Source organism: Archocentrus centrarchus, chromosome 1 (genome assembly GCF_007364275.1).
Source record: "Archocentrus centrarchus isolate MPI-CPG fArcCen1 chromosome 1, fArcCen1, whole genome shotgun sequence".
NCBI classification, from domain to species: domain Eukaryota; kingdom Metazoa; phylum Chordata; class Actinopteri; order Cichliformes; family Cichlidae; genus Archocentrus; species Archocentrus centrarchus.
Window position 1 is genome coordinate 31,699,140 of NC_044346.1, and position 62,874 is coordinate 31,762,013.

Sequence of the window (62,874 nt, forward strand, 5' to 3'; positions counted from 1 at the left end):
CTGTCTGTTGGATGTTGGAGCCGCCAAATGTCAACTAAATTAGTAGTGGCGATAAGATTATTTAAAACCATAGAAGCATTAGAGGGACTGAATGTTTTACTAGCTGATCTGTCAAGATGGGGGTTGAGTATTACATTATGATCCCCGGCAACTATTAGGTTAGTAGCTGAAAGATCAAAAAGCTTTCCAAAGGTTTTTCTGAAAAATGTTGGGTCATCAATATTAGGCCCGTAGATATTCAACAGCGTTACATGAATCGAATAAAGATAACCTGTAACAATGATATACCGGCCGTTCGGGTCCGCTGATGTAGAAATGTGTTTAAAAGGTATGTTTTTCCGAATAACAATCGCAACCCCGCGAGCCTTGCTAGAAAATGTAGAGGTAGGCATCTAAACAAATTAACCTCTGGCAGAGAAGGATAAAAAAATGAAAGAAAAAAAAAAAAAAAAAAAAAAAAACCTATCCCTCTCTATATATTTTTTCCTTCTCTAATTTTCGAGGCATGCTGGTGAGAAACCAATGACTTAATAACCCAGAACTCAACACCCCCAACAGTGCTATGCCTCTATAGTCGTAGCCAAGTGAAGGTCTATTTATCAAATTGTCTTATTAACATTTGGCCGATGCATACCAGACAGACCGGTGCTCAGCGATCATCACTCCCGGGTGGCCCGGTAACTGAGCAGAAAGCGATCAGCATCCTCTGGGGTGTTGAAAACCTTATCAATGTCGGCACCTTTGGTGACTTGGAGCCGCGCCGGGTAGAGGAAACCAGTACGCATCCCGGCTTCCTTGAATTTTTTCCTCACCTCTTCAAACGGTTGGCGCCGCTTCAGGGTCTCAGCCGGAAAGTCTGGAAATATGTGGATCCGTCTCCCGTCATATGTCAGAGGTGTGTTCTCACGTGCCAGCCGCAGTATTTTTTCCTTGACTCGAAAACTATGAATTCGGGCTATCATGACACGGGGACGCCCTCCGACATCAGATGGCTGTCCCAGTCTGTGAGCTCTGTCGACCTCTATCGGGGTAGGAAAGTGAGCAGGGCCCAGCAAATCACGCAGAAAACCGACACAAAAGTCTACAGGGTTGTTACCCTCAGCTTTTTCTGGCAAGCCCACCACTTTTATATTTTGTCGCCGAGAGCGCGCCTCGAGGTCGATAACCTTGTGTTGGAGTAGTTTGTGGTTCTCCTCCAACTGCCGCCATTGTTGTTTTAGCTGGGTGAGCTTAGCATCATGGTTGCTGCCAGCTGCCTCCAAAGTAGAGATCCGATCATCGTGATCAGTCAGAGTAGCTTGCATAGTTTGCAGGGATGTCTCCAAGTTGTTGAATCGATCATCCATCTTCTTACTCAAATCGGTTATAGCGGCAAGTATGGCGGATGTTTCCGTGTTTGCCTCCATCGGCGGTGTTGGCTCTGGGGAGTTATCTGTGTCTTCGATGCTAATGCTAGCTTTAGCCTCTCGCCCCGAGTTTGCACAGAGAGCTTTCTTGTAGTTATTCCGCTGTTTTTGTTCTCTCCTGGTAGCCATAAGTGCATAAACACAATATGGACGTAATGCCCAACTTTCTAGCAGGTACAACTGAATCAGAAATGTTGTATTGCTTGAATAATAACGAACCAGAAGGGAGCTCAGAAAAATGCGTCTATACCATAGCGTGCACTCTAGCGCCCCCACCAATCTTTTTCATGTTCTTTTCATGCCTGATAATATGTCAATCAGTGAGCTCACTTCAAGGGCCGAAGCACTTGCTGCAGCATATCCCACTGATCTAACCATGAGCCTGGCAGATGAACTTGTTCAATTCAAATCATTCATTACAAAAGAACAAAGATGCCCAAATACAATGCTAAAGACCATGGTAAATTTGGATTTGCAGTCCACTTTTCCAAGTCTTTACATCGCACTTCGACTGTTCTTGACTCTGCCAATTACGAACTGTGAAGGGGAACGGTCATTCTCCAGAATGGCTCGAATAAAAAATGAGCTCAGGATGAAAATGACCCAAAATCGTCTGAACTCCATCTCACTTCTTGCAATTGAATCACAGTTTGTGCAACAGCTGAACTTTGATGAGTTGGTAGATGATTTTTTTTTTTTTTTTTTTTTGTAATTATACTTTTTATTAGTTTTCTGGGAAAAAGGTTTTACAGAGCATATATTCACAGTGTCAAAGTGTTACGTTCAGTACTTAAAAAAGTAACATAGAGATTTCTGTGCAACATATTAACATAGAACTGTTATAACTCTATTTCCCGGGGAAGAAGCCCAATGTTAATGGAATGAGGAAAGAAAGAGAAAATAATTTATGAAAGAAGAAGAAAATAATAAAAATAAAAATAATAATAATAAAATAAAAAATAAAAATAATAAAAAATAAAAAATAAAAAATCCCTAAATAAATTTTGAAAGAAGTGTGTAAATACTTATTAATACTATTTGAGTTTATTTATTGTCGGAGAGTAGATTGTCAGGAGGCCATGTCAAGCTTGATTTCTAAAAATAAAATCGGGTCTTCTAGATTTTGCGTAGTCTACCCAGCTTTGCCAGCTGAAATTGAATTGCTCGGTCTTATGGTTGAGAGAAGCTGTTATTTTTTCCATTATATATATGCTAAATGTTATGTCCATCCAGTCATCTAGCGTTGGCTTATCCTGTGATAACCACTTTCTTGTGATGCTCTTTTTACTTGCTGTTAATAAGATGGTCATTAGATATTTTTCCCTTTTTGAGACTTCTTGAGGTATGTTACAAAAATACATGAGCTTGCTCTCCAAAGGAATGTGCTGTCTGAAATATCCTGTAGGGCATTGTTTATTTCTTTCCAGTAGTCTTTAATAATTGGACAGTTCCAAAAAATATGGTAATGATTAGCGTTTCGGTTTCCACATTTCCTCCAACACGTAGGAGGGTTCCTATCATAATGGCATTTCTGTACGGGTGTAATAAAGAATCTTATGAGGTTTTTCCACCCGAATTCTTGCCATTGTAGGGATTTATTATATGTCCACTGATATTTCCATATTATTGTCCATTCTTCCTCAGTTATTGTTAAGTTGCCCTCTCTCTCCCACCTCACTTTAATATACAGGGTCGAACTGTTTTTAAGAGCTAGTAGGTTTTTATAGATAAGTGAAATAGTTTTCTTCTTGATTTTTGAATTATAGGCTTTAATAAAAATTTCAATTAGATTTATATTTTTATCAGAGATTGGCTTCATTTTGGAATTTACAAAGTTTCTCATTTGTAAGTATCGGTAGAAATCCTGCTTATCCAGGTGATACTCTTTCTTAAGTGTTTCAAAATCCCTTAAAGTTTCGTTTTTCATTATTGTACAGAGAGCAGTAATCCCTTTGGATGTCCAATCCCTAAACCTGGTGTCGAGTTTGTTTGGTAGGAAGTCTGAATCATATGCGATCCATTTCAGGATTGTAATATCCTTCTCTAGTGTGTTTTCTTTTATGATGGTTTTCCATACTCTAAGGGTTGTTTTCATCCATTGGTTGTCTATACTATTAATAAAATTTTGTAAGTTTGCATCAGCCAGTGCCGCCTGTATGGGGGTGGATGACATTTTTGTTTCAATGTTTTTCCATTGAGCCTTATATTTTGGGTCACACCAGCATATCAGTGCTTTTGCTTGTGCAGCTAAATAATAGTCTCTAAGGGATGGTAGTCCCCAGCCCCCCTTTTCCTTTTCCAGTTGTAATGTCTTGTATACAATTCTGGGTCTTTTACCCTGCCAGATATATCTTGAGAGCGACTTGTCCCACTCGTTAAAAAAATTCTGGTTAATTTCAATAGGTAGAGTTTGAAATAAATATAGCAGTCTGGGCAGTATGTTCATTTTAATTGAATTAATTCTGGAACTGAAACTTAGAAAGGGGGTAAGGTTCCATCTTGTAATATCCTCTTTAATTCTTTTTTGTATGGGAATAAAATTATATTCAAAAAGTTTTTGGAGGTCTTTTGGTATGATAATGCCCAGATATCTGAACTGTTCAGTATGCCAGGCAAAGGAATATGCTTTTTGGATTTCCTGTGGTGGGTTATAATTATAAGAAAGTAGTTGGATTTTATTAATATTAATTTTATATCCTGATAGTTGACCAAATCGTTCAAGTGATTGCAGTAGAACTGGTAAGGAATAGGTTGGTTGATCTACATATATTAATATGTCATCTGCGTAACATGCCAATTTGTGTTCCATCCCTCTAATATTTATTCCTTTAATATCGTTATTTTGTCTTATCGATTGGGCTAACGGTTCTAGGTATAGTGCAAAAAGCAACGGTGACCATGCACACCCCTGTCTTGAACCTCTTTCTAGGGTAATTCTGTCAGATAAATGCCCATTAATTTTTATTCTAGCTGTGGAGTTACTGTACAGGGCCTGTATTGTTTTTATAATTGTGTCATGTAATCCAAATTTATGTAGAACCCTGTATAGGAAATTCCAATCAACTGAGTCGAAAGCTTTTTCAGCGTCTACGCTGATCACAACTGCTTTTAGTTTTTTTTTTTGTATGTGGTCTATAACATGTAACGTCCTTCTTATATTGTCTTGTGTTTGACGTCGTATAAATCCAGTTTGGTCGTTGTGTATCAGGGAGGGAAGAAGTTCTTCCATTCGTCTGGCCATAATGGAAGTAAAAAGTCGATAATCAATGTTTAAAACCGATATTGGTCGGTATGATCCACAATCCAGTTTATCTTTGCCTTCTTTATGTATTACTGAGATTATTCCCTCCTTCCAACTTGGTGGTGTTTGAGCATTTTTTAAGACCCAATTTAATGTGGGCAAGAGGATTGGGATCAACTCTCCCTGAAATTCCTTATAAAATTCTGCTGTGAAACCGTCTGACCCTGGTGATTTGCCTGATTTTAGTCTACTCATTGCATTTTTTAGTTCTATCTCTGTAATGTCTAAAGCCATGTTGTTTCTCTGTTCTTCATCCATAGATGGTAGCTCTAATGAATTCAGGTATTCATCAATTTGATCAGTGGTTCCTCTAGAGATTTTTGAATATAAGGTTTTATAGAATGTCTCGAATGCTTCCTGGATTCATTTAATTTATTCTTTACCTCATTTGTTTTTGGGTTTCTGATTCTGTGGATTGTATTTTCTGCTGTTTTCTTTCTTAGTTTCCATGCTAACACCCTCATGGATTTGGATCCGCCGTCATAATGTCTGTGTTTAAGAAACATGAGGTTTTTCACAATTTCCTGTGTTGCCATGTCATTTATTTCATTTCTAGTTTTTTTTATTTGTTCTAATATATCTTGTGCTAGATTCTGCTTATGTTTTTGTTCTAAGCCTTCCAATTTTTTATGTAGTTCTTCTAATTTTCTGTTTCTTAATTTTTTCTTATGTGAAGATATTGCTATGATTTTTCCCCTTAGAACCACTTTGAGGGTGTCCCATAATATGGGAGGTGATACTTCTCCATTATCATTAAAATCTAAATAATTACTGATTTCTTCCCTTATTTGCTGTCTGAACCAGGGATCGTTAAGCAATCCCGAGTTTAGTTTCCATGTATTACTCCTTTTCTGTAGACCAAGGTCAACCGTTAAGTATACAGGTGTATGGTCACTTATATCTATTGTTCCAATCTCACATCTAACCATCTTGTCCTTGTCTTTTACAAATGTCAAAAAATAATCGATTCTTGTGTAGAGTGAATGGGGGGCCGAATAGTATGTGTAGTCCTTTTTATGGGGATAAAAATCCCTCCATATGTCTATCAGACCAACTTCCTCGAAAAGTATATTTATTTTTTTATGCTGGGGTTCTTTTTGGTAGGTTTTCTCCCTAGAGGAATCCATCTTTGGTTGCAGACGTATATTTAGGTCCCCTCCGCAGATTAAGACACCCTGTGTTTCTTTTACCATTATGTTAGTTATTTTCTTATAGAATTCAATATCGCTGCCTGGGGGGGCGTACACATTGAACAGAGTGATAGGATTTCCCTCCACCTTGCCTCTGACCAATACAAACCTGCCTTCCTTATCTGTTAGTTCGTATGATTTTTCAAATTGTATCTTATTTGAAATAAGAGTAGCCACTCCCTTTCTATGACCAGATTTATATGAGGAGAAGTATAAGTCGGTGAAGCCCATTCTTCTTAATTTTTCATGTTCACCTTTATTTAAGTGAGTTTCTTGCAAATACACTATGTGAGCCTGTTCTTTCTTCATTTTAGACAGGATTTTACTTCGTTTAACTGGGTTGAGCAGACCGTTAACATTGAAGGTAATTACCTTTATCTTATTGCTAGCCATATCTAGTTGTCTTGTATGTCTCCTTAAAGATTAGATAACGGATCCTGACAAATCCACTCTCCGTATGGTTGTGTGACAGTAGCTTAACCATAAAATTAAAAGAAAAAACCTTAAGTTCCAAGGCTGGGGTCCTAAACAAATGACCCTGAACTTGGCTAGGAGAACCGTCTAGCCATGGGGGAAAACCTCCCTTTATAAGGGGGGGAGGGCCCTGCTGATTGTTTGCGTGTCCTTGCAGCCGCTGTCACTTGGTGTTGGCTCTCACTGCGGTATTGTATCACTTCCTGTTCCTGTTTCGGAGCACAGTGTTTTGCTGTCTGTTAGCTGTTATATCTGTATAACTCGATTTATCTGAATAATAACATATTTTAGTGTAATCTTCACCTACTTTAAATAGCATACTCTTTGCTGAATCACCTGTATTCACATTACTCACTTTATTTGTTTTTAGAAATTCGCTAGCTTAGCTCAGCTAGTAGCTTAGCCCTTAGCCGACTCACTACCAGCATGGCTTCTTCTCCTGTCTCTCCTGCACTTTCCTGCTCTGGGTGTCACATGTTTAGTTACTCCTCGGCCTCCTTTAGCAGTAACGGTACTTGTAATAAATGTAGTCTGTTTGTAGCTCTGGAGGCCAGGCTTTCTGAACTGGAGACTCGGCTCCGCACCCTGGAAAAACCTACATCTAGCCAGGCCCCTGTAGCGGGTGCGGACCATGGTAGCTTAGCCGCCGTTAGCTCCCCCCCAGCAGATCCCGAGCAGCAGGGAAAACAGGCCAGCTGGGTGACGGTGAGGAGGAAGCGTAGTCCTAAGCAGAAGCCCCGGGTACACCACCAACCTGTTCACGTCTCTAACCGTTTTTCTCACTCGGCGACACACCCGCCGAGGAACAAACTCTGGTTATTGGTGACTCTGTTTTGAGAAACGTGAAGCTAGAGACACCGGCGACCATAGTCAAATGTCTTCCAGGGGCCAGAGCAGGCGACATTCATGGAAATTTGAAACTGCTGGCTAAGGCTAATCGTAGATTTGGTAAGATCATTATTCACGTCGGCAGTAATGACACCCGGTTACGCCAATCGGAGGTCACTAAAATTAATATTGACTCGGTGTGTAACTTTGCTAAAACGATGTCGGACTCTGTAGTTTTCTCTGGGCCCCTCCCCAATCAGACCAGGAGCGACATGTTTAGCCGCATGTTCTCCTTGAATCGCTGGCTGTCTGAGTGGTGTCCAAAAAATGACGTGGGCTTCATAGATAATTGGCAAAGTTTCTGGGGAAAACCTGGTCTTGTTAGGAGAGACGGCATCCATCCCACTTTGGATGGAGCAGCTCTCATTTCTAGAAATCTGGCCAAATTTATTAACCCTCCTAAAACTGACTACCCAGGGTTGAGACCAGGAAGCAGAGTTGCAGTCTTACACGCCTCTCTGCAGCTTCTCTCCTCCTGCCATCCCCCCAAAACCCCATCCCCATAGAGTCGGTGCCTGCTCCCAGACCACCAAAAACCAAAGCTAAAATCAGCAAAAAGCTATTTAAGCATAAAAATTCAAAAACAATAAATAATACAGCTTCATCAACTGCACCAAAAAATAAAACAATTAAATGTGGATTATTAAACATTAGGTCTCTCTCTTCCAAGTCCCTATTAGTAAATGATTTAATAATTGATCAACGTATTGATTTATTCTGCCTTACAGAAACCTGGTTACAGCAGGATGAATATGTTAGTTTAAATGAATCAACACCCCTGAGTCACAGTAACTGTCAGAATGCTCGAAGCACAGGTCGAGGAGGAGGATTAGCTGCAATCTTCAATTCCAGTTTATTAATTAATCAAAGACCCAGACAAAGTTTTCATTCTTTTGAAAGCCTGACTCTTAGTCTTGTCCATCCTAATTGGGAAAATCAAAAACCTGTTTTATTTGTTATTATCTATCGCCCACCTGGTCCCTACTCAGAGTTTCTGTCTGATTTCTCAGACTTTTTATCTGATTTAGTGCTCAGTTCAGATAAAATAATTATAGTGGGTGATTTTAACATCCATGTAGATGCTGAGAATGACAGCCTCAACACTGCATTTAATCTATTGTTAGATTCAATTGGCTTCTCTCAAAATGTAAAGGAGCCCACCCCCCACTTTAATCATACTCTGGATCTTGTCCTGACATATGGCATAGAAACTGAAGACTTAACAGTATTCCCTGAAAGCCCCCTCCTGTCTGATCATTTCTTAGTAACATTTACATTTACTTTAATGGATTACACAGCAGCGGGGAATAAGTTTTATTACAGTAGAAGTCTTTCTGAAAGTGCTGTAACTAAGTTTAAGGATCTAATTCCTTCATTGTTATGCTCTTCAGTGCCATGTGCCAACACAGTGCAGAGCAGCTACCTAAACTCTGCTCCCAGTGAGGTCGATTATCTCGTCAATAATTTTACATCCTCACTGCGTATAACTTTGGATACTGTGGCTCCTCTGAAAAGGAAAGCTTCAAATCAGAAGTGCCTGACTCCGTGGTATAATTCACAAACGCACAGCTTAAAGCAGATAACCCGAAAGCTGGAGAGGGAATGGCGTCTCACTAAATTAGAAGATGCTCATTTAGCCTGGAAAAAAAGTTTGTTGCTCTATAAAAAAGCCCTCCGTAAAGCTAGGACATCTTACTATTCATCATTAATTGAAGAAAATAAGAACAACCCCAGGTTTCTTTTCAGCACTGTAGCCAGGCTGACAAAGAGTCAGAGCTCTGTAGAGCCGAGTATTCCTTTCACGTTAACTAGTAGTGACTTCATGGATTTCTTTACAAATAAAATTTTAGACATTAGAGAAAAAATTATTCATAACCATCTCAAAGATTATTCTTCATGTTCGGCTGCTTTCAGCACTGCTGGTATTTGTTTAGACTCTTTTGCTCCAGTTGATCTTTCAGAGTTAACTTCAATAGTTACTTCCTCCAAACCAGCAACATGTTTGTTAGATCCCATTCCTACTAGACTGTTCAAAGAAGTCTTTCCAATTATTGATGCTTCAATCTTAAAATGATCAATCAGTCTTTATTAGTTGGCTATGTACCACAGACCTTCAAGGTGGCTGTAATTAAACCTCTGCTTAAAAGCCATCACTTGACCCAGTTGTCTTAGCTAATTATAGGCCAATCTCCAACCTTCCTTTTCTCTCAAAGATTCTTGAAAGAGTAGTTGTAAAACAGCTAACTGATCATCTGCAGAGGAACGGTTTATTTGAAGAGTTTCAGTCAGGTTTCAGAATTCATCACAGTACAGAAACAGCATTAGTGAAGGTTACAAATGATCTTCTTAGAGCCTCTGACAGTGGACTCATCTCTGTTCTTGTCCTGTTGGACCTCAGTGCAGCTTTTGATACTGTTGACCATAACATTCTATTACAGAGATTAGAGCATACTATAGGTATTAAAGGTACTGCACTGCAGTGGTTTGAATCATATTTATCTCATAGACTCCAATTTGTTCATGTAAATGGGGAGTCTTCTTCACACACTAAGGTTAATTATGGAGTTCCACAGGGTTCTGTGCTAGGACCAATTTTATTTACATTATACATGCTTCCCTTAGGCAGTATTATTAGAAAGCACTGCATCAATTTTCATTGTTATGCAGATGATACTCAGCTTTACCTATCAATGAAGCCAGATGACACACATCAATTAGTTAAACTGCAGGAATGTCTTAAAGACATTAAGGCCTGGATGACCTCTAATTTCCTGCTTCTAAATTCAGATAAAACTGAAATTCTTGTTCTCGGCCCCACAAATCTTAGAAACATGGTGTCTAACCAGATACTTACTATGGATGGCATTACTTTGGCCTCCAGTAACACTGTGAGAAATCTTGGAGTCATTTTTGACCAGGATATGTCCTTCAATGCACATATTAAACAAATATGTAGGACCGCTTTTTTGCATTTGCGCAATATTTCTAAAATTAGAAACATCCTTTCTCAGAGTGATGCTGAAAAGCTCATTCATGCATTTATTACTTCTAGGCTGGATTATTGTAATTCATTATTATCAGGCTGTCCTAAAAGCTTCCTGAAAAGCCTTCAGCTGATCCAAAATGCTGCAGCTAGAGTCCTGACAGGGACTAGAAAGAGAGAGCATATTTCTCCCATATTGGCTTCTCTTCATTGGCTCCCTGTTAAATCTAGAATAGAATTTAAAATTCTTCTCCTCACATACAAGGTCTTGAATAATCAGGCACCATCTTATCTCAAAGACCTCATAGTACCATATCACCCCAACAGAGCACTTCGCTCTCAGACTGCTGGCTTACTTGTGGTTCCTCGGATACTTAAGAGTAGAATGGGAGGCAGAGCCTTCAGCTTTCAGGCGCCTCTTCTGTGGAACCAGCTTCCAGCTTGGATTCGGGAGACAGACACCCTCTCTATTTTTAAGATTAGGCTTAAAACTTTCCTTTATGATAAAGCTTATAGTTAGGGCTGGATCAGGTGACCCTGAACCATCCCTTAGTTATGCTGCTATAGGCCTAGTCTGCTGGGGGGTTCACATAATGCACTGTTTCTCATTCACCTTATTTACGTTGTTTATACTCCACTCTGCATTTAATCATTAATTGATATTAATCTCTGGCTCTCTTCCACAGCATGTCTTTCTCTCCCCTCAGCCCAACCGGTCGCGGCAGATGACTGCCCCTCCCTGAGCCTGGTTCTGCTGGAGGTTTCTTCCTGTTAAAAGGGAGTTTTTCCTTTCCACTGTCGCCAAGTGCTTGCTCATAGGGGGTCGTTTTGACTGTTGGGTTTTTTCTGTATTATTGTAGGGTCTTTACCCACAATACAAAGCGCCTTGAGGCGACAGTTTGTTGTGATTTGGCGCTATATAAATAAAATTGAATTGAATTGAATTGAACTTCGCTAAGGTAGTTTTTGTCCATTATTTCTGTGTGCATTCCTCCTTAGCATCTTTGGTGTAGGTTGGGGATAAGTGATGTATCGAATGTCACAAGAATAATGTCCTTTAATATACAGTAATCAAACTAATTAGAAATAAAGAGAAAAAAAATCCTATCTTAGACTTATATTGTTTTGATTACTCATGGCATATTTGGCTTACCAATATTTATTATTGCTACTTAGAGTTCTTCTGGAGGGGAACTGGTATCTCTTCTGAACTCACGGAGTCTCTCCCTGATGTTCATCTCTCTTCCCTCTTTGGGTGTTTGCTGTTTCAAACCTATCTTCTTCCAGGCAGTGTAGGAGAGTTGCTCGACCAAACTTTCCTTAGGCTTGATCAGGGAGACAGGCAAACCACGTTCCTTCATGTCCTTCGTAGCCTCCGCCGCTGACTGATAAAGTTGTGTATCACCCTCGTAGAACACTCGCAGTTTAGTGGGGAATGGTGTCTGAAAGCGTATCTTTCTCTCCTTCAAGATCCGTTTTGCTTCGGAGTATTCTTTGCGTTTCTGCAGCACTGTGGGAGAGTAGTCATGGTCAAAATATATCGGTTTCCCGTGCAAAAGCACTCCTTTCTTCCCCCAGGCTTTGCGTAATATCTCTTCCTTATCTCTGCTGCGGAGAAATTTAACAACAATTGATCGTGGTTTGTTGTTTCGTGCCAGCGGGTCGAGGAGCCAGTGCTCGGTGTGCCCTCTCAATGTCCAACTCCATTTGTGGGTCGATCTCCAAAGTGTCTTTCAGTAGTTTTTCCACAAAGTCCCTCACAGATGGACCCTCAACTCCCTCCGGCACATTATATATTCGGATGTTTTCTCTTCGCGATCTTCCTTCTTGGTCGAGCAGCTTTTCTTGTTGTTGGTTTATTAGTTCGATCATTTTGCTCATTATTTGCTCCGTGTTTTGTGTACGCTCTTCCAGAGCTTCAATTCGCTCTTCTGATTCCTTTATTTTTTGGTGTACATTGGTGAGCTCTGTTTTAATGTCGTTTAGTTGTTGTTTTGTGTCTTTTCGAAACTCTTGTATCTCCCCCAGAATTTGCGCTAGGCCGACCGCCTCAGTGGGGAGCGGGTTAGCGTTAGCATTAGTTTCATCGTGGTATTGCTGTATTGGTGCGCCACTTGCCGTCTTTCTTTCTTGTGCGAGCTCTTCGTTCGTAGTTTTCTTATTTCCGTCCCTTTTCCCCATTCGGGACCCCCTTGCCGCTTCCATTTTACTCATGTTTTGTTATATTTGGCAAGTTATGGGGGTCGGTTTAGGATTTTTTGGAGGAGCAACTAGCCTAAGCTGCCATTTCTGGAGGTGACGTCACCGGACGAGTTGGTAGATGATTTTGCACGAAGGAAGAGCAGAAAGAGACTTTTGTAGGGGAGTGTGTGTTGGGGGGGGGGGGGTTGGTATGGGCTCGGAGGGGGAGGGGGGTGCCCTTGCAATCTCCTTGCCCCGGGGCCCAGACCCACCTTAATCCGGGCCTGTGTTCGGGTCAGAATTTGGCATAAACATAAAAGCATTGATCCGGTGGCCTTGTAGCACACTCCCTCATCGGGTGTACTCGTTTCTGAGCTACTAATTTGCGCACCTCCTGGCAGGTATTTATTGAAATTAACTGACTTTGTATATAAATTAGCGCACTGTTAGGACCACCTCCAAAAAAACTTTCCACTCCCGTCATCAGGCTAATGCGCCCCGCTGGCGTTCCTCTTTGGCAGGAGCTTTCTGAAGCCAAAACAGGGTTTTGCGCTGGCGTAGCCCGCTGCTAAATCTGATCCTAAATATTAATATTATCTTAAGCTGGTTGAACAGATATACTATTACAGTTCAAACACCTTGGGATGACAGCTGAATCAATCTTATATATGTTAAGACTCAATAGTGCACCGGGGCTTTCTATGATTGTTGTAGTGACGTCCTAACGACATTTTCTTTGTTTTGTTATGTAACTACACAATATTATTTCTTAGTTACTAAAGGTTTTTTTTTTTTTAACTTAAATACATTTTTCACACCTAGGTTTCAGTTTGGTTTGAACTATAGCAACCTTGATAATCTGAAACATCCCAACTCTGTGCTAATGTCCTGAAGTTGAATTTAAAAACGTTACATGATGGCATGATTTTTTTTACATTTTTTCATCATAATCTTTGAATTGATATGCCAGCAATTTAAGACAGCCTTACATTTTATCAACTAGGGGTGCAGTCTATATGTTTCTTAATGTGGTGGCAGTGCAGGGATCCATGAGAAATCATGAAATTCTCAGAAATATCAAACTTCATAAAATTGGTTGAAAATTCAACAAGCTATAATTTTAATTGTGGACCATTAGGAGACTCCCCTGAAAGAACATGGCAGCCAGAATAAAGCAGATTAAACTGTGAGGTAATGCAGTCTGGTTACAGCCATAAACATAGTTTATTCTACTGAGAGAAGTAAAGAACAATATATCACACCCTTTATCCAAAGCTCACCAATGTAAAGGAGTGGTACAAACCTCTGCCTTCCACAGATATCTGGATCTGGTTCAACATCAACATGTCTACCAATCTTTTATTTAGTTTTAATATTTGTGAAAATATGATTCTAAATGTCCAATCTACTCCACCGACATAGAGTAGATTCAAATGTGGATCTACTCAAAAAGCAAATCCCTTCTACATTAGGCCAAGCCACATCAAAGAAACACACAAGCCAAACCAACAGCATAAGCTCCCCACCAGAAATAAAGGTGTATTTTCATACATCTAATAACTAAAATAAAACCAATTAAATGGGAAAAACAATAAATTGCTTTTATTTTAATACAGAAAACTTTATCAGTGCTCTGGAATGCAATAAAAACCTTGTCTTCACATCAAGTGCTACATTATCAGTTTTATACATGAAACTGCAAGCATACAAATGCTACATATTTGTACATATAAACCGTACTCTATGTTTTCCATACATATAAACTGTACACATCAAAACCTGCATGCGTATACATTATAGCAAAATAATAAAATTCATAAAAAGTTTCCCATGCCAGTATGAGCACGATGCTCTGAGGTTTGTGAAAATGTTCCTTTTGCAGCTCCAGATTTGTGCTGCTGTTCGTCCACTCTGCTCTGCTACCTCTTTGATCCTCTCTGGGCCTGCTTCAGCAACGAATCAAAGTCGAGGTCCTCAAACCTGGTCCTGGAAGGAGACGCTTCTGCGTCTCTGTTTGCATCTGAGAAAGAGAGGGACATGCACACGTTCACTGTCATCTTCAATAAGCTGAGGAGGGCACCCGTGTCACGCACAGTGACAGAGTACAACAAATGCTACTTTGTGAAGCTTCAAATTTTCAGTTTATGTCGTCACTGTCGCACTGTGACTCTTGACCAGAGGGTGACAAGTATCCAAGTGCTTCATCTGTCTGTGGAGGTTGTGTGATGACACCCTCCACCCTGCCTTCCTTTCAGCCAGTCTGTGTGGCAGTTCTCATCTGCGGGCATTGGAAAGGAGGTGTGGCTTGTTTCCAATCAGCAACACTTGGGCCCAGTGTGCTGGTGCTCTACAGAAGCTTAGAGCTTAGGTGCCGAGTGGCTCTCCTCCCCAAATCAACTTTTTAGATTTTGGTTGCTCCTTGGTTTATTTTTTATTTATTTTTGACACTAAACAACATTGCATACACCATCTCTTGACTGGTGCACTCACACCACTGACTACACACCCCATGGTTAGTTTATTTCTTTGTTTCCTTAATTTGAATAAACAGTTTTTTATGGACACTGGTTTTAGTTACAATGCCCGATTTTTACACTGCAATTAAATGTTTTGGTTGTTTGGCTCCATTTGATTTCATTCAATTTTTTTTTTTTTTTTTTAATTCTGGTAAAGCGCCAACCAAGTGTGTTTTAGCCTGTCCATTTTCACACAGCTATTCCAAGGCTGGGATTTTATTCCCTTGCAAACGCCACAGATGAGTAAATGTTATCATATTACTTTGTAGACCTGCACGTGCTGCTAGCGGCTTTATAGTGTGAAGAAGTTTGTACAGTCATAACAATTTGAAAGATACACAAACACACAGAGAACTCACTGATGACAAACTATCTGACCCAGGCAGACCCTGGTGTTCACTGTTGGTGTGACCTACCGAGATCTGTGTAGTCTGAACTACAAAACTGCCTTCTTCCACCGAAGCAGATGTCAAACGGCAGCTCATCGGGCTGCCGTAGTTTTCCACCATTATCGATGGCTGCAAAAGCATCTTCCATATTGTAGAATGTAACAAAGCCATAGTGGTCACTAGAGGAACCAAAGTTGGTGGATTAAACGCTGATAAACACAGTAATCCAAATGCCATTTCATCATAAAATCTATAAAAGCATTTTAAAACATAATGGTGCATGCTTACCCTCTATCCCTGAAGTGAAGTGACACACACTCCACTTCTCCAAACTGAGAGAAGCGTTCTCTCAGTTCGTCGTGAGTCATGGACCTGCGGATACGGCCGACATACACCACCCGCCGTTCATCCTGTGGGAAAGAATTAAATGTGACATTACTGCCCACTGGGGTAAGAGAGAAAAAAAAAAAAGGCAACACTTCAGATGATTTTTACTCACTATGGCTTTCAGTTTCTGAATCCTCATGTCGTGCTCTCTCCTGAGCTTCCTGGACTCTCTGCTGCTGCATAGATGGAGAAAATGGAGACTGAGATTTTGCTCTTGAGGCCTGTTCCCGCTGAATGAGTCAGCTGCCACGTAAAATCTGGGGCAAATTAAAAACTACAACAGCGACTGTTGCCTGTGTCAAAAATTTAGGACTAGTCCTCTTTGGAAACGAGGTGGGCCTTGACATTAATAAAACAGTGTGCAGCCAATTAAAACAGGCAACTTGGGTCACATGGCATGATGTCAGTGACTCTGTATTGAATCTAAACCCACAAGAGGATGGTTACACAGCCAACCAGCAGCAGAGTATTGATGGACATACTGCTGTCTGCAAACTGATGGCCTGGTTGTGAAAAGCAGTGGAAAAGCTTCCAGTAAATATATGCACACTGAACTGTTTTGTTTAGTTTTTTTTGAGTGGCAAAAGTGACATTATCAAAGTCAAAGTGCGTTTTCTTGTGACACGCTCAGTGGGAGCAGTATCGCAATCATGATGAACAACAGAACACTGTTTATCTTGTTACTGAGCTCGCTGTGCGTGACATTTAAACACCTACATTTAATTTTCATTGTACCACACGGCGCATTTAATACAGCTTATCAACCACACTGACTGACCTACAAAAGTCTCTCCACCGCCTACAGCATATTTGTGGGGATGGTGACCTGGACCGGGATGTGGACCAAGATCTGGATCTTGACCTGCTGGATCTTGACGTGTAGCGCCTTGACCTGTAGCGCCGAGGAGGGGAGCGGGACACGGAGCAAGAGGGGGATGATGAACACGAGCTGCTCTCCGAACGCTTGTGATGGAGCCTACGAGATCGACAAATTGAAGGAAAAAAAAAAAATAGCCACAAAAAGTAAAAACTCAGACTGAATGTGAATAATGAGTACCTTAGTCTTTTTGGAGAGCGAGATGCAGAGCTGGAGGAGGAAGAAGAGGATGAGGACCGGGAGCCGGAGCTTGAGTCAGACCGTGGTGATCTTCTCCTGTATCTCCTCTTCTCTCTGCCTCTGACAGGGGGGCTGGGTGGAGGCGTTGGGAAGGTGCATGGAGCTGTCTTGTTTCCACTTGTCCTATTATCTTCTGTGGTAGCACAATTTGCAAACTGCAGAGCTTTGTCTATCTCTGATCTGGTCCTGGGTTGCTCTGAGTGATGCAGAAGCACAGTTGTGATCTGGGTTTTCTCTTCACCTGCAGCATTTAAGTCCTGGGTCATCATGTGCTGGTCATTTGTGGTTTGAGAAGCATCCTTGAGTAAAGAGGGCTTAGCTCTGCTACGCTGAAAAGCATTAGCAGGAGAATGATCTACAGAACCACAGTAATCATGATCGGAGGATATGTGTGCATACATGTGAGGAGAAGCACGAGTTGCACGTGACTCTGACGGAGTTGTGTGAGTCTTCCTGGACGGCAGAGGACGGGGGTCAATTATCTGAATGACCTTGGATAGAGGATTTTTCCGTCTTGCAGGCTGCTGAGTGCTCAGGATTATTTCAGTGCTGAGGGGCTCAGGGACATCCATACCCTCCAATGTTTGGAGCTTCTGAGTTTCTGAAGTGCTTAAAGATTCAAGTGGTCCCACAGAGGGCATCAACGGTAATGAAGCAGCACGAACAAGAGCGGGCTCGTTCTCACAAACTCCCTCTTCTTTAGCTGGAAGAGGAAAAAAAATAAAGAGGTTACACGAGACTGGACGTCAGCGTCCGTTAATACACTGCTGCTAGTAATCTGACCAAATTCACCTTGTGTTTCCTCAAACTGTTCCAGCAAGCTGGTCAGATCAGACGCTTCAATTCCTGATGAAGAAAAGAAGAAGCACATGAAAAGACTGCTTTGGGAGATGCTATTCTTTACTTCCCACTTACCATTATTACATTTAAGTCAGAATATTACTAACACAAATGTAGGCGCAGGTTGCACGTGCTTTCTTGTGAATAAGTTATATGAGAAGACACTACGGTAGCAAGTGAATCTTGTTGCATGCTTAGTTTATCACAAGTCACAGCCTTATCTTTTTTTGGACGGTGAGTGACTTTGCATGCTGCTTCTGTCTGAGGAGCAGCATTTCATCACACCACACAAGTTTTACCTGGTAGATTGCAACATGTTATTGTGCCGTTTTTGTTTCCAGAGAGCTTATAGGTGCACTACTGACACATTCTGCTGATCACAAAATAATATGTACTACGAAGCAACTGTAAAAACAAGGAGAAAATAAGTTTCATGGTAAAAAAAAATATATATATATATATATATAAAACTGCATAAATCACTCCTTAAAAAAAACGCCGGACCAGTTGTTTTCCCCTGATTCTGGTCTTTAAAGTTAGCTAAGCTAACTGGCTGCTTCTACATTTATTGACAACCTACCAACTTTTGGAGATTTCCCAAAATGTGAAACTATTCCTTTGAGTTTACCTGAGCCGGCTGTTGCTCCCTGCACTCTGCACCCAGATTGAGGGGGTGGTGGTTCCTCAGGAGGACTCATGCTGTGAGTTTGGACCTCTGTTGCTGATCCAGAAGCATCTATGTGAGACTGAAGTGGCTGACTGAAATGTGGGGTGACGGAGGAGCATTTTATCGGTCTCTTTGTATCAGGACTCAGTGCCGGTGGAGTTCTTGCTAAGGGCTGGGAATCTTTCAGTGAGCTCAGACTGCATTTTTGAATCTGTGGTTTTATGCATTGTGAAGTTTTTTGTTCCTGAGAGGTAGAGGAATCATCTGGAGGTATTTCAGTAAACACTGTCTTCATGTCCTGAAGCAGTGCAGTGCTCTCTTGGTTACAATCTTTGATTAGAGCTGACACCTGGGGATTTAGCTCTGAGGAAAATGTCTGTCTCTGAAGAGTTGCAGCTGAGGATTCATTATGGATTTCTTGCAGCTGTCTGTTACCCTGCAGACTCGAATCTCTGGAGGAAAACTCCACTTTAGATGCTGATGAGGAGTTGGAAGTGGATGGTGATGCTATCTGAAGAACTGGCAGGGGAAGGAGGACAGGATTTGGGGGATCACTGCTAAGTGGTGTTGGCTTCTTCACTGGACTTTTCTTGCGTTCAGGAACAATGCCACCTGCCAGTGGACTGGTAGGTGAAATGACTTTGGATTCAGTGCTCTGGCGGTTTAGTCTGCTGTGAGTGGAAGATCTGGCCTCAGAGGGCTGAAGCCTGTGTGTTGAAGAGACACGACAGGATGACATGTAGTCAGGTTTACGGAGGTCCGGATAGTGATGTGCTGTCTTTGGTCTGCAGCTGTTTTGTTTCTGCAAACAGAGGATGGGGGTCAGTTCCTTAGGGGGCTCAGGAACTGAGGGCCATTTGGTAGTGTTGTTCCCCTGTTTCTCTACCAGGGGCTGTCTCCTCTGGCGCAGCTGTCTGTACTGTTGGAGGCTGAGTGATTTGGCCTTGGCCTGACCTTTAGGCTGCTGGTCCTCAGTAGTCTTGTTACAATTCATATCTGAGGACGTTGTTGAGGCTTCAGTAGCTGGATTCTGAAGTGTGTTTGTGCTGTTTAGTGGAACTGACTCAGTTTCACTAGTGTGACATCTTGTTGGACTTCTCTCATTCAATGCATTTTCCACTGATTCATCCAATGAAGCCACTTGAACAGGGCCAAAGCTCACTCTTTTCTTCCCTCTGGATGGTGGAGATCTTCCATTCAGCAACACGCTCTTAAGGACTTGTCCACTATCTCTACTTCCATCTACCTCATCTCCTTTCTTTGTCTCTCTTACAGGTGCCTCATCATCAGATACAACATTTATCTCTTCGTCACTCTCTTCAGTAGGTCTTCATACCTCAACACCTCTTCCTGGGAGAATATGGCAGGATGTGTCCTCAGTTTGTCCCCTTCCTCCACATGCAGCTTCAGACAGTAGGGGTGCATGAGCTTCACCAAGCTGACAAGAGAAGTTGAGGTAAAAACCTCAACTTCAGCATCTGCCTTATTTTTTGAATGAAAATCTGGCTTTGTAGTTTAAAGGTCTGCGATAGAGCGTTTTTCTCTGTTTTGCCCTTCTGGCCTTTCTCTCCATCACTCTTCATTGTGGATGCTGTAGTTGGTGTTTTTAGATCTTGGTCTAAGTCTGTGAGCAAACGATGATTCCTAAAAGGAAAAAAGAAAGCGAGAGAAAACACACGTTTTGAACTCAAGAATCTAATCTTTTATTTGGTAGCAGAAAAGGTTAATCATGAGCGCAGGGAGCAGCATGAGAGCACTCTATCATCTAAAATGTCAATAAAGCCAATCTCACAGTGCAGCCACCGCTAATAACGTGTAGTTTACACAATGTAGTCATCAAGGTGGAGCAAAAGCTTGGCTCTCCTGAGCAAAGATTTCTCCTCCCTTCTTCTTTGCCTCTTTGTGTCGTATATGCGATTCTTATTACGCACACACTAAAGACATTGGCCTGCATTTGTGTTAAAATAAATGTCAACTGATAAAAAGCTAATGGTTCACTTAGATTAAAAGATCTTCTTTCGGTTATTGCATTTAGGGTCGCCACAGTGGGCCCTTTGCCTCCCTCTCACCCTGTCTCTAGCATCCTCTTTTTGTCTGCATGCCCTCCTTCACTACATCCATGAACCTTCTCTGTGGTGTCGCTCCGTTTCTTCTCATATTTAACATCTTTTGTCAACATATCTAATATTCCTCCTCCAACCCATCTCAGTCTTGCTTCTCAAATTGTCTCCAAACTGCTAAACCTGAGCTGTCCCTCTGATGCACTTATTTCAAATCTTGTCCATCCCGGTCGCTCCCTATTAAAATCTGAACATCTTCAACTCTGCCACCTCCAGCTCTGCCTACCATCTCCAATCCATACATCAGAGCAGCTCTCACTACCGTCTTGTAAACCTTCCCTTTCACTCTTGCTGTTATCCTCCTCTTTGTCACCTCTCTTGTGCGCTGTTTGTTGCTTTGGATGGTTGACCCCAGGTATTTTAAACTCATCTACCTTCACTACCTCTACTCCTTCCAACTTCACCTTTCCACCTGTGTTCCTCTCATTCACACACATGTACTCTGGCAACTTAGATCAAGAGGTATCTGAGCAATTAGTGCTTACAGAAAAGAAACTGGTGACTGACGGCTAATTAGCACAATGGCAAATGGGATATCCAGTGGTCGAACATGGTAACATTTTAGTGCAGATCGTGAGCATAAGAAGGAAAGAATGAACTACTGTATATTTAATCCACCCACAACCACAGCTGATTACAACCATCCACGACAACAGTTACACATTTCCTGCACCAGCAACTAAAACGTACACAAGTTACCATGGTGATTAGCCATTTTTAAACAGATCTGCCGTCGTGAGACTGCAAACTCTGACTTTAATTCCAACATACCTCACTAACCCACTAATCTTGCTTTGTAACAAGAAAAATGCCACCACACTGATGCTAACTCACAAAAACATCATTCTGTGAACAGAGACATTACAAACATAATCACACACATTCAGCCAGGTTTAAGTTGCGTGTCTTATTTTTTTATCTAAGCTTTCACGATACAACTAAACTCCACATACGCTGATCATCAGCAGTTTCATGATTGCCCGTAATTATGAAACACTTCTTCTACTTCTGCTGTGATTGCTAGAAAGGATGGATTATGGATAAAACAATTTATTCTAAATATAGTTTCTACCCACCACTGTGTTGTCCCTGTGCTTTGTGTGGCTGAGGAGCTTGGTGTCTGGCAGCGTGTCGAAAGGAGACAGAGTGCTACCATCATCCTCCACACTGTCCAGCATCTCAGTCAGGGCAGACAGGAGATGCTCGCTTTCTTCCTCAGCTCGGTTCTTGCACTGAAATGGGAAATCCAAATCAAAATACATAAACACAGCCAGTGTGAGTAAGTGAAATAATTTATATTCCTCTGCTTTAACGCTGACCTCTGACAGTGGAGCAATAGTGGAGTCTTCAAGAATGGCCAGGATGGAGTGATCCACACAGGACGGTGTGTCCATGTCCACACCTTCCACAGCTGCTCTGCTCAGAACCGACTGCAGGCAGAAAGAAAATCACTACAATCACTGAAATTCACATGTTACACTTGTTTGAATGCACACAGATTAGTGTATTTATACCTCCCTGCTTTAAAACAAAAAAACACTCATTCCTCTGGGTGTGACTCAAAGATCAGGAAGCATGACTCCTGAGCAAAATCCTATATATATATAAAAATATATATATATATATATATATATATATATATATATATATATATATTATATATATATATATATATATATATATATATATTTTTTTTTTTTTTTTTTTTTTTAAAGATATGAACCTGTAAAACACACTTATAACTCACTGGGAAACAGTGGTGCACAGTGGTGACTTTAGTGTTTCATTTTAAGCACCGTGTGCTCTTCTGTATTAATTTTGGCTATTTTAGAGACCTGTGTGTAAAAGACCACTGCAACTATTTAATGCTCTAACTGCTGTGATTATGTGGAAGTGCTATTAAAAAAAATAAAAACTGTGTGCGTGGCTTAACTCATAAACTACAGATGAACAAAAAGTGCAGCAGGCACTCAGTCAGACGGCAGAGGGTTTATTTTAACGAAAATGACAGTAAAGTGAAACCTCAGCTTTTAAGGTCAAGTGGTGTTAAATGAGTAGGAAGCAGGCTCAGGCCCTAGAGGCGGGTGTAACATCTGTACAGCACCTCTGGGAAGTGAAGGAGCTCTCATTTCCTGCACTCCTCTAACCAGACGTTTATCTGGCAGGTCAGCAGTTCATTTCTGCGCCTGGAAATATGTTAAAATCAGGCTTCAGGTAGCCAAGCAAAGAATAGTTGGGGGATAGTTGAGGAAAATAAAGCAGGGTAGTATGCTATGGAGGGCGCTGCCTTATCTGAACATCTTGTACCTGAGCAGGAACTCACCGGCTTTCCTCCGTTTTAACGTCTAAAAAAATTAGCATCGAGCTTAACACGAGCAGCCACATTAGCTAACTTGGCATTCAGCTGTTTCCGCATCCAGCCTGTCCAAATGTTAGGCTGATAAACCAGCTCCCCGGTCACTACCTGAATAGTACTACGAGCTCTTTTCAGCCACGTGTCGTTATTCCCGCATGTGGCCTCGAGCGCCGGGGAAACACGCCCGACTTAAGCGCCGAAACCCGCCACCACGCGGTTCATTTTATGACCGATAGGCTAAAGTGAGGAAACCGGTACCTCATTGAGGGTGTTGCTGGCCATAAGGTCGCTGATGCCGGTATTTAATTCCCCGTCTTTCCCCCTCCACCGCGCCGCCATCTTGACTCTCCACATGGTCCGCTGGCAGGCCAGAGGGAGACACGTGGTCCCCGGCTGGAAGCGCGCGAAAAGCACTGTTCTGAGATCAGATTGTAAGCACCAACTCCATTAATTAGCGCGAGGACGCGGGTAGAAATCAGATCCAGTGTCAGCTATGTGCTCTTCACGTTTCTCATTATGAGTTAGTTTTAGTTAAAAAAAATAGTTTTGGTTACCTGCAGATACAGACAAATTAGGGACGAATAAAAAGAAGCTATTTTGAATTAGGTGAATGAAAGATAAAATAAAGCACAGCTTATTAAAATATATATATATTTTTTTTAAACAGGATTATGTTCAGAAACACTCAAAAATATTTTAAGATTGCTTTCATGTCATCTTATTAACGGTATAAGTAAAAATTTCTAGTTAAAAGTCGATTCTTGTTACAGGTTTATATCTTTTATTTAGTGAATCGGAACATTAATCCCGGGGGACACAGACGCTCACTTAACATATAAATATGAACATATAAAAAAATACATAAAAATAAAACGAAGGCACTCGTAATGCAATGTTTAAATCAAATTAATTATTCCAAAGTTAAAACAATACTATGCACATTACAGACAAGATATTACATGTAAAATAAGCAAGGCGTCATAAGGAGGAGTTATAAAACTGGATAGCCGCTGACCAGTGACGTGCGGTGAGGGTCGTGACTGGTGAGGCACTGACGTCATCACATCAGATTTACAAACATATAGCTTATTCACCATTTGATTGGCAACAGTTGTTTTGTTTAACATTAACATAGTCTGAAGCAAACCTTTTAGCTCCGGTGTTGGTCTTCCTTTAATTATTATCTTCTGCTTCGATTGAAAGTCCAGTTTAGAAAATTCTTTCAGTTGAGTTATGTAATCTTCCATGTTGAACATAAGGCCAAGCAACAGGAAAAACTAACTGGCCTTGCTAACTGTTTATGGTAGCTTGCCGCCGAGGAGTCGTAGAGTCCCTGGGATCACCAGCGCCCCCTACCATGAGGCACGAGAACTGCGTGCCTCACCTAGTGTCTCTTCGCAGCAGTTTCATGATCGCTCAACACAAGAATGCATTACACACACATACAGTTGTTAATGAAAAAAACAAAAATAAACTGTGCATTATATACACCAGCTAAAATATGGAAATTTAGTTCATATAGTAAAAGTGCAGTGAGACCGGAAAGTAATCCGGTCTCACTGCATAGCATGCCAGCACAGTTAGTAGTCATTGGCAATGACTATACTGAGCCGCACCACGGATTGCGCAATCCGTGGTGCGGCTCGCCGGGCTGGTGCCTCACCGTTCGTCTCTTAGTATTTGACCGGCAAATGCGAAAATTCAGCGATTTTGAAAAAACTAATCTAAAAATGGTGTAGTTAAATGGAAAAGAACTTTAAAATACAAATCACTGAATGAATATAACCATTTAATTTATTTTTTAATTTTATATTTCCACGATGACAGGTGAGGCCGTGCCTCACCTGCCTCCCCTGACTGCACGTCACTGCCGCTGACAGGAATGGTTTTCTGGCATTTTTTGGTACATCATTGTTCCATCAATAAAAGGATAACTGATCCAAATCAGTATCTATCTATCTATCTATCTATCTATCTATCTATCTATCTATCTATCTATCTATCTATCTATCTATCTATCTATCTATCTATCTATCTATCTATCTATCTATCTATCTATCTATCTATCTATCTATCATTTGCCATTTAGATTTGTTTGATAGTCATGAACAGATTTTATTTCTCTCTATTGAATCACACTCTTTAACACTCTGTATCCACAGCTGTGCTTTAGTGGCTTATTTTACATTCCTTACAGAAAATAGAGAGAAAAAAACAATTAATTCAAGCAGAAGTGAAAACACAGTTCAGCATTTCTGACTCCTTAACTGATATCCTTCTTCCTCTTAATTTGTCCCCGAGGTGTGCTATTAAGATTTAATGAGCTACGCTACCACTGCTGCAAGAAGCCCTACCCTCACAGTCTCTATAGTCTGGCCTGGCTGGTCTTCTTTCTCTCTGCTGGTTCAGGAGTGAGATATCCCTGGGCACAGAGAAGGACACACACACACCACACACATATATAATCTATGAAGTAGCATTTTAGCAAAACAAAGGCAAAAACGCTCAGATCCTGCCTGACATTTGTTTGGATCTGTTTTATGGCATGAAGCTTTGCTGGTGAGACCGCTAATGGTGTAAGTGGGAGTTATCTTTTAGTGCTTCATTAGCTCTTGTGTTATAATTGCTGAGAGTGTGGTGAAAATATCAGTGCAAATGTTCAGCATCAGCAGATTCATAACATGTTACACACAATAATATGCTACATTAATAGTCAGTCCTTGAAGTGCTGCTGGTAACCTCCTGGTTCACCTTCGCCTTGCCATACTTTTCCATTAGGGTTTAACAACAGTTTTACTAGCTTATTTAACTTGAAGTGGGACCTTCTGAGGTCCAATTTTTCCAGTCCAGTCTTCAGAAACCCTCATACAAGGAGCAAACGCAGTTTGATTGATTGCATTTATCGCTTGTGTTCACATAACTTTCAGCATGATGTGATTGATGCTTTGTTTTGTTTCTTTCCTCTTCATCTTGTGCAGCTCCACACTGTGTTAAGGCACATATGAGAAATCATTATTAAACATTTGAGTAATAAATACAACTGCCCAAATCAGTATTTTCAGCTGTGGTTGATTACATTTGAATATTCAGTACATCAACCATGTATTTCCCCTTGTTTCCCTTTCTATTTACCATTACATTTGTTTCTATTTGATTATGGAGTTGATCCAATCATCACTCAATCATTTCTGTGGGAGCTGGAGAGTTTGTTTTGTCTTGATTGACCAACTGGCATAATTTCTGTCACTTCCTGTTTGCACCCTAAGTAAGTGAGGGTGGTTAATAGCAGTTATAATGTCTGGTCATGTGAAATATGTAAGTGAAGAAGATTAGGTTTGCATGAGTCTTCTCCTGCATGTGAACTCTGGCCTACTGGAGTTGGATATTTGACCCCCCTTTGTTTTATAATAGTTTATTAAGTAATTTCTTGATCTCTCTGATTCTGACACACCTGACTACCTTTAAAATGATGCTTAAATTATTTTTTTTTTTTTGATAAAGCTTATAGTTAGTTATACTGTCATAGACTTAAGGTGCTGGAGGACTTCCCGTGATGTACTAAGAATTTCTTCTCCTCTTCCCTCTTTTCACTCCCCAGTGTGTTTATTGTTTGTGGTCACTCCTTCTGTGCTATGTTTTGTTTTGTTTTTTTGTCTCGTCTCTTTCCAGTCAGTTTACAACCAGTTGCATATGGATACGACCCGGTTCTGCTGGAAGTCTTCCTGTTAAAAAAGGAGTGCTTTCTCCCCACTATTGCCAAGTGATTGCTCATAGAGTATTGTCTGATAATTGGGATTCTCCCTCTGGTCTTTTCTTACAATAAAAAGCACCTTGAGATTACTTTTGCTGGTGAACTGATGCTAAATCAATAAAACATAATTTAAGCGAAATCAGCTACATGATTTCCACCATGATCAAAGTCAGACAGATCAGTTTTACAGACTTAGTTTTACACTTTTATATGACTGATCCTCTGTAGATCCTGACTGTTTAAATGTATTATCAGCTGAATTCTCTCGTGTTCTTATTTTTGAGGCATGGAGGTGGAAATATTCCAGTGCTGTCACTTATTTTTACCACTAGATGGTGATATTGTACACCTGCTATTAAGTTCCACTCATCCTTTTGTTTTCTATGAGCCGTCTGAAATTGTGAATCAGTTCATTTCCGACTCCATACCAGCCACCTACAGTTAAAGCCATTTAAATAGCCACACACATTAGCATAATAAATGTCAAGGTTGTTCACCTTTCTGTTTGTGCTATCTTGTATTAACTTGTCTTTTTTTCCTTTTTTTCCTGCAGAGAACTGTGGATATGTCTGTCCTGTTATCTTGTGCATTCCGGGAAGGAGCTGACCTTTCTGCTGAATGTCATGGCGGAGTCAATGGCTGCACTAGATTAGTAGGGAGGAAAAATATGCTCTCTGGTACACACTTTAACAAGGTACCACATATACCCTGTTCATGTATTTTGATCCACAAGTCTGCCTGATTTGTACTTATTCTGCACATCCTGTCTACCGTACAGTCCGATCAGTTTGTCGTCTGTTTCCCACTCTTTTTGTTGCTTTACACAGTTTAATCCCCTGTCTTCTTCTGTTCTGTTGCTTCAGGTCTCTTCAGCTGCCACACACAGACGACCTCCCACCTCATCTTCCACAACTCTTGAAACACATTACTGCCTGAAATGGGGCCAAAGCATCCTCCAGTCTCCAGTGTGAGTGTGTTCAGGAGTGCGCAGAGGCAAGTGTGTGTGAATGTGTGTGTCATGAGAGGCAGTTCTGTGTAAGTGGGTCACCTTACAGCAGCATCCAGCGCACAGCCACCCTGCCAGTATATGGCCCCACATGTACAAACACCCACATTTAACCCACTCTCCACACACAGCCCTCTTTCTTATCCTTTTTTTTTTTTTTTAAATAGGAAATATAAAATTCACTCACTAACATCTTTTAAGTGCCAGACTTTGCTCTCATTCTTGGTGGGAGGAAGAAGAAGAGTAAAAACAGGAGGGAAAAAGAGCTCCTGTTTTACTTTCATGCCTCATCTGTCCTGTACTTCTCATCTTTTCCTCACTGTTGACCTGCAGGAAGACTCCCACGGTGCTCTTTTGGCAAGTTTGAATTTTTAAAGAACCTGTGAGATCAGTGAGTCAGGCATAAGCAGTCCTCTATCCCTCTAACTCACGCTTGCTGTATTTGTTTGCGCGTATGTGTTTTCCATATGACTTCCAGTCATCTTGGCTGCTCAGTCATGCGATGTTTGCGTGTCTGCGTGTGCACTTGTGTGACCTTTCAAATATTGTGTAACACTAGGAGCAGCGTGTTATAAAAAGGCAAAAGCACTCTGATCTTTAACTTGACACCTTCTCTGCAGGGGGAAAAGCAGGACACACAGGCATTACTTTAGAGACTGCTGAGTTAGGGAGCTCTGTTGCCTTCGTCCTCGTTTGATTTTTTTTGCTTTGCTTCAAGTAAGTCCTCTTTTTTCTTTGCTTTCATAGCGGAGTGGAGGAATGCCCTCCCACATGGTTCAGAGAACATCTGTTAGTGAGAAATGAAGGCCTGAGAGAGAAAGAGAAGGAGGGGGAGGTGGTGCAAGGGGACTTACATTAATACAGAAGACGAAAGGAGGTGAAGAAAGAACAAGAGAGCATGTGGAGAGGTGGAAAGGGGAGGAGGGAGACTGACAAGACCTCAGCTGGAGGAGACCACCCTTTCTGCAGATCAGCAGAGGTGAGACTATCCAGAGGTATCCGAGAGATAGTGACTTACAGGTGTACATGTTCCCGTGCACGTATGCACACAAACACACTTAGCACGGTAACAGAAACCTACATCAATAATGTAGCCGAGAGAAACAGGATGCAGTTTCTGCCTTACATAAGAGCTTACAGACGGCTGGCTCGCTCAGAACAGCCTCATTCATTCTCTGCTTTGCCCTCAGGCTGGATGCACACAAGATTTCTTGAGCTAATTAACCACCGCATTTGCCTTTCAAACAACTTTAACAGATAACTGTGTGGCAACAAAGGCATAAGAGTGGCACTAAAGCCATTTTTAACTTCAGTCTAGTGACTTTAGGTGATTTGTTTTACTCCGCGGAGCAACATTTTTTTAGCAGTGTTTCTGTAGTGGCTAATTTGCTGGATCCTACATTATTAAAGTATTGCAACAGGCTTGTTTCAAACAGGCGGGCCTAATGACCTGGGAAATGAACTTTTGTCGTCGGCGCTGCACACACACTGACATGGTCAAACCTGGAGGGACATAAGCACATGGTGTTTTTGATCTAGGTCACAGAGGGTCAGAGACACATGATAGCAGGTCAGCAGTACTTGTCATGTTAATGTTTGATAGGCTATATCCTGTGAGGTAAAACAGAACAAATCAAAATGTAATACAGCATAGCATTTGCTGATATTGCAAACATTATACCAGCTTAACACGAGAATGTTAGTAGCATGCTGAATTTGGCTACTATTAGACTTATGTGACACAAATAATAAAACATATAGCACAACAAAACATGGTTTGGTCCACTTATTAAGCCTCTGTTTTTCAAACTGCTCCACCCTTAGCCTCCTATTTTATCAAACCAGGAAAAAAAAAAATGGAGCAGCAGGCTCAATTTATCAGTAAGAGTATGAACCAATTATGCATACACTTTACCAAACAAACTAAAGTTTGCTTTCTGTGTCCAGGGAGTGAAATAAAAATAAACCTAAATATAGTGCTGATGTGGGAGAGTATGAAACCATAAATCTGTATGTTTGATTTATGAGTGGATGAATATTAACAAACTATTATTTCAGGTATATGGCAATGGAAATGACCATCACAGGAGCCTTTCTGGCAACTTCATCAGTTTTGCTCCTGCTTCTGTTGTTGACTTGGGAATCCCTGATATACCTGCTATGCGCTACCTGCTGTGCACCACACACGGAGTCAGCAAAATGTTTACCACCTGGAGAGACTTCCCTCAAGAGTTGTTAGTCATCACACTGGAGCAAAAAAAAAAAAAAAAAAAAAAAAGTAGTACATATTGAACTAGCATTCGTCAGGTGGGCAGGAAAAACCGTTTCAAATGAACACTAATTATGCTCCGTATCTCCTGGGTGCTTAAACTGGCAACTGTTTGGCAATGCATTAGCCATAACAACTTAATGAGGTAATAATTTGTCAGTGTTGTATTTGTCAGGTTGGCTTGCCACAAAATAATCAGTTAACATTGGGTTTATTGAACATTTTTATAGATTAGTGAGAATAAAGGGAATGGGAAGGGGAAAAAATTAAATATAAGAGAAACTTGCAGCATAATCCAGCAAAGTCTGTTGTAGGGCAATGCAGCAGGCAACTGTGATACTTTGAAAAGATTGCTGTCTCCAGCACCTTTTCTTCACCTTCTCGTTTTGTGTTGACTGGTTTTTACACTATAATCTCCCTCCGCAGCTTTCTTTGTCTCGGTTATTTCTCTTGTTACGGGGACTTTGAGTATCTGCAAACTGGCAAATTGTTAATGCGTGTGCACGTGTGTATCTAAATGATTATTGAAGAGTTTTAAGACGGCGTGCTTTGTGCTCACATCCATTTAAAAGTATGAACTTATCAAATATGTCTCCATGAAGCTGTTAATGTGGGCAGATCCATGTGTGAATCACAGTTTTCATTTATAAAAGTGTGTGTGTATAGAAGCTCATCATGCTTGTGCTATCCTTTTTCTGCCACATTGCCATGGCGACAGTGCCCTCCCGGGGTAATGGGGGACGAGTGCGCCAGAGCTATTTATTCTTTCACCCTCCCTCTTTCCCTCTCTCTCTCCCTCCATCCATCTCCCTCTCTTTTTCTTCGTCTCTCTCTCTCTCTCTCTCTCTCCCTTGCACACCACCTCTCTCACTCACTCCATCTCTGCCCTCTTCCTTCTGCAACCTCGCCATCTCTCTCTCCCGCTCCTTCTCCCTCCTTCCTCTGCTCTTTCTTCCCCTCTGATTGGCTTAACACTCTCCTCCTCAAAATGAGATACTGCCTAATGAGACAGAGGGTGAGGAAGAGAGGGAGGGGGGGACAAAGAGCAAGTGTCTTAAAAAAGGCAAGTAGGAATATGTGGGGGAGGCAATCTACGCAGACTTGTGTTGCATGTAAAGAGAGAACCAGATTTAACAAAACTCTGATGTCATTCTGGAGGGAAACGGCAGGCTGTTGTATATAATTAGACATCTCAGGAATGTGCATATGTGCAGAATGTATTGTACTCAGTCTTAGGATGTCAGTTGGGGTCATGACCTTTCTAATGGCTAAATCCCTGAATAAGCACAATTTGTACACTGATCAGCCACAACCATTAAATCCACTGACAGGTGAAGTGAATAACATTGATCATCCTGTTACAATGCAGTGTTCTACTGGGAGACCTTGCCCCGACCTCTGCCCCACCCTCAGGAACGACCGAAAAGCACAATAAAGAGTCCCTATTGGGTATTGACCTGACCATCAAAACAGCCCCAAATCCCAATCCAATTGAGTATCTTTGGGATGCACCAGAACCAGATCAATCCAGCACCCAAAGTTTTGGCTGTGCTGCCCAGGTGCCAGCTACCACAGGACGGCTCCAGAGATCCTACTGCGCAGAACTGCTTTTATAGGACAGCATTAATTGGTTTACTGGTGTGGCTGATTGGTGAGTGCGTGTTTAATCATGTTTTTTTTTCCTTCTTTTAAGGGCAAGCGATAAACCTTTCCAGTAACTGTAAAGAATAATGAATATAGAAACAAAGATAATTATGTGTAGCAAAGTTATATAGTGCTCTTATGTCTGTATAGTAAACATGAAGTGACAACCATGAGCTGGGCAACTTAGAGTAAATAGTGGAAGCAAATGGAAACTGCTAGTCTGGCACTTTCCAAAGGTAAGAACATCCACTCACCAGCAGCTCTAAAAAAGAAAAAAATATATTTTATTTGCTTCTTTGTTTTATTTGTACACATCATGGTGTAAAATGACATGTTGGGGTCATAAAGGTGGTTACGTGCCAAAGTATTTCTTGCCCAGGTGCAATAACTTTCTAGAGCTAAGCTAACTGGAAGCTAACTTCCAACTTGCAAGTCTTTAAGTTATGAACTAAGAAGCTGCATAAAAATAAATAACTGCTAATTGGTGGTAAATAACTTATATAGTAAGAGAACTACACATGTCAAAACAGAGCATAGATTTCTTGGACAGGCAGTTCATCTGTCTGCATTTGCCATAGAGCGCTCGAAAAGGCACCAACATCCACGCTTGAGCGGTCCATTTCAGCAACTTGGATTAGGAGAGGTGAAGTTTGCAGCCTATGACTGCATCTATATCACAGCAGTCCTGCCTCCATCAATAGAGTTTTTACTAAAGAGTAAATTAATCCTTAAACACAAAAATCATTTTATGTTCCAGGCTGCAAACATATTTACTTGTGCTGAAAAGCTGTCCTTGTTAACATGGGAATGTATGGTGATAGACTTGATTCTGGAGCCAGCCTCAAGCGGCCATTCAAGGAACTGGAGTTTTTGGCAATTCATCTTTCAGCCCAGAAATAGCAGCTTGGTTAGGAACCACAAGTTTACAAGATATCAAATGCAATGAAAAGACCACAACCATCCTTCTATGTGTGTGGCACTCAGCCACGAGGCTAATTTGTTCCAAGTTAAATCTTTTTAGTTTATTTAGACATATATCAAATCTTTTAAAAAAAAAGTAATATAATTGTACTCAAATTACTGGTTTCTGGTGCTTTTATCAAAAGCAGACATGCATTGTCAGCTGTGGATTAACACACATTTAGTTTCAAACTGAGTATTTGGAGTAGCGGGGAAGTGCACTCAGGATAAACTGCAGCGCTCATGTACAACTACATAACTCAATGATGTAGCTTAATAGATTTGGACAACAATGGAGTTCTTTGGCACAGAGGAGAAAAAATACTTGTTAACAGTAACAAATCACTGTCAGAGCCATATCTTTTTAACAATTAGAGCAGAATAATACCTGATGTATCCCAAAGCCATCAGGTGTCATTTTGTTTATAATCTGGGGCCTAACAACTCTCTCCACCTGACACAAACTTGAGCATCTAACCGAGAAAGACAAATGGCACAGTGATGGAGGGAAGGTTAGAACGAGATGGAGACAGTGGGAGGGAAAGGTAGAATGGAAGAAAGAGTAATAACTGAAAGAGAGACAGTGAGGGGGGGGGGGGGGGGGGGGGGGGGGGGGGCAGGAGAGATAAATGGCCGAGTAGACAGGAAGATGAGTGAAGCGAGAGAGCAACACTGTGTGACATACTGCAGACAGGAAGACTAACGGAGCGAGAGAGTGAATGGGTGAGAAAGGGAGATGAGAGAGAGGAGGCATGTTAGTTGCATCCTCCTCCCTTTTCCTCACCCGTTTCCCTCCCTCTGCCCTCCCTGCCATGTAGCAGACCTTCTCTGGATGGTAACAAGCCACTCAGACAGCTGCAGCACACACACGTACATACAGCCAGATTTCCTGAGGATCATTCAAAGCTTCACTTTTCTGTGTGTGTGTGTGTGTGTGTGTGTGTGTGTGTGTGTGTGTGTGTGTGTGTGTGTGTGTGTGTGTGTGTGTGTGTGATTTTAGCGGCAGCAGCAGTAAAAAAGAAAAAAAAAAAAAACAGCCTCTACATATTTAAAGGGGAAAAAAGGGACCCACATCACATGGTTGTTGTTCTCTCAAATCTGCCTCTCAGGTCACTTTGACAGTCCACTCTCTCTCTTGCCCTAGCTCACTCGCTTGCTCGCTCTCACACACACGCACACACACACGCACACACACACACGCACACACTCTCTCTCTCGAGCACTCAGCCGCTCATTCCCTCCCTCTCTCTTCCTCTCTTTCTCCCTCTCTCCTCCCACCTGAGCTGTAATTTGCAGGGCTGATGAGGGTGAGGGCAGAGCAGAGGCAGGAGCACTATTCTCCTCACTCTATAACACACACTCACTTACACACTTGGACACACACTCGCGGTGTGATTCACAGTGTACAGCTACAACTGAGAGAATCTGATCCTTTGTGTGTGTGCTCTTTTTTTAACCTCTTCTTCCCCTCTTTCTCTCTTTTCTCTTTTCCTCCCTCGCCGTCACTCCCTCCCTCCCCTCTCTCTCTCTCTTTGCACTGTGGCGGTGTGTGTGTGTGTCTGTGTGTGTGAACGGTGGGGATAACAGACGCTCATGTGAGCAGCCTCAGTGGCGGCAGCAGTGACTGGTGAGAAAGAGGAGAGAGAAGAGGAGAGGAAGAGAGCAGGGATAACAGAGCCACCACCACCACCATCATTCTGATCGGATTCACACCAGACATGTGAGAAGATGTCCGTGGGCGGCTGCGCGTGTCCCGGTAAGTAGCTGCCGTGGTGATGGTTGTCTTTAACGACAACCCTGCCGCTGCTGCCTCTTCTGCTGTTGCCAGCCGCTGACTTTTTCTGGTTGTGGTTGTTGTTGTTGTATTTTGGTTGGCGAGTGCAGCTGCTGCTGTGGCGTGACTGACTGGGGCAGAGAGATGGGGAAAGAGGTGCCCTGAGGCCCTGGGGCTCTGTTTGCAAAGGCTCATGGGAGGTCACCCTCTGTGGTGGCTGATGAAGAGCAAAGAAAATACTAGAGCACATGCAACAAACCTGCATTCTTATCTTCTTGCTCTTTTAAATTCAAGATTAAATGCAGAAGAGATTTGCTGGCAGCACGCACATCGGTGCATGAAGTTGTTGCAGCTAATGCAACTTCTTCTCTTCCTTCACCAGTTGTTGTTCTTGCCTTTTCTGCTGCAACTAATGATGCTGATGCTTTCTGACTAATGGCCCAGGGTAACAACAGAGTTCTTTATAAGTTACTCTCTCATCCACAGTGGAAATCTGACAGCAGAGGTAGCGGAAAAGAAAAGGGGAAAAAAACAGATCAAAGTGTGACATTTAAAGGGCAAAGATCACTGGTATGAATCAAAGGCTTGCATGATTGATTTTGCTCCTCTTCTCACAGAAGAGTTATTAATGAATGTTGGATGTTTCACAGCTCACACAGGAGTGTGTTGTTCAGGATACGTGAAGAGGGAGATGAGGGGATGCTTCTCTCGCTGGCACAGAGGCAGTTTTTTTATCACTGGTATCAAAGTGGAAAAGCAGCACTGCTGCATTTGTGGCACATGATTTTTAACCTCCCTATAGATGCAAGTCTTGCTCTTTAACCATAGCATGGCTTTATAATGGCCTTGTTAGGGAGCTGTTTACTTAGAAGTTCTCTTTAAGTTCACAAAAGGAGGTCAGCAAGTGCACACCCGAGTGGCAGAAGGGCAGATGCTGACCGTACTCTAACACAATTACTTGAGTCTATATGCTGCTGTTTTCTATGACATCTGAGGTCCCTTCATTCATGTTAAATATCCATCTTTGGGGCGAAAGAAGTGTCAGTCAGAGCTTCATAGTCTGGTTTCATTTCGCGCCATGATAACAGAACAGCTCCACAGTCTGACTGTTGCTTGTCACCATTTTATTAAAATGGGTTGAAGTTGAGTTGCTTCTGGGAACAGAGCCACAGAGAGCGACCTGGAGGGAGTAATATCCGTCGTATTAGGCCACCATATTGAGAGGTGTGCGACTTCTGAGGAACTCCCTACAGTCCCCAAACAGCTGTGTTTAGGTGCGGGACGCCTGACAGCAAACAGATAATTCTTCTCGTTTTATTGACTTTAATCAGACAGAGGTGGAAAGAACAAGAGAAATAAAGGTCTAGAAATAAACCCTGCACTGCTCAGCCTCAGGCAATATATTATTAAGTGTTACAGCGATTTATGTAGCACTCCTGATAGGATGTGTAGGACATGAAATATAATCCTATAGCTGCGAATGTATTCATAATCGTGATAGATGTTCTCAGAATCTACTGTTGTATAATTCTCAGCAGCAGGAGAGGAGGAAGGAAGTGTGATAAAGTTGTGTGAGTTGCTGTGTGTATTTGAGTGAGAGTGTGTGTAGGGTGCTGCATAACCCTGACGTGGCCTCCTCTCTTCCCCTGCCTACCAGGCCACAGTGGCCACAGTGGTCAACCCTCAAACAGCCGGGATGTGGATAAAGAAATTTAGCCAACCACTCATCCAGGATCGTATTTCCCTGGTGCCAGTGTCGACTTCAGTCATTAGTGAGATGGAGCACTAACTGGTCCCATGTTTTGTGGTTTGGAAACTCTTTAGCCTGCAGATTATTTTAAAGGCGGAAAGTTTAGGAGGAGCAAACTGAGAGACAATGTCAGCTCATCCAGTTGCAGCTTGTAGACAGATGAATAGGAAGACACACAGCTGAGGCTGAAGGCTCTAGAAAGCTGGACAGTATAGGAAGATGTTGGCCGACAGATTTGGTATCAGCAAGGGCAAACTCTCTAGACACACCAGATAACAATTTGTCTGGCACGCACAATGGCACAGGGAAATATGGTGCATCAGAGTTTTCGTGTGTGTGTGTGTGTGTGTGTGTGTTCAATCATGTGTTTTCAATCTCTGCGCAGCGCCCCGTGTTACAAAGGCAAACGCTGCCACCTCAGCCGTTAAACAAGCCTGCGCATAAGAGGCGGGAGCGTTTGTTTAGAACCGGGCCTTAGCTATCTTGCGGTCAGATTGCATACTTAATCAGCGTGGTCATGGAAATTTCCAAAAAGATGTATGACTGCACTCTTCTGCGCTCCACTTTTTGCTCTCATATTGTTCTCTCTGGTGTTCCCCTTTTGCTGTTGCCTCACTTTATCTGCTTTTTGCATTCTCCTTTTCATTTTCTCCTGAGTTTTCCTTTTTTATCACATAAAAAAAAAAAAAAAAAAAGGTTGACAGAGTAGTTCTTCTCTTCTCGTTTGGTGGCATCTTTCACTTTTCAACTACTAGCTTCACAGATGTCAAAGCATATTTAGCAAAACTAAAACTTTAGAGACAACACAACTGTCCAGGCTTACTTTCTCATGCACATCTGGCGGCCTTAAACAATACGTGTGATTAATATAACTTCACTCACACACACATATGTATACACAACATAAGGTAACTGAAAACCAATGTAAACACTGCCTCCTAAAATGGAACAATCGCTTCCATTCATTCACGTCAACTTCAAACGAGTCCAAAGCTTGACCCTACAGTGACGCTGGTTAATTTGCACACTTAAGTTACCACCCTCCTTCTCTAATTAAAACACGATCAGAGAAGCTGTGCAGGCTGGCTAAATACAATAGCACGTAAAATGTGAAACTATATAATCTGCCTTTGGTCACTTTCTTCTTGTTCTCTGTTGTTTACATTCCTGAGCTGTGTTCAACACACAAGGATCCTCCCCCTTCTTGTGTGGGCTCACATTTTGTACGTGTGGTGTGCGTGCGTGTGTCTGTGGACGTACACACAGCATGTGTCCCGACATGTGGATGACATAAACAGTGGGGCAAAGTGTGTGAGGGAATAACTTTACTAAATGGTTATTCTGCAGTCAGCTTCATGAAGCTACAAATGTTTTCTGCTTAAAGATCAATTAGATGACTTCAGGCTACTCTACACTGACCTACCCAGACCTTACAGTAACCCCCCCCCCCCCATGTTTTCTCACCTCTCTGCTCCCTCACCTCTGTCATATCTGCCCCCTAATCTCCCCTATGCACACAGTTTCAGTCTGCACTGTGTATATATACCTTCATCCTTCCTTCCCCTCTCACCCTCCCCTCACTCCCTCTTTCTCTTTGACTCCTCAGATTGCTAGCGTATGTTGGCTGGCTGACTGGCTGGCTGGCTAGATTGGGGGGGGGGGGGTAAGGAGGGGGAGAAGGGAAAGGAGAGAGAGAGAGAGAGAGAGAGAAAGAAAGAGAGGGGAAGAGTGAGAGAGAAGGGGGAAGGGACTGTGCCCTCTCATGCAGAGAGTCACATGGTGTCCCTGATTGGAGGAAAATGAGTAAAGACTGCAGCTTTGGCTGAAATGGCAACAGACAAAAACGCACAAAGGCTGAGCTGTTTAAAAACGGGTTGCACAACAAGAGAGCCTGGAGAGGAGGAGGAGGAGGAGGAGGAGGGTGTGACAGAGGGGAAGAGAGAGGGAGTGAGCAGACACCGAGGAAAGATGTGGATTAAGGGAGGAAGAGGAGGAGGAGGAGGAAGCAGGAGAAAGGAGGGTAGCGAGAAGAGGTGATGAAGGGGGAGGAGAAGGCAGAGAGCAGAAGAGCCAAGAAAAGAGAAGCAAGTAGGAGATGAACACTGTAGGAGAGGGAGGGAGATGGAGCGGGTGAGACAGAGTGAGAGAGAGAGAGATCAGACTGTGTTTCTATGTTTTCTGCAAGGCTGAGCGGTGACGTGATTGGCTGAGGGGGTGTGGGGTGGGGGGCAGACCTGACTCTGAGATCAGAGACAGACAAAATGGCTCCCAGAGAACAGAGAACGCAGCATCAGGGCACTGTCATCTCCACTCACACAGCTGTCAGCTGACACCAGCCGCCGCCACACACTCTCACGCACATCTGTCTCACACACACACACACACACACACACACACTTAAATCTCAGCTACCTGCAAAATGCCAGGAGAAAAAAAAAGGGGGGGGGGGACGCAACATTGGAGATGATGGATAATAATACAGATCATTAAGTTGCTACAGCAGATGCATGATTCTTATAACACTTAGAATAACACACAGATAATATATGTTAATGTCAAACTGGCTCACAGCTGAGCCTCTTTCTGATTTAATCCCTTCACCTCTAGGCCAGTTATAACATGTGACGCACTTGCCGCTGAACTTCCCAGGTTGCAGTGTGTCTGTGTTTGCCTGCCAAAAAGATCCCGAGCAGGGAATTCACCCAGTGAGTGAGAAAATACTGTAGGGCAGCATGAAAACAAAGACACCGGCTCGCTGTGGCCACAAGAGGGCGCTGCTATCAAAGGACAAGCTGCAGATTGTAGGTCAGTCAGAATTTTCCATTGTGATTTCTTTAGACTGTAAAACAGATGAATGAGTGATGGATCTCTGCTGAATAACAGCAGATTCATTTATATTCGGTGTCACTTTGATTGTTGCTATTTCTTCTGACGTTGTTGCGCTTTTGTTTTCTCTTGCAAACGAGACGCATCAATAACACTTTTCTGTCTGACAGTCGAGCTATTGGGTACAAAAGATTCAGATCCTTCAGTTAAGTAAAAGCAGCAACCAAACAATGCCAAAAAAATGTCCTTTCAAAGTAAAAGTACTTCAATTAAGGCACTAAAAATGTACTTAAAGTATTTTAAAACTATTTTGCATAACATCAATAGCCCTTGTGTTATGTTTCATTACTGGAGTTGTAAATATTTTCCAATAATGATTAGGGATATTAATTAAGAATGTATTTATATTAATGCTATAGATTTTTTTTATTAATTACCTAATTAATGTCTGATCAATTTTCTGAGTGGATAAAATAAGCTTACACGGGCTTATTATGAGCTTTAAAGCAGTTTTAACAGTCTGAACACAGGAGGGAAAAAAAGCCCAATCTCTACTGCACTGAGTTTAATATCACTGTTTTGCAAGGAGTAACTGAAAAACAAAGCAATATTAGAGCAATTTCATAAGGTTAGGGGCATATGATTCTTATGGATGGGACAATTTGAAATTTATTCTCAACTGGAATGGTTCAGGATTTCCATTCCTGATTATCATTATCTGTATTAATTTTTCTGCACATATCAAAATGTCTTTTTTTTGTGTGTCTTCAGTGATTTAAATACATAAGTCAAAGTTGTGTTTAGACAGTTGTTTCTGACTTCTGTTTCCAGTGACTGTTTTACATAAAGCAAGATCAAAAAATGTCAAACAAGCTATAGTAAAACATTTTGTAATTAAAACCCACAGAATGAGGTCACCTGTAGACATCTCTTTGACCATTTGATATGGAAGCAAAGCCTGAAGTTCCCATCATGATAAATAAAAAAAAAATCTCCAATCATAAATGAAAATATCCAGTGAGCAGCAGTTCTCTGAGCAAAAATGATGTCAGAGGAGAATGGACAGGCTGCTTCAAGCTGAGAGGAAGGCAATAGTAATTCAAATAATCACTTTGTAATAAGTGATTATTTGAATTACTATTACTTACTAAGGTATGCAAAAGGGCATCTCTGAACACACCACATATTGAACTTTGAAGCAGATGAGCTACAGCAGCAGAAGCCCACGATGGTTGTCATTCCTGTCAGATGAGATATAGCCCATCAGAGGCTACAGTTCACACAAGCTCACTAAAATTGGACAAGAGAAATTGGAAAAATGTTGTCTGGTCTGATGAGTCTCGATTTCTGCTACAACATTTGGATGGTATGGTCAGAATTTGGCATAAACAACATGAAAGCATGGATCCACCCTGTCTTGTACCAACAGTTCAGGCTGCTGCTGGTGGTGTAATGATGTGGGGCATATTTTCTTGCCACACTTTGTGCCCCTTAGAATTGTTTAAATGCCACAGCCTACCATGTCTGTCCCTCTAAGACCACAGTGTACCCATCTTCTGATGGCTGCTTCCAGCAGGATATCACACCATGTCACAAAGCTCAAATCCTCTCAAACTGCTTTCTTGAACACGACACTGAGTTCACGATGCTCAGATGGCCTTCACAGGCACCAGATCTCATCCAGCAGACACCTTTGGGACGTGTTGGAACAAGAGATTCTCATCATGGATGTGTAGCCGACAAATCTGCTGCAACTGTGTGATGCTATCATGTCAATCTGGACCAAAATCCCTGAGGAATGTTTCCAGTACCATGAAGAATTAAAGTGGTTCTGAAGGCAAAAGGAGTCCAACCTAGTACTAGCAAGCTGTACCTATCAAAGTGGCTGCTGAGTGTATATTAGACAAGATACACTTGTATGGAACTTAAAAGCCTAGAGATAGCTGCCACAATGCCACAGTATAAACAGTGTGGCACAAATCTCTGACAGACTGCTACATAATCTCATGGTATTGTCATGCTGCCCAACTCTGTCATTATTTAACAACTAAGTAAAACTCTTGAGATCAACAGTCTCTTTTGCAAGGGTGTCCTGGGCCCAGAAATGCAGCATTACCTTGAATGCTTTTCACTGGAAGGAGTAACTAGAGAAAACCCTCCCAAGTTCAGGGAAATCATTCAAACTCCACACAGAAATCCTCTTGCTGTGAGCCACCGTGCTGCTAATTAATGTGTATGTTACTTTCTTCTGTTGTACATTTTTCTGTTAAGCGTTAACCCTTAACCTTGAAGCCGTTAAAATAACTATAGCTGTTAAGTGTGTGCAGCTCTTCTGGCTCACAGTCTCTTTGATCTAGAGCTGGCCACTGTACTCTGTTAGGGCTCATTCCTCCAAAAAGTGACAGCTTGTCTTTTGGATCTTTTATCAGAGCTGAATCAGAGAGATCTCTGCCTCCCCCTTCCCCATTTGATCCAATAATGGAGTAAAGAGGCCTGAGCTGCCAAATGTATCAATTCTGGCAGACAGACACCAGTGAGATGAGCCCCAGAGACATGTAGCTAGCTTCCATGTGGACACTGCGTGCCACTGATGTGTCTAAAGTATTTAATATTGTGAAGTGGGAAAAGTCATGAAACAGTAGGCTTGCTTTTACACTTGGGGAAAGAAATGTAGTGAATGCTATCTATGAAAAGAGGAGTGGTTCTGTTTTCATTCCTGTTTGGGAGGAGAAAAAACGGAAAAAACAGCACTTAACTGATGTCACTCATTATACAGTTAGCACTCATCTTTGAGCTGGGATCAGCTTAGTCAGAGCTTTTTCTGCAGTCATAGAAACATAAAACTGTCCTCAGATCAGTGTTGAGGGTGTGCTGAAGGGAGGCTGATGGGAATGGTTCTTATCAGAACTCTGGCAGATGCATGTGCTGTTGAGTTTCCTGTGGACTAGTAAGTGGAAGTGCCACGCTGCACACATTTGCACATGTGCACGAGAGCATGCATATACACACTTGCACAGACGTGCATGCACATGCAAGACACACACACACACACACACACACACACACACACACACACACACACACACACACACACACACACACACACACACACAGACACAGACTGTAGGCATCCTCCTTCCCCCTCCTCGTGCCCCTGAGCCTGACAGTCTGGACATGGAAGATATCAGAGAGGGAGAGGCATGAAAACACAGACCCAGGCTCTGAGTTAGATCAGTGTGTAGCTGTGAAAGTGCATTTGTAGGTGACAAAATGGCGATGTCAGAACAGCTAGAGTCTGAAGGAGGTAAGTCTCACTTGCTGACCTTTTCCTTTTTGTCTTTCTCACAGCTGACTCTGCAGCAAACCTCTGAGGTCAAACAACAGCTGAATTTCTGATTTGCCTTTTTAAAAAAAGTGTATCTCTAGTCTTTGGTATATAAAAGCTGTACAAATTCAGCCTCTTCCTCTCTTTTGTTGACTTTGACAAAGGTGAATTTAAACAGGTTGCACTTGTGGGTTTAAAGTGTAAGCTTAGGGAAAGCACCTCACTGTGCCACCATGTGTGCCTGCTTCAAGCACTTATTATACATGGATTTATGGCTTTAGGTGTGAATGTGTAACTGTAGGTTTGAAAATGAGGCAAGCTGGTGAAGTGAAGGTTAGGCAGATCTTTGTGAGTGCGCGCGTGTGCCTCACTGGTTGGGGTGCTGGTTGAAGATAAGGCTGTCCCTATGCCTGAGAGCAAAGGAGATGGTGTGTGTAAGCCCTTCAAGCCTTATCCTGACACACCTCCCACCCCCACCTCCTCTCCAACACCCCACCACACACACACACGTGCGCGCACACACACGTGCACTGGGGATTAACCCCGTCATGTACCATTTCAATGGGTGAGCTTGGACACACACACACACACACACACACACACACACACACACACACACACACACACACACACACACAGGATTAACCCTTGTGTGTCCATTTCCACGGATGTTTCTTAGCCTCTCTCTGGTTGTGTCAGCGCTGACTGCTCATGTTGCCATAGTGACAGGGGCCAGCCAATGTAAGATAGGCAAATCCACATAAGTCACCCACAACAGACACTCTAGGCTACAACGAACTACACCTCCCCCTGGTACTAGACACACAAAGATGCTGCCAAAGGACTGACAGCAGCCTCGTGAGCTGTGAAGAGCTCATGTCACAGGCTTACGATGGTCAAACCAATATACATAAAGTCAACCCAGGCATCTTTGTTGTTGGTCGGGTGAGAGACAGGCCATAGAGCGGCTTATCCTCTCTACATGCCTGGCTCTGGGAGACAGTGCACTTCAACATACTCTGGATTTCATACATCAGAGTCTGCAAAGAGGTTCATATTTGAGTTGCTGTCTTCTTTTTGCAGATATAAGAGATGCAGATCCAGGCGGGATAGATGTTCAGCAAAGGGATATTTGCTGTCACGTCACTTGAAAAACATATAAGTATTTAAAATAAATTACAATTACATTTATTATAGCTAGGTTCAGTGTGTTAAAAATACCAAGACAAATAATAAACAAAAAATAAAATGAATAAAAGTAGAATTGAATATCTCAAATCAAAACAACAACAAGAGAATAATAATAATAATAATAAAGAAATTATGAGAATGTTTTAAAAAAATCACAAAAATACTTTTTGTTTATTCTTGTCTACTGTACATGTTTAAATCACTTATAAGTAACTGGAAATTTGACTTGTGCATTAAAATGTATATATCCTGTGTACACTGGAATAAAAATTTGTTTCCCCAGAACCATGAAGCAACATGTAAACAGTACATAAACAGCCTGCAAGACTACAAATACACCAAAGTGAAAGTCATGTTCAGCACAAAAATACTATTCCATCAGAAAAATAAATGGGAAATTAAATGCAGAACAAAATATATACAAATAAATAAGTTCATTTTAAAAAGTTTAAAATCCAAATACGACTTTTCTTTCCCCCCTCTCCACATATTGTGTATGCGTCCACCATTTAGCTGTAATTCACTTAAACTAAACGGTGAAGATAAATGTTATAATAAAAAATAATGATGATGATAAATGTTATTATAATATCATAATAATGTAGTACTACCAATCAGCATCAGTGTTTAGTCGCAGAGCATCCTCTGTGAAGACCTGTTTACAGAGCAGCTCGCAACAGCGGCTTAATTTATGAATAAATCATTTATGAAACATTGTGTTTTCACTCCAAGTGTGCATGGGTGGTGTATTAATGAGAACCACGTTCACGCTGGTAGCAGGAGGGGAAAGTTCTTTAGTGGGAGAAAGGAAACTGCTTTACATCTTTGATACGGTATAATCTGTCTTTTCTGTCTTTCGGGGTTAGATGCTGCAGAGTTTGCGTGTTAGATATGACACTTGCAAAAATATGTGGAAAAACTGCTGTCCTAATACTGCTTGTTCTTTTTATATCACAACTTTGGCCATATGGGTGAGATCTCGCTGGCTGTGATCTGAATATCTGATTATTATTTGAGGCGATTTAAGCAGATTTGGAGGCCTCTGGGATTCTCCTTTTGGCTTAGCGCTTTCTGTGTGTGCATCTATGTGTGTGTGCAGACTCAGAGATTCCTGATGTTAAGGGATTTACCCGTCCACCAAGGGCAGTTCGATATACATATGCAAAGGCAGAATTAATTATCAAACCTATCTTGCTGTCTTTAAGTGTAAGTTTATAAGCGCTTGATGCACTTTTGACCGATGGGACTGCTGCACGCATCACGTTTGCATGCTCTCGCTGCGTCCTGCTTGAGCTCAGGGTCTCGGTTGTCACTGCCTCAGCTCAAGTTGATTGCAGCAAACTGATGTTCACTAATTAGGTAAACATGACAACCACTTTGCAGTCAGCATGATCTTTGTCTCCACACGCATCTCTACTGGGTTGCATTAGGCCAATTCTCATCTGTGTCAGTTACAAGGAAGGGATGGGATGCAGAGAGGAGGAAGGGGGAAAATGCTTACCAGACAACCTTTATGTGCAGTTGTGCATTAGTTGGGGGAGGAGGAGGAGGAGAAGGGGGAGAGGGAGAGGGCGGCTGGCGGTGCTGGGCAGGAGAGAGGAGCAAATGCATTGCAGAGGGAGAGGAGGAGGAGGGCCTACAGCTATTGTTCATGTCCTCCCGTGAACAAAGGGCTCATCGGGGTCCATATGTAAACCCACAGCAGGCTTTAGCCCACTGACAAGGCCTCATGCGGGACAAAACATAACCGACCGACTCCCGCAATTTAGGCCATATTCCGTTTTGAGGAGATTTTTTTTTTTTTTTTTTTATTGATCCAGTTCAAAGGGACGTATTGTGTGGGTACGTTGCGTCCAGCCAACCGCCGTCCAGTGGGCCTATCCGTTTTTACGCACGGAGCGTACACACGGTGTATCAGCACGGATCTGTAAACATCAATTTTCTGATTGGGCTTCTTTGCAGGTAAAGGGTCGCTTTCCCCCCCAAACACACTCCTGAACTCTAATGTTTAGCATAGGTAGCGATTACATTTGATTTAGAATTTGCCGCCGGTGTAATTTCTCCCCTTTTTTGGGCTGCTTTTTTCATTGCGAAGGGATTTAACGCTAAGGCGTTAGCAGGAAAGCTAAAACCAGCTAACTGGTTACTGTTTTCTGGCTAGCTGTCGTTAGCTTGACCTGCAGGCCTACAAGGCAGTGTTGTATACAGTCACCATCTGTGTGTTTGTTATCGCGGTTATATGTCGTGTCTAGTTTAACACAAATGTGTTGCCTTTCAAATTTTCATCGCTTGGTGTATTGTTGTTAAGATCGGTCTCGTCCCGAAGTAATTTTAGCCTAGCTAGCAACTATATGCTAGCCTGCTGCCATTCTAATTGCCTTTGTAACCGCAGAACTCAACATCAGATGTTCTTTAACAGTTAAATTTTATGAAGCACAGCTGCTGAAGGAATCCAAACTGGTGTCACTTCCCGTTCAAAGTTTCCCAGCACCGGCCAGTTTAACCTGGCTCTCATGTTCCGTTTGGGTACTTGTCTCTTTTAGCAATCATGGTGGCAGTCTGGAGTGGCAAGAATCCACAACCACGACAGGTTATCCCCATTTAGACGAGAGTTTGTGATGTTGGGTGGATTTTTGGCAGCAGAGGATGAAGAAAAGTCGATAGTTGAGTGTTTTTCGGGCGTCCATGTCAGTTTGACAGATGATCTGCTCTAAAAGTTTCTGTCCACAAGCAGAGGTGTGTATGTTTAACGTGTATGTATCTGTGGACATTGTGTACTTGTGCTTGTAAAAGAGAGGAACATGATTCCCAGTGGAGGAAGTGGAGTCCAGCTGATGTGATTGTGACTGCCTGTCATTAACCGCTAACGGGAGAAGAGAGGAGCTAATGGAGCTCTCAACAACTAATGGACACACAACGAATCGATTATTTATTTATTTATCAATCTTCTGGTGGTGCACCCAGCCCATATCATAGTGTTGAACGTAGTAAACAGCTTGTTTTTTTTAACTCGATTTGAAGCCAGAGTTTCAGAAAGATGGGTGTTTTATGGCTTTTTTGACTTTTAAAAAGATGGAAATGTTGTATTATGGAAAACTTTTTTAAAAAAAATGTATTTATTTCTGGGTCTGTAAGAGCTGTGATGGCTGCTGTTATTCACAACAGATTTGTAATGCAGTTCCTCTCTTCAGTGAGATGTTTTTTACAAGGATGAGTGATTTTTAGGAACACCATCCTAATTTGTATGACTCTAAAGGTGAGCCACCCTCTGTCTGTCCAGCTCACCGCCGTGTGTCTGCTGACATTTGTAATAATAGCTTTACATTACTACTTTTTACTAGTTTGACTGTATACTATACATTTTACATCATATTGTTTTTCTCAATTCCTAACAAACTTTCCTTTGATAAAAGCCCCTCTCTCTGGTTATGTTTTCTGCTTCATACAAACAGTGTCATAAATAAATTTAATATGCAGAGACACCACAGAGATTCATGAAGGAGGTGGGGCTTCACCATGGTGATGCCAGGGGTCGTGACCCGGAGGCCACCATGCCTGGATGGCCTTTATAGGAGAGCAAGGCAATTAGAGTAGAACAGGGACTGGAGCTCTGTGTGTGTGTGTGTGTGTGTGTGTGTGTGTGTGTGTGTGTGTGTGTGTGTGTGTGTGTGTGTGTGTGCGCGCGTGTGCACGCACACAAACATCAACATGTTTTCTTGTGTGTTTGGAGTTCAGTTTCTTCTGGCTTACTGTTTAATATGTGATGGTAAGACCTGTAGCAGGAGGCTTCTTCCTTCATGTTGTTTTACATCTTAATGCCACAACATTTGCATTTCAGGGATAACCTGTGAATGAGTGCAGCTAAAATTGAACCATACTGGTTGTTCCAGGCTGGTTAGGCATCAGAAGAGTCAGAAAAGTTCTCCAAATTCAGTTTAACCAAATGATCTGTCTGAACCTTACCTAGCATGCTTTAGGTAAATCTGATGGAGTGTTGTGGTTTTAGAAATTGTTCCACCCCTGTTAGACAACATCCTCTTTGTTGTAATTTTTTTTTCACAGCCTCAGCTGTGATGATATTGAAAATCTGTTTAAAAAAAAAAAAGTTTGCCATGTAAAGTTATGATTTTAATTAATGGACGGTACTGCTTTTCTGTCTAAATCTGGCTCGCTGATCTGTCAGGTTTAGCTGTCACACTGATGAGGATTTTCTTCCGCCATTTGGCTAAAGCCTTTTAAATATAGTTGAACCTTTTACGCAGAATTTGACTGTTACATTTATGTTCTCTTTCAATGTTTGTCCTCACTTCTTTTGCAGGCTGTTCCTCCAAGTCGTTCAAGCTGTACTCCCCCAAGGAGCCTCCCAACGGTAGCACTTTCCCCCCTTTCCACCCCGGCACCATGCTGGACAGAGACGTGGGGTGAGCTTAATTTCTGTGCTTTCTGTGTAATGTTTGTAAAGCTGGTCCAAAATGAGTCTGGCTGACTGCTTAAAGTCATAATAAATATATATATATATATATTCTGTTAGCTGTAACATGTTTGTCAAATACTTCTGTGCATTCAGACTGTTGTCACAAAGCTTTTGCAGTGCATTTACAGTAACAAAAGTTATCAACTTGAGTAGCATTATCCTCACTTTACTTGTCTCAGCTCTACTCTATAAACATGGCATAACAGAAGAAGCAAAGCTAATATCTTTGGAAATGCATAATTACTTTAAGCCTTTAATTTAAAATCAAACCAACAGACAGAAAACCCCCTCAGTCTGTTTTCTCTCATTTTGTAAAGGATCAGTGTAGTCACTCAGCGCTAGCACATTTATTTCAAAGTGTGTAGAGATACAAGCACATGCAGCGAGTGTGCCTGCAAGCGTGTCAGTGTTGAAAGTGCTGGTTATATTAGAGGGAATCTGGTGTGAAGCGTGAATTTGCCTGGGAAATTTTAGTTCAATATTTATTTAATCCACCCATTTTTCTTAGTTGTTTATGCAACTTATGAGCAGGGGGGGGGGGGGGGGGGGGGGGGGGCACAGCCTATCTTAGCTGAAATGGTTCATCACAGAGGCAACACAGAGAGACAGACATTGCACTCACGTCCAATTTAGCATCACCAATTAACCTAACATGCATGTCTCTGGCTAGTGGGAGAAAACCAGAGAGAACCCATGCAGGGATAGGAAGAACATGCAAACTACAATTAATAAAGTGTTATGCTTTAAAAAGTGTAGATCCCAGAAATATAACTGTAACGTCACCTACCTCCCAGTATCAAATCCTAAATATACTTTTCTAAATGTAGCATACATTGTACAATATTACCACACACCGGTAAAACGCCATTGATATATGAAAGTTTATTCCTTGAAATTAGCAAAGGGGGCCCTGTATATCTGTCATTTGGTGAAAGTTTTCATAAGTGCTATTGTAATCCAATTGTAATAGTAGGGAAATTTTATTCTTCCATCATTTACACTGCCAATTATAGAGGCAACTACCTGCTGTGAAAGATTAAACTGTTAACTGCTGTACGAAGCTAATATTTATAGCTAAAACCGGCACTGAATTGTGTGGCTCAGTAAAGTAAGAGATTATACTTCATTGTTTTTCACCCCTTGTCATTTTGCAATAAATGAGTCTGATGCAGTTGTTGATTATGTCTGTGCATCTGAGAATTGATATTTACTGTCTCATCCAATTTGTACTGTTTGGATTGTGTCCCGGGGTTGTTAGGACAGCCTAGCTCCTCAAGGAGAGCATATTAGCACTATAGCAGAATGTAATAATGTCTCTGTCTCTTGTTTCTCCAGCCCCACTCCAATGTACCCTCCCACATACCTGGAGCCAGGAATAGGGTAAGACTAAATTGTTTCCCATTATCTCAGGCAGGTTTGAAAACTGCAGTAATACAAATACAGATAAGGTTGTGAGATTTTTTTTTTCTTATCTTAATTACCTAGAGATCGTGCAATAAGACTGTAGAAGGCTAAACTGGGTTGTTAAACATAGCTAAATCTAAAGAAGTCATGAGCGCTTTAACCATACTGCATTTTAATGACTGCCCCCTTTTTTGTTCTTTTCCATTTGTTTCTTCCAGGAGGCACACACCATATGGCAACCAGACAGACTACAGAATATATGAGCTCAATAAACGACTACAGAACTGGACAGAGGTTTGTGTGCACAACAGCCAGGTGCACAGACACTCAACAGCTCTACAAATATGTTTGCAATTGAGTACTTTCTCCTCTCTACAATGTAGGAGTGTGACAACCTGTGGTGGGATGCATTTACTACAGAGTTCTTTGAGGACGATGCCATGCTGACCATTACTTTCTGTCTGGAGGATGGACCCAAACGTTACAGTAAGACACACTTTTATACTTTATGCAAAGGCCTATAATCGCAAGCTGTAACTGGCTAATTTCTTCATGTTGAACCGCCCCTTGTATTTTCTCACCAGCAATTGGCCGGACATTAATCCCGAGATACTTCCGGAGTATATTTGAGGGCGGTGCCACTGAGCTCTACTATGTGCTGAAACATCCCAAGGAGTCCTTCCACAATAACTTTGTCTCCCTTGACTGTGATCAGTGCACCATGGTCACACAGAATGGAAAGCCCATGTTCACACAGGTGTGTATGTGCAGAGCATGGTTGTGTAAGTATTGGGGACAAATGCTGCTAGGTATGTAGCAATACACTGTACTGATGATAAATGTGATATTTAAAAATAAACATTTCTGCTCATGTCCAGCTGCAAATTTTTATTCTGAGTGTGTTTTTAAAAATGATGAATCCTACACTGTAATCTTTAACTGTGCAAACATGTACTCATTTCTGCATAGATTTTATTCTTCGATGTTTGGCTCTATACTAACTCCAGTCCTCTGACCTTCTGCAGGTGTGTGTAGAAGGGCGCTTGTACCTGGAGTTCATGTTTGACGACATGATGAGGATAAAAACGTGGCACTTCAGCATTCGACAACACCGGGAACTCATCCCTCGCAGTATACTGGCCATGCATGTGAGTAAATACAGAGGAAGTGGGAGCCCACACAGACATGCACTGTTTGCATGTTTTCTAATTTACTTTCCATTTTTCCAGGCCCAAGACTCACAGATGCTGGACCAGCTGTCCAAAAACATAACAAGATGTGGCCTGTCGAACTCCACCCTCAACTACCTCCGAGTGAGTGCAGTACATGTGCAACACTTGGATTTGGAATAATGTTCTTTCATTGTGTCTTGATCATGGTCCAGTTGTGATTTAGTAAGCAAACATGTGCTTGCCTAAAACCTTACAGAATATCAAACCATGAAACAGTTAATTAGGAGCATTGAATAATGTGCCAAACAGCAGCATATAAAAAAATATAAGATAAAAGATAAATAGATAAAAAGATTAAAAAAAAAATAGATTTTAGTTGAGTAAAGTGAGTAGAGACTGTTCAGAACAGTTCCTGCTTTTAAAGCACACATTGTAACTTTTGAGAATATTAAAATAGGTGCTCTACACTGTGAATGATTACCTTCCTCAAAAGGTGGCCTGGTTTATAAATGAATACATGGGTTGTAGTCACAGTACATTCAAATTGTAGACACCTTTTTCTTTTTTTGGAGACCTTACAGAGCTTGTGTTAAAATGAGCCTCTGTAGCACATTCTGTTCATGTATAGTAAGATAATGAGCCTATCATCTTATTTGAAAAGGAGTAACTGAAACTCCATTTAACAAAACTGGCTTAAATAATTTGTTGCCAAAAACTTTTCCATGCAGGAATGACCCTGTATGTAGAGCATTTTTGACTAGTGGTGGTTATGGAGAGGGTTACTTTGAGCGGGTACTCAGATTGCTTGTATATATATATTTTTTTTTAACAAGCGTGGGGATGCCAAACCAACTATTTTGTTAGCAGGAGCCTTTAAAACTTTGGAGGGATATTTTATGTCATTATTTTGGCATCATTTTTACTAGCATCCATGCCTTCTTAATTTACATTTCATTCAACAAATACACTATATTGCCAAAGGTATTCACTCCAAATGTCTGTGTAGGTTCTCGGTCATCCAGGTCATAGTAGTCTCTGGAGCTTGAAAAAGGGGCGACCTCTCTGAAGAAGCCTTTCGGATGAGAGGCGAAACGTCTTCAAGAAACAAACAGAAGTCCAGTCACCCTTTTTTTCAACCCATCCAAATAATCAAATTCAGGTGTTCCATTCACTTCGGTGGCCACAGGTTTATAAAAGCAGACTTCTTCTACAAACATCTGTGAAAAAATGGGTCACGCAAAATGAGAGAGGTTGCTAACTTTCTGTATAGTCAGTCTCTACAGACCTTCATGTGGTCTTGACATTAGCTCAAGAACAGTGCAGAGCGTTTGGGTTTGGAATGGGTTTCCATGGCCGAGCAGCTGCATCCAAGCCTTACATCACCAAGTGCAATGCAAAACATTGGATGCAGTGGTACAAAGCATGCCACCACTGCACTCTAGAGCAATGGAGACGTGTTCTCTAGAGTGATGAAACACGCTTCTATGTCTGATGGACTAGTCTGCGTTTCGCAGTTGCCAGGAGAACAGTACTTGTCTGACTGCATTGTGCCAAGTGTAAATTTTGGTGGAGGGAGGATTATAGTGTGGGGTTGTTTTTCAGGAGTTGGGCTCGGCCCCTTAGTTCCAATGAAATAAACTCTTAATGATTCAGCATACCAAGACATTTTGGACAATTTTATGCTCCCAACTTTGTGGGAACAGTTTGGGGATGGCCCCTTTCTGTTCCAACATGACTGTGCACCAGTGCACAGAGCAAGGTCCATAAAGACATGGCTGAGTGAGTTTGGTGTGGAAGAACTTGACTGGCCTCACAGAGTCCTGACTTCAACCTAATACAACATCTTTGGGATGAATTAGAGCAGAGACTATGAGCCAGGCCTTTTTTGTCCAACATCAGTGTCTGACCTTGCTGTGAGTGCTCATATAGAGTAGGAACGCTCTATATAAGAGCTAGTCCAGTTACCATTTACTTCACAAATGTGCTTCTGGAAGAATAGTAAAAAATCCCCGTAAACACACTCCTAAACCTCGTGGAAAGCCTTCCCAGAAGAGTTGAAGCTGTAAGCTGCATAGGTTGAGCTGACATAATATTAAACCCTGTGGATTAAGAATGGGATGTCACTCAAGTTCATATACATGTGAAGGTAGATGAGTGAATACTTTTGGCAGTATAGTGTATTGCTCCATTTATGTAAAAAAAAAAATTTGCTCTTTGTACTGTACCTGACTGTCCAAATAATCACAGCTGTTTTTTTAATTGTGTGCATGACACATGATAAAATACTGGCACTTCAGTTATTGGCAACATCCCCTTGCAGAACAACAATGTTTTAAATGTTTTTGTATCCCTGACAGTTGGATACTAGCAGGCTGTTTGTCTGCATCTGGTGTGCCACCCATTTTAAACACAGCACGCAGCACCGCCTCACAACCATGTGGAAATTGATTGGAACATGAGCTTCAGATGCCTCTGTAGTGACTGAGCCACTCTAATGTTGCTGCTAAGTGATAACAAATTGTTTGCTTGATGTTTTGTCCCATCACATTGTCTGATCTCAAACTTTCAAGTCAACCAGTGATGCTAATAATGCTGAACACCGGCTGATAATGCTGGTACTAAATCAAGTGGAACATCTCTAATTACCTTGAAAAATGGGTAATCAGTAACCTGTGGCATCTCTCCGTTCCCTCCTCCAGCTGTGTGTGATTCTGGAGCCCATGCAGGAGCTGATGTCCAGACACAAGACATACAGCCTCAGCCCCAGAGACTGCCTCAAGACCTGCCTCTTCCAGAAATGGCAGAGAATGGTGGCACCACCTGGTAGGTAAACCACATGATTAGATATGACACACAAACATACTGACATGTGCTAAATGTATATGTAACTTGCTCTCTTTATTCCTTATCTGTAGCTGAGCCATCGAGACAGGCCCCAAACAAACGACGGAAGCGTAGGATGTCAGGCGGCAGTACCATCAGCGGAGGAGGAGGAACTAATAATAACAACAACAACAAAAAGAAGAGCCCTGGTAGTGGCTTCCCTCTGTCCAGCCAAGTTCCGGTGAGTGCACTGGTTCCATCTAGTGTCCCTATTTTGCTACTACATCTTCAGCATACATGCTATAACTTAGCTCTTAGACCAGGGGTGGCCAACTCCAGGCCTCGAGAGCCGGTGTCCTGCAGGTTTTAGATGTGTCCCTGATCCAACACACCTGATTCAAATGGCTGAATTACCTCCTCAGTATGCAGTCAAGTTCTCCAGCGTCCTGCTAATGACTTCTATATGTGATTCAGGTGTGTTGGATCAGGAACACATCTAAAACCTGCAGGACACCGGCTCTCGAGGCCTGGAGTTGGCCATCCCTGTCTTAGATAAACTGCTCAGTGGATTTACTGAGGAAAGTTCACATCATTATGACAGCAAAAAAGCAGGACTCAGTAAACCAAAGTGATGCTGTGTACAAAAAAATTCTAAGGACTGACCCACTTTGTTTTAAATTTTCTTCCACTTATTCAATTCAGGGTTACGGGGGGGCTGGAGTCCATCCCAGCTACCAAAGGGCGAGAAGCAGGGTACACTCTGGACAGGTCGCCAGTCTGTCGCAGGGCTAACGCAGAGAGACAGACAATCATTCGTACTCATATTCATACCTATGGTCAATTTAGGATTACAACTTAATCTAATCCCACTAATTGTATGGCTTTGGAGCTGGAGTACCTGGAGAAAACCACACAGACATGCAAACACCACATGAAAAAGATCAGGCCAGATGATAGATTTGAACCCAGGACCTTCTTGCTGTGAGGCAGCAGTGCTAACCATTTTATTTAAAATTTGGTTGTTGTTATTATTCCGTAGCCATTAGTTTGTAAAATTAACATTTACTGTGTATTAGGTTAAAGCCCCACCCCCAAAATGTCAATTGTCCCTTTAAAAATTATGCACTTTGCATTAGAAACTGAAACATCTTTATCATTAACAGCTGGTTGGTCAATTTCCTGGGGAATGGAGGGGCAATTACAATGAGGTTTCAGAAACACTAAATGCATTGCTTGTTAAAATAAGATATTGGTGTGGTCTAATGGTTGCTGCTGTTTTTGTGCCTTTGCAGGATGTGATGGTGGTGGGAGAACCCACTCTGATGGGAGGGGAGTTCGGTGACGAGGACGAGCGCCTGATCACACGGCTGGAGAACACACAGTTCGATGCCGCCAATGGCATAGACGACGAGGACAGCTTCAACAACTCTCCGGCGCTGGGCTCCAACTCGCCCTGGAACAACAAGGCTCCCTCCAGCCAGGAGAGCAAGAGCGACAACCCCACCTCACAAGCATCACAGTAGAGCCCAGAGCCCCCGCAACCTCAGCCTAACCCCTCCCTGTCACTCCTAGGCCCCCACCCCATCTCAATAGCCATGACTGCAACAGTAACAGTTCGTCATCAGCTCTCCAATCCAAACACCACTGTAGCGCTCAGATTCAAGCACAGGTAGCCTGAGGGGGCCTGGACTGTTTTGGCGAGCCAGACAAAGTTTCACAACTTTTCATTATTGCTGAAACTTCCTGACAATTAGGCACTGTGTCCCACCTCTCTCTCTCTCTCCCTTTTCCTCCCACAAAAAGTCCCATCTGCTCTTGCCAGTTTTCAGTTTTGGATGGCAGCCGGGTAGCACGAGTGATGATTTAGTCCAGGGGAGAACTGTGCATGCTAAAGTATCCATACTGAAGTTCACATGTAGGAATGGGTGGGGTGGAGGGGAAGGTGGCAGTCGGGCTTCAAGATGGTGGCGAGTTGCTTAGGGACGACTCGTCCACTTGTACTCTAAAAATGGCTTTGGATTCTGGTCTCTGCTGCTGTGCAAGTCACTCATAACATTTGTTAATAGAGTGTGTGTGCGCGCGCGAGCGATTGTGTGTTTATGAAATTTGCGAAAAGAGAAAAGAAGCTGTGTGAGCTTAGTGGTGGGTTTGCTGAAGCAGATCGACCAGAATTTAAAGTCAGTATGTAAAACCATTTAAAATGAACACACTAGTAAGAGAGATGAAATGTGGCACTAGGGAAACATCACACACACGCACGCACACACACACACATACATATATAATGATTGAAGGATTTTGAGTCCCCCTAGTGCCCAAATATCTCTGATTAGACTACAGTGAATGCAGTCTTTCAAACAGAGAGCATTTACAACACACACATACACAGTTACACATTTTAAGAGTTTTTATACAGTATATATTTCCCTAGAATGTTTTTTAATTTGTATTAAACGCCTTCATTTCAATTGTTACTTTTTTATTTTCTACCAATACTGAAAAAGCTACAGACCAAGGAGCAACACAGGACTTTTATCCCTCCCCCCTCTAAAATATATTGTTTTTATCTTTTATGTTTATAAAAGAGAAATACTTTAGTGTGGATGTTTTTATTTTGTCTTTTTGTTCCTTTTTTGGAGATTTGAATTTTTGTGTATTTGTGCTTGTATATTTAAGGTAGTAGCAAAGTTCTGTCTGACTGTAATAAAATGTATTCTTACTTAGATTTACCTAAAGCCATCCCGATCTAATGTAAAGAAACAAAAATAGGAAAAAGGAGAAAATTCATGAACCCATCCCCCTATACCTTCCCACCGGCGCTCTTTCCTCCTTCCTCTTTTTTAAAACTTGTGTAAATTACAAACCCCCGCCCCCTCACCAGGGGTACAATGCCACCATGGAGAGATGGTTTTACTGTTTGTTTGTTTTGTTTGTTTTTTCTTTTAATTTATTCAGAAATTCAATCTTCTATTCATCTATACAGAAAGTGATTTTTTTTTTTTTTTTTTTTTTTCTCCCCCACTCAACATTCACAATTTTGTGTGTTACAACTTGATGTCAAGTGAATGTGCTTGCAGAACCTTAGTTACACAGTGACTCCCATGTTTCGTCACTGGCTAAACAGATTTTTTTTTTTTTTTTTTTTTAGTATGTTTTCTGTCTAAATTGTCCTTATTTGTATTCGTAACCAGAGTCATACACACATCTTCTTAAACCAGCCTCACATTGAGTTCAGTCTGCATATTTGGTAGCAATGCTGAGTCTGTAAAGTCTAATGAATGAACAGCTGAAGCTCTTGTCATTGTTTTGTACATTTCCATTTTGTTACTGTTGATTCCAGCAGCAGTTATGATTGAGTTTGAATGGTGACTTGTACCTTCTTCAGACCCTGTAGGAAAATCATTGTTTGATATATATTTTTTTGATTTGGTTAGTTTCTGCCCTTGATAATTAATGTATGGTACCAATAAAAAGATACATTTTCACTTTAAAATTCTTCTTTCTGGTTGATTTTTGTAAATGTTACACTCCAAATTTATTTTAGTTGCATAATTATAAGCTGGTAGATATTTGGCAAACATGAATTGAAACTCGATTTTCATATGTAAAATGACCTATAGAGTTGAAACTTTAAATAACTTTATGTTCAAACCATGCAACCCAAATGGTTTGAAGATATATACGCAACTGAAGTTCATGCACAGTACAGTGCTTCTAGGTTTTGGCCATTTGAAACATATAGACATACATACCATAAATACTCCATGTTTATATGCAATCCATGCTTAGAAAATGTGGGCCATAAAATATTTTTATGATGCATTATTGGCTTCATTGCAGGACTAACCTAGAACATAAAGCGTTAGAATGTATTTGCTCTCTGGAGGCACATAAAAACCTAACTTTTTGAAGGCCACAGGAGATGTTGGTACACTGAGTCTCCTGCATGTAAACTGCCGTAAACAGCGTCTCTACATGCTTGGTATGTTGTTAATTTTTATGGAGCAAGAATAAAAAGAAAATTTAAGAAGCAGTGGCAGAAAAATCTTTAAAGCTGTCAATGTTTAAAACACTCCACGCTCATTTTACATGCGCAAAACATCTCATGAATGCACTTTTTACTCTTTGTAAAGCTGTGAATTTCTGCATACAAGCAACATACCATAGAGGAACCACAGATGACCAGGGTAAAAAAGAAAAAAAAATAGATTTGATGACAAAAATTTTGCTGCCCTCTCCTCCCTATTTTATGAATTATAGCACACCGCTCTGTTTCTTCTGAAACAGACCCCCCCTTAACCCCTTGCAGCCTGGCTCTTGTTGTAACATGCCACTGTGAATTTGATCTGTCTGACAGGTTTTGAGCTGCGCTTCGGGGAGTCCTGGGCTCCTCAGATCTTTTCCAAAAGCCTGCAAGTATTCTGTCCTGCTGGGTGGTTAATTGCTTTCAACCAAGTCTACATCAGTCCTGAAACACACACCAAAAATTAAATTGATGGGGAACCCTTACTGGTGGGACAGATTTCCAATCTCTTGAGAGATGCAACCAATAGTTCTGACACTCAGTTGCTTCATCATCAGTGCTTTGTTTCAGGAACAATAATAAAACTCTAAATCAATATAATAATGGATTAATTATGTGCCATCTTCATCTTTTTAGTAAAAAAACCCAAAAACTTTTGATTTTTAAAAATAATTGCAGCCAGTGTTTTAAATTGTTCCCACTTGTATTTACAGAAGTTAAATCATGAGACTAACTGTGAGTTACAAATGCTTTGACCCTGTGCTACATCAGTCTGTCTTCTACAGCAGCGTCCTTCAAACAGTTACATCCCACCTGCCTATCATCACTTTAAAATACAAACAAACAGGTATTTATTCCATTTATTGTGCCACCCTGTAGCTTCACAGCTGTAAAGTCTATCAGTTTAGCTTCTTGAAGAGCAGACAGTGAACAGAATAGAATATTTTGGGGCATTCAATGGTCCTTGTAAGTCCTAGAAATAGAGAGAATTAAATGTCCTGCTTTGGCACCATGTGCAGCAGGCTGGTTGACATTCTAGACATACACCCAGGGGCCCATGCACAGTTGGCGGACCACTTTAGCAGCACAGGGTAGGCTCTTTCAGGTGCTTACCTGAGACAGGTAGGACACCAAAGGCAGCTAGTTTCTTATCTGTAGTAGTTGATGTAGCTTTCATGGATTCTTATTTTAGGACAATGAATAGCACATTCTGGTGTTTGGATGTTACTTCAGTCTCTTGCTTGTTGTCAGTTTTGGTGATATCAGTGGTAGAGACACTTGAGACATGGGTGTCAAACGTGTGGCTGAACCAAGGGCCTGAACTGGCCTATCAAAACTTGGCATTTGGCTTTGCAAAATGTGAAAATGGCCTTGTAGTCATAATTTGCTCCAGAGTTTAAAAAAAAAAAAAAATCTACCACTATTCCTTATATGGAAAATGTATAGAAAGTTACAAAAATAGTTTTAAATATAAGTTGTTTGAATCATGAAGATATAAAATACGAGTTTGGTTTATTTATAAACGCTCTACATGTGGAAAATTTTGTGCATTTCTGCTGTAATCCTGTAATGCACATCTAATGACAGCAGACTTGATGTAAAAACCGGGACATATTGTTGAAACTGCAGCTATTTTTTAAGACATCACAGGCTGTTTATCATTGCTTGTTTTAATAAGAAAAAATAATTTAAAAAGAAATGACACCTTCTGCTGTCTGGCAATTTTTTAAGGGAGAATAGGGTGCAAGGCGCCTTTCATCTGGTTATGGTTTCAGCTTTTCTAAAATCTTGCCTAGAGCTCAGGTGAATGGGTTCAGAGTTTACTCCTTAAAAGAAAAAAAAAGGCCATTATGCAGTGGCTTTACTAGTCTAGCCCATGTGAGATCAAACTGGACTGTATGTGGCTGATGAAGTAAAATCAGTTTGACAGACACCCTGATATGAAGTATAACCCATGTTAAAGCAATCAGTAATAATGAGTAGTTAGTCTTTTGTGACACTCATTGTTTGGCACAGGGCTAATTATAAATGACTCATGAAGAAAGTGAATCACTGTGCTCTATGGCAGGATAATTATGAACTAATCATTATTTAAAGATTCACTAATGTAGTTTTTCTCACTCTGAGCTCTAGTAATTATTATCTATTACATACTTCTTGTTTCTAAGTATGGATGGATAATGATAAGATTTTATTTGTAACAATGCCATTGTTGATTCTTTATCAAATCCCCTCTTAACTCCTGACTGGGCTAATTGTGATTATTCAAGAGTCTGAACACGGTGTAGGAACAGAAAGAAGACTCGCACAAAAGCTTTCCAAAAGTTTCACTGCCATGATTCTGAATATAAACCAGCAGACAACCATGCAAGCACTGATAAAAGGTGCTTATAATATAGAAGGCATACCATTCTGATGTACAGAACATTTTGGTACCAGTTCTTCGTTCTAACCCCTCGTTAGCAGTTATTAGGGAAGTACTTTTGAATAATGCATCAAGTTGTTCCATATTAATTCTGTACTTGTTCTTTAGTAGCTACATCCATGTTTGATACAATATTGTTAAGTGCTATTAAATTATTTTGAAATATATCAGGAATGCAGGAATAGCGCTGCCTGACGCTGCCTGCACTTTCATTTAAACTTAGTGCATCAGTGTGAAATCTAGTAAAACACTCTCTTTCAAAGGTCATTATGTCTGCTGATGTGTTACAACAGAGCTATCGAGCTGCGCTGGCATTAAATAGCTGGCAGACTGAAATCACTGCAGCAGTGTTCAGTTTTCCTTTCTGTTTCATCACCAGTTTTAACCTTAACAAAGGAATGAACACCTGCAACGTTACAAGCAAATGGGCTTTAAATATTTACTATGCGTCTTTGTGTATATAGATGGTTATTGTGTAACTTCAGGGTCCTTCTGTATGCGTCACTTAATGTTCTCTCGCACTCTTTAAACCCAGTTTCTCTCCTCTACTCCTTTCTCATTAGGTTCAGATTTTCTTCCTCTCTCTTGCCTCATCTCCCTCTCTGTCTAATGACACAGTAAAAGCAGAGCTTGTCTCATTTATTTTTGGAAATTGAGGTACTTTATGTACTCCATACCAGAAATATTGCCCCTTGATTGTGAAAGTTAATTTACCAAGAACTCATGAGGTCAAAATATGGACGCATTAACTGCTGTTTTGAACTATAGCCAGAGCCTTTGGGAAATTTATTATCTAAGTCCAGAAAAACAGGTCTACCATAAAGATGGCAAAGCACTTGTTCTAATTCACAAATGCAGACAAAATTAATGTACTTTATGAAGTAGTTAAAAGGGAGTTCATTCATCTCAACTTGCTGTGTAATTTCCACAGTGCAACTCCACAGGAAGCAGTCACATAAATATGACAGAAAACTGCTGCTGAAAAGGCCATTAAAACACTGTAAATTTCACAGAAATAAAACCAAGAAGTGAAATTAAGCTCCAACATTTTAATGCACTGAAAATGAATTGCAGTCAGATGTGGGTAAATGTTTATTTCTGTTACTACAAGCAGCTCTTGTGGTACAAAGAAGAGCTTTACAGTTGGACTGTGATGAAGGCCACAAGCCAAAATGCGCTGGTCAAACAATAAAATTTACACACTACAAATGTTGCTGGACCACATGCTTCAAAACTGTCACAAGTAGCCAAAGATTACACAGGTAAAACACTAGGACCTTTTGAGCTTTTTGTCAGCTTTCATGAATGCAACACCCCCATTATTCTGTGATCATTTTGTAAACCCAAATGCACCGGTTAGAGAACAAGATTCACATGAAGCTCTCTAATGTCACAAATGGCTTCTTAGTGAGTGTACAAGCAATAGGGATAACCCCACCCTGGAGAGGATTGTGGAACAAAACCCATTCAAAAATGTGGGGGAGATTCACAAAGAGTGGACTGCAGCTGGAGTCAATGCTTAAAGAACTGTATGCAAGACATGGGTTTCAGCTGTTGCATTCCCAACAATTAAGAAGAGCTGAAGGCCACTATCAGAGCAACCTGGGCTCTCATAACACCTGAGCAGTGCCACAGACTAATCGACTCCATGCCACGCCGCATTCGTCGACCGCATTTGGGTCGGACCAGGGGACCAGGCCACCACCCACGCCAGAACATCTGACCCCGCTCCGGAACCCCAAGGCACCCACAACCCAGTGGGACGCAGGTGCAGGGGGCACAGGAGCGACCAGCAAGGAGCAGCAGGGAGGCAAGGCACAACAAGGTCCAGCCATGCACCAACAGTTCAAACATTGCAAACCTTTTTGTCATTTGAAACTAGTAGTGGAAATCTTGAGGGTTTAAACACATGCATTCAGTGCTTCCTTTCAGCACATGCCTTTTTTCCAGAGGCAACAACTGTCCAGCTGGCAAAGAGTGATGACAGGGTGATGCTGGGGTGGAAGGAGTTAATATATGTGCTTTATATTTGACTGGCTGCCTCTGTAAACATGTGTCCCAATTCCATCCAGCTCAACACAAACTATGATGAAATGCAAGTGTAGTATTCCTGTAATTACTAGACAAGGAACGAATGTTTTTCACTATCAGGTGTTCAGATGTAGCACTCTTCACGTGACTCGTCAGCCTACAATAGTTAAGATATGAAAAAAGTGTTCTTTTAGAAGCACAGTGTGGCTGTGACAATGTTGCTCAAGTCAAATAATTACTCTTGACAAATGATTTCCCCCAAAATAGTAACACCAATAGTAACAGTTTTAGCAGTTTTCCCACAAAATGCTTGTTTGTTGTCACCTCACTAGGTGAGTGGGTGGCCAACTTTCAACTTTGTGAATGGGATAACTGAACTCAGATGATCAAATTCATGCCATAGATGCATCTATTCATGCATCTACTAAAAATCTTGTATGACTTAGTTCTTACCATAATAATGTCAATCACAGAAAGTGATTTATTATGACTTTAGCATTTCTTTTTCCTGATTCTTACCATTTGCAAGTCACTGAGGCTCATGTGCACCCCATTAAGATCTACTGAGAACTGCTAATGATATGTTCTAGAACTTGTGCTTCCAGGGCATTTGTGCCACCTAAAGATTCTACTGCAGTGTTTTAAATTAACACTGCAAGAACAGCATTTAACACCAGCTTTTAACTATGACACTGAAGCTTTCTGTGCGGAGTTTGCATGTGCTCCCCATGTTTGCATGGGTTTCCTCCCACAGTCCAAAACATACACTTACTGGGGTTAGGTTGATTGGTCACTCTAAATTGCCCATAGGTGTCTGTGTCTCTCTGTAACAAGCTGGCGACCTGTACAGGGTGTACCCTGCCTCTGGCTGGGATAGGCTCCAGCCCCACCCCTGCGACCCTGAACAGGAGAAGCAGAAGAGGATAGATGGACTTGTGTTTTATTTTTGTTTTGTTGTTTGGATTTTGTATTGGCGAAACAAAACAATGAAAGGATTCTAGGCTAGAGTGTGGTTTTTGGTTTACTTTGTTTTATTTTGAGATCAATAGGGTCTTTACTTTCCTATCCACAGGTTTCTGTAAGAGCGTACGTAGGCTGCCATGACCATAGACATATATACGTAGACTCCGCATTGAGCGCTGACTCGTATGTCAACGTTTAAATGAACGGCGAGTGTGTAAACCTGCAACCGTAAACAACAGCGCAAATG

The 62,874-nt window shown here is 41.5% G+C and overlaps 2 protein-coding genes across 8 annotated transcripts; one reads left to right on the forward strand and one right to left on the reverse strand.

The window, feature by feature from the left end:
- Positions 1–13,650: 13,650 nt before the first annotated feature.
- Positions 13,651–23,200, reverse strand: LOC115773174 (peroxisome proliferator-activated receptor gamma coactivator-related protein 1). 7 transcript variants are annotated; one of them, XM_030721702.1, is made up of 12 exons: positions 23,074–23,200; positions 21,779–21,889; positions 21,536–21,691; positions 18,301–19,983; positions 17,625–17,678; positions 17,508–17,535; positions 16,773–17,471; positions 16,494–16,691; positions 15,828–15,891; positions 15,617–15,738; positions 15,356–15,507; positions 13,651–14,443 (listed from the first exon to the last, which is right to left on the reverse strand). In XM_030721702.1, exons 4-12 carry the CDS (start codon positions 19,331–19,333, stop codon positions 14,343–14,345), a joined length of 2,451 nt encoding a protein of 816 aa, XP_030577562.1. In that variant the 5' UTR covers positions 19,334–19,983; positions 21,536–21,691; positions 21,779–21,889; positions 23,074–23,200; the 3' UTR covers positions 13,651–14,342. The 7 variants fall into 7 exon arrangements, with proteins under 7 accessions (XP_030577562.1, XP_030579594.1, XP_030580264.1 ...); XM_030723734.1 differs by having other exon boundaries at positions 13,652–14,443; positions 16,494–16,680; positions 17,107–17,156; positions 17,232–17,535; XM_030722434.1 differs by having other exon boundaries at positions 13,653–14,443; positions 16,773–17,156; positions 17,232–17,535.
- Positions 23,201–41,941: 18,741 nt separating this feature from the next.
- Positions 41,942–56,677, forward strand: ldb1b (LIM-domain binding 1b). Its single transcript, XM_030728117.1, has 11 exons — positions 41,942–42,099; positions 47,630–47,732; positions 49,121–49,165; positions 49,408–49,483; positions 49,573–49,675; positions 49,774–49,946; positions 50,215–50,337; positions 50,419–50,502; positions 53,061–53,184; positions 53,277–53,425; positions 54,477–56,677. Exons 1-11 carry the CDS (start codon positions 42,066–42,068, stop codon positions 54,705–54,707), a joined length of 1,245 nt encoding a protein of 414 aa, XP_030583977.1. The 5' UTR covers positions 41,942–42,065; the 3' UTR covers positions 54,708–56,677.
- The last annotated feature ends 6,197 nt before the right edge of the window (positions 56,678–62,874 follow it).

What these genes read in the sequence shown, in the direction of transcription:
- ldb1b (XM_030728117.1), top strand. Translation starts at nt 42,066, where the DNA reads ATGGCGATGTCAGAACAGCTAGAGTCTGAAGGAG. An exon ending in GCAGTATACTGGCCATGCAT is followed by an intron (nt 50,338 to 50,418) that starts GTGAGTAAATAC and finishes CCATTTTTCCAG; the next exon opens with GCCCAAGACTCACAGATGCT. An exon ending in GAGAATGGTGGCACCACCTG is followed by an intron (nt 53,185 to 53,276) that starts GTAGGTAAACCA and finishes CCTTATCTGTAG; the next exon opens with CTGAGCCATCGAGACAGGCC.
- LOC115773174 (XM_030720118.1), bottom strand. Translation starts at nt 19,333, where the DNA reads ATGAATTGTAACAAGACTACTGAGGACCAGCAGCCTAAAGGTCAGGCC. An exon ending in CGGTGGAGAGACTTTTGTAG is followed by an intron (nt 15,892 to 16,493) that starts GTCAGTCAGTGT and finishes CCATCTATGCAG; the next exon opens with CAGCAGAGAGTCCAGGAAGC. An exon ending in TTCAGACTACACAGATCTCG is followed by an intron (nt 14,444 to 15,355) that starts GTAGGTCACACC and finishes TCTCTTTCTCAG; the next exon opens with ATGCAAACAGAGACGCAGAA.